The sequence below is a fragment of the Aegilops tauschii genome, chromosome 7 (assembly GCF_002575655.3).
Source record: "Aegilops tauschii subsp. strangulata cultivar AL8/78 chromosome 7, Aet v6.0, whole genome shotgun sequence".
Lineage (NCBI taxonomy): Eukaryota > Viridiplantae > Streptophyta > Magnoliopsida > Poales > Poaceae > Aegilops > Aegilops tauschii.
In genome coordinates this window covers 556908125-556979029 of record NC_053041.3, presented here as the reverse complement: position 1 = coordinate 556979029, position 70905 = coordinate 556908125, and the positions used below count along the sequence as shown (strand labels likewise).

General features: G+C 45.7%; 1 protein-coding gene, 1 long non-coding RNA gene, 14 other non-coding genes and 1 pseudogene across 16 annotated transcripts; 1 reads left to right on the top strand and 16 right to left on the bottom strand.

Moving 5' to 3' along the window:
- Positions 1-50496: 50496 nt before the first annotated feature.
- LOC120968147 (uncharacterized) lies at positions 50497-53147 on the bottom strand. The gene is made up of 2 exons (XR_005762329.3): positions 50878-53147; positions 50497-50789 (listed from the first exon to the last, which is right to left on the bottom strand). It is a non-coding gene; the product is annotated as an uncharacterized lncRNA (long non-coding RNA).
- On the bottom strand, positions 50970-51103 carry LOC120970147 (small nucleolar RNA Z112; annotated as a pseudogene).
- Positions 51135-51215, bottom strand: LOC120970157 (small nucleolar RNA snoR77Y). Its single transcript, XR_005764896.1, has one exon. It is a non-coding gene; the product is annotated as a small nucleolar RNA snoR77Y (small nucleolar RNA).
- LOC120970150 (small nucleolar RNA snoR31/Z110/Z27) lies at positions 51285-51382 on the bottom strand. The gene has a single exon (XR_005764893.1). It is a non-coding gene; the product is annotated as a small nucleolar RNA snoR31/Z110/Z27 (small nucleolar RNA).
- Positions 51428-51520, bottom strand: LOC120970170 (small nucleolar RNA snoR31). Its single transcript, XR_005764908.1, has one exon. It is a non-coding gene; the product is annotated as a small nucleolar RNA snoR31 (small nucleolar RNA).
- LOC120970064 (small nucleolar RNA R30/Z108) lies at positions 51586-51681 on the bottom strand. The gene has a single exon (XR_005764816.1). It is a non-coding gene; the product is annotated as a small nucleolar RNA R30/Z108 (small nucleolar RNA).
- Positions 51807-51891, bottom strand: LOC120970167 (small nucleolar RNA snoR8a). The gene has a single exon (XR_005764906.1). It is a non-coding gene; the product is annotated as a small nucleolar RNA snoR8a (small nucleolar RNA).
- On the bottom strand, positions 52166-52290 carry LOC120970164 (small nucleolar RNA snoR83). Its single transcript, XR_005764903.1, has one exon. It is a non-coding gene; the product is annotated as a small nucleolar RNA snoR83 (small nucleolar RNA).
- Positions 53148-53256: 109 nt separating the features above from the next.
- Positions 53257-53361, bottom strand: LOC120970159 (small nucleolar RNA snoR97). Its single transcript, XR_005764898.1, has one exon. It is a non-coding gene; the product is annotated as a small nucleolar RNA snoR97 (small nucleolar RNA).
- A 114-nt stretch (positions 53362-53475) lies between these two features.
- On the bottom strand, positions 53476-53590 carry LOC120970095 (small nucleolar RNA Z278). Its single transcript, XR_005764841.1, has one exon. It is a non-coding gene; the product is annotated as a small nucleolar RNA Z278 (small nucleolar RNA).
- Positions 53591-53726: 136 nt separating this feature from the next.
- On the bottom strand, positions 53727-53822 carry LOC120970081 (small nucleolar RNA Z223). Its single transcript, XR_005764829.1, has one exon. It is a non-coding gene; the product is annotated as a small nucleolar RNA Z223 (small nucleolar RNA).
- A 44-nt stretch (positions 53823-53866) lies between these two features.
- On the bottom strand, positions 53867-53951 carry LOC120970171 (small nucleolar RNA U36a). Its single transcript, XR_005764909.1, has one exon. It is a non-coding gene; the product is annotated as a small nucleolar RNA U36a (small nucleolar RNA).
- A 74-nt stretch (positions 53952-54025) lies between these two features.
- LOC120970099 (small nucleolar RNA R16) lies at positions 54026-54108 on the bottom strand. Its single transcript, XR_005764845.1, has one exon. It is a non-coding gene; the product is annotated as a small nucleolar RNA R16 (small nucleolar RNA).
- A 548-nt stretch (positions 54109-54656) lies between these two features.
- Positions 54657-54755, bottom strand: LOC120970089 (small nucleolar RNA Z103). The gene has a single exon (XR_005764837.1). It is a non-coding gene; the product is annotated as a small nucleolar RNA Z103 (small nucleolar RNA).
- Positions 54756-54960: 205 nt separating this feature from the next.
- On the bottom strand, positions 54961-55059 carry LOC120970087 (small nucleolar RNA Z103). Its single transcript, XR_005764835.1, has one exon. It is a non-coding gene; the product is annotated as a small nucleolar RNA Z103 (small nucleolar RNA).
- A 77-nt stretch (positions 55060-55136) lies between these two features.
- Positions 55137-55235, bottom strand: LOC120970088 (small nucleolar RNA Z103). The gene has a single exon (XR_005764836.1). It is a non-coding gene; the product is annotated as a small nucleolar RNA Z103 (small nucleolar RNA).
- Positions 55236-59876: 4641 nt separating this feature from the next.
- LOC109761774 (uncharacterized) lies at positions 59877-62526 on the top strand. The gene is made up of 2 exons (XM_020320596.4): positions 59877-60039; positions 60994-62526. The coding sequence occupies exons 1-2, from the start codon at positions 59945-59947 to the stop codon at positions 62177-62179; spliced, it is 1281 nt and encodes a 426-aa protein (XP_020176185.1). The 5' UTR covers positions 59877-59944; the 3' UTR covers positions 62180-62526.
- Positions 62527-70905: the final 8379 nt, after the last annotated feature.

Here is a 70905-nt window from a genome sequence, read left to right as displayed (position 1 = left end):
GATAAGTTAGATGCTTCTTTCTGTCACCGTTTGTTTCATCCTCCTTTATCGGCAAGTAATTGTTTCCATTTTTGCCTCTGTTAAAACAGGGCTATCGATTCAACTTGTTGCTATTGCGACATTTTGCTTCACTACTCGAAACACTTATGTTTTAAGAGTGTTTTGTGCAGTTCAACTTGAATGTCACACCGGTGACTTTGCTTAATTTTGGTGGAACTGCACAAAAGGAGATCGAGATTTGTTTCCAGTCTTCGTGGCGAGTTGTTTCAAATCTTGGTCTCAACCACATGATGTGCAGTGTGCTTTGAGATGTTGTGCTACTTGTTTTGGTAATGTTTTAAATAAATGTTGAATTGAAGCTATTGTATTGCTGTCTTTTCCCATTAAGTAGTGAACAAAAATGGGACCAACCCAGACATGATGCTTGTTGCTTTGTTACAACAAATTCAGCATCACCCCCTTTATAAGCCAGTAATTGATGCCACTCTCATAATTAACTACTGAATCTTATTTCAAAACTGCAACACTTGTTAGGGATTGGCGGGATTACCATTTTTGTGGCCACATGTTTCATCCTCCTTTATTAGCCAGTAATTGATTCCTTTTTTGCCTCTGTTTAAACAGGGATATCTATTCAACTTGTTGCTATTGCGACATTTTGCTTCGCTACGCGAAACACTTTGCTTGATTTCAGTGCAACTACACAAAACGAGATTGGATTTCCTATTCGTGTTGGCAGATTCGTATTTTATCTTGTCCGTCTCATGAAAGGTTAGTACAGGCCTTCATCCACATGATTGTGCAGTGTGCTTTGAGATGTTGTGCTACTTGTATTGGTACTGTTTTAAATAAATGTTGAATTGAAGCTATTGTATTGCTGTCTTTCCCATTAAGTAGTGAACAAAAATGGGACCAACCCAGACATGATGCTTGTTGCTTTGTTACAACAAACTCTGCATCACCCCCTTTATAAGTAGATGGAAGCACATACTGTTGTTGCGCCCACTCTCCCCTGGAACTGTTTATGCTTTTCGTTAATCTAATGCCGCTGGTAAAATTAAGCAATGCCACTCTCAGAATTAATTAACTACTGAATCTTAGTTCAAAACTGCAACACTTGTTAGGAATGGTACTATCCTGCTTTGTAGTTCTTTCTACATGTTTAACCAAGGTATTGTTAAGATAATGTCTCTGTTAAAATGAATCAGTTGCATTGTTTTAGGAATGGTACTTTTTTGCTTTGTCGTTCTTTATACATGTTGAAACAAGGCATTGTTAAGATAATGTCTCAGTCAATATGAATGAATCACACTGATGGAGAGTTGCTACTCTCCTGCTTTGTTTCCCATTAAGATAAAGTAGATCAGTAGATGCTTTTCTTCTGGGAGTAAAAGTCATCAATCGTTATTTCTCAGTAATTGTTTCCCTTATACCTATTGTTGCTTACAGGGATATCAAAATTAAACCTCGGTTTTATTCCGACTTCGATTTTAGTTGAACTGCACAAAAGGAGCCAATGTGTCCAAGGCAAACTGCTGCATTACTGGGTCCAGTTGGTCGTTCCACTTTGCAGAAAGAAGCAGTCACTGTTTGCGCTACATTACAGAAGGAATGACCGAGAAGCTTTACAGAGTATTATTAGACACCGGTGACATGACTAGTCTGCAGAGACCATTGGCAATTTAACAACACGTGGAGTGCCCTGGGCAAAAAGTGCCCAAACAAGTACAAGAAGCTACGACAGGACTCCACGATCATAGGCATTACATATTTTGAATGGGAAAAGCTTGTCAAAGTTTAATCATTGATGTTAGCAAGAAGACGTTAGTTTAATATATTGGAATTGGAAAACCTTGTCAAAATTTGCTCATTGATGTTAGCCAGAAGACATGCATTTGATATTTTTGAGTGGGACGCCCTTGCTGTGAGCAGCGTCGAGTGTTTTTTCCTATTCATGTGTTCAGTTTAGAAGTAAATAGTTACTCTGCTGAGATATTCCTGTGTTAAGAGTTTGTTCTGAATATTGTCTATGTAATGCCAGGTCTTGTGTTTGATTGCAAAGTTGAGCTTGGAATGTTGTGGCATGCGGCATCACGAGCTGTTCACCGTGCCTCCTGAGAATAATGCTTCGTATTGTTTTGTATGTCGATCTAATGCCAGTGATTTGCTTGTTAAGAAGATCATCCTCTTTTGTTGTTTCCGTGCTTAAGAAGTTCATCGTCTGATGTTTCATTCATAGCCTATACGACAAGTCGGGTAGGTTAGACGTGAAACCATATGATCTTCCGACCAACTCATGATATTAGGCCGTGATTGGATCGTCGTTTTCCAACCAAAACCGCTTGTAAAACTGATGCTTGTAAATTAAAGCAGATGGTCTCGGGCGAAGGCGCTTGGTTGGTCGATTTCGACTAGTAAAATATCGGAAGTACTTCACACACGATAAAAACGCTGAACGACACTCGGACGATTGCTAATCCAGCCGTTAGCTGTTGTTTCAGCCTTGCCCACGGATGGCATGATACGCACGTTGTGCATGTATCGTCTGGTAATGTCGTCCATATAGCAGTGCTTGTAAAATATACACTGGTCTCTCAAATTACACGCGTAACCCGCCGGTTCTACTTACAGACCTCGGGCCCTCGGTTTCATTATGCCTGTATTTTACGTGTTGTTTCCGATGACGAGTAAATTACACTTGTATGTTAATACAGGTTTGAAATAAACCAGAGCTCCCAAGCGCGGCCTTACCATTTCATGTCGTCTTAGTTTCTCGAAGGTGCTCATAGGTGTCCGATGATCCTGGCTTCCTGAATGAGCAGCGGGCGCTGTATCAGACCATCCGTAGGGCCCGCGAGGCCCTCTCCGTTGTCCTTCGAGTTGTTGCGCTCGCCGTGGCGCCGAGCATTGTTAACATCGTCAACGAACATGAGGATTCAGGAGATGACTTTATTTTGACTGGATGACACTAGGGACCCACTAGGGCCATAGCCGTACGTACGCAAGTGCCTCCTTATTATGTACAACTATATTTTTTTTGCTTTCTCCTGGTTTCCTGACATCACGGTCCCACACCATTGTCAACCTATGTAGTCAATATAAACAAGAGAATTGCACAAGGTGCGGCCGACAGCTGGGACCAAGCAGCTCGAGCAGTATTTGTGTTTTTGAGGCGTGAGCACTGCAGAGTTTTTCTTGGCGATGATTTCATTGTTGTTCAGAGGAGAGCAGGGTATTAACTGGGCGGGCTGTGGCCCGTCTAGCCCAGGCCACATATCCAGCCCAGATACTAATTTTTTTCAAGATGAAAATGGCTAGCCCAGCTATACGTCTTTTTGAGGAATACCCAGGCAAGGTCAACTTGTTATTCTCCGCCCCGCTGGGCTGCAAATCTTTCCTAGGAGGGATGCATTAGGCTTAACAGGAAAATGGGCTTTAAAAAATAATAACTAGGATGTAATTATAAAAACTGGGCAGTAACTATAAAAAATGCACCAAACACGAAATTAGTTTATAAAATATTATTTATGGATTTTGAAAATCTTAAATTTGCATTGTTGCGCGCGCAATGTTTCGTTGGATTTTTACGTAATACAAATTTATATTTAATCTGACTAGAAATTTTGGGATAAAAATATTTCGGATCCCATCAAAATGTGGGAAATTTTATTGAATTCTGTCTTCAACGGTTGGTTGAAATTATTAATCGTTGTCCTACCTAGAAAATGGGTTGTACTTTTAACAAACTATAAATGGGCTGTTGTAAATTCCATTAGAATTCAAAAATGGGCTGTACATTCTTACAAAACGCAAATGGGCTATAAGTTCTCTGCCACACACTTGAGGGCCTACTAAGTGACGCGTCCCTAAAAAAATAAGTTGACGCGTATGCAAGGCTTTGTCAACTTATTATAGTCAACACACGGTTCTAGCAGCAGTGGCCGTTGGATGTCTATCCAACGGATGTCGTGCTTCTTCTTCAATCTCGGATATTCTTAGCTTCGGCCGCCCAAAAAAATGATTCCTCCCCCTGACATCTGGGGCGCACCGTTTCGGAGGCTGGCCTGTGGGCCTACTAAGTTGGAGCGTACCAAGGGCTTTGTCAACTTAGTCAATATAAACGATTCTAGCTTCAGTGACCGTACGATGTCCATCCAACGGCCGTAGTGCTTCTTCAACCTCTGGTCTTCTTGGTCCAGCCGCCCAAAGCAGCGCCGGTCGTGTCGCCTGCTCCTGCCTCCCGTGGCTGGTTGTGCTGCCGCGGAGGCCTCACCGCCCCCATACTACTCCCACCGCTGACCATGCCATCCCTCCACTCACCCACACCCCCTGTTATTCTGCGGCGACGGTAGCCTCACACCGCAGTCGAACCAGTGAACCCTCATACTCCTCTCCGCGCGGGCTTCCACTGATGCGTCTTCCCCGGCTCCGCGTCGTCCCCTTCCTAGGCCTCGCCGTCGTCCACCGCCCTGGTGCTCTCGGCGCGGCGTGGTCAACGTGGTCAACGACCGACTTCCATCAGAAGAGTACTGTACGTGGAGAGGCTGACAGCTGGGTCCATGGCGGCCGCAAGGAAGTGCCTCCTTATTACGCGCAAAATAATTATTCCTCCACCTGACAGCAGGGACCCACCGGACGGGCCACCTTATTTCGCAAAAAAAGCGTTTCCCCCCTAACTGCTGGGACCCACCAGATGGGCCACCGTATTTCGTGAAAAAAACGTTCCCCCCGCTGTCAGCTCAGACCCACCGGAAGTGCCTCCTTATTACGCACAAAAAAATGAATACTCCCCCTGCTAGCTGGGACCCACCTTGGTGGGAGGCTGACTTGTGGGCCTACTAAGTTGACGGGGACGGAGGGCTTTGTCAACTTAGTCAATATGAACGATTCTAGCTCCAGTGACCGTACGATGTCCATCCAACGGCCGAAGTGCTTCTTCAACCTCTGGTCTTCTTGCTCCAGCCGCCCAAAGCAGTGCCGGTCGTGCCGCCTGCTCCTGCCTCCCGTGGCCGGCTGTGCTGCCGCGGAGGCCTCACCGCCCCCTACTATTCCCACCGTTGGCCAGGCCCTGCGGCGACGGCAGCCTCACACCGCAGCCGAACGAGTGAACCCTCATACTCCTCTCCGCGTGGGCATCCACTGCCGCGTCTTCACCGGCTCCGCGTCGTCCCCTTCCTAGGCCTCGCCGTCGTCCACCGCCCTGGTGCTCTCGGCGCGGCGTGGTCAACGTGGTCAAGGAACGACTTCCATCGTACGTGGACTGTACGTGGAGAGGCTGACAGCTGGGTCCATGGCGGCAGCAAGGAAGTGCCTCCTTATTACGCGGAAAATAATGATTCCTCCACCTGACAGCAGGGACCCACCGGACGGGCCACCGTATTTCGCGAAAAAAACGTTTCCCCCCTGACTGCTGGGACCCACCAGCTACACCTTCGCACGCAAGGAAGTGCGTCCGGGCAAAAAAAAGATTCGCCCCCTGACTGCTGGGACCCACCAGCTACATCTTCGCACGCAAGGCAGTGCGTCCGGGCAAAAAAACCAAAACGATTCGCCCCCTGACTGCTGGGACCCACCAGCTACATCTTCGCAGGCAAGGAAGTGCCTGACAGTCGGGACCCACCTGGTCGAAGCGTACGTACCGTTGTCATTCTGGTCGCGAACGTGTATGTACATATATACTGGTCGATGTAGAGGCGCGCACGTGTCGTAGTAGAGGCGCGTACGTGTCGTAGTAGAGGCGCGCACGTAGCATGTACATGTACGTACAGCGGCCAGGGTGCAAGAAAGAAAATACGGCCACGTACGTACATACGGGCAGGGTCTCGAACGCCTACTCGCGCATACGTACGGGGAGGGCTCGTGTACATGGCTGGGTCGGAACGGAGAAACAGCGTCGTCGTCGTGTTCATGGGGAGGCAACGGAATGCGTCATGTTCATGGGGAGGCAACGGAATGTGTCATCTTCATGGGGAGGGATGTGGCGTACAGCAAAACGGAGGAAACGGACCTCCTACGGTCGAAATGGGGGTCCTGTTGATCGGGAGGAGTGTGGCGTACCGCAAAATGGAGGAAACGGACCTCCTACGGTCGAAACGGGGGTCATGTTGATTGGGAGGGGTGTGGCGTACCGCAAAACGGAGGAAACGGACCTCCTACGGTCGAAACGGGGGTCCTGTTGATCGGGAGGGGTGTGGCGTACCGCAAAACGGACGAAACGGACCTTCTACGGTCGAAACGGGGGTCCTGTTGATCGGGAGGGGTGTGGCGTACCGCAAAACGGATGAAACGGACCTCCTACGGTCGAAACGGGGGTCCTGTTCATCAGGAGGGGTGTGGCGTACCGCAAATCGGGACTCCACGGGATACTGTTCATCTCCACCGTCGACCTCCTCCAGCCTCCACGGGCTCCTGTTCATCCAGCCTCCACCGCGCGCTACTCCACCGGCTACTGTTCAACCACCCCTCCACGGGCACCCCTCCACCGTCTACTGTTCATCCAGCCCTCCACACCACGGGGTCCTGTTCAACCACCCCTCCACGGGCACCCCTCCACCGTCTACTGTTCATCCAGCCCTCCACACCACGGGGTTCTGTTCATCCAGAGGCAACGCCACCGCTCACTGTTCATCCAACCCCCCCCCCCCCGCAACGCCTGTTCATCCAATCGATCGGCTTCAGTTAGCAGCAGTAGCGAAGGAATCGCTCGATCGGGTTCAGTTAACAGCCATCGATCGATCGCTCGGGTTCAGTAACGCGTAGCCTGCAGTGCAATCGCTCGGGTTCAGTTAGAGCCAAACGCCTCGCTTGGGTTCAGTTAGAGCCAACGCCTCGCACACACGCGCGTACGTGTATGAGAGAAACGCGCATCGCTCGGCCCCCGACTTCCCACCGTAACCGGGAACTCCCCGAAATTTTCCTCGCCCTCACTTCTACCACGGTTTTTTCCGTCATGGACGGCCCAAAGAATGTCATGCAGCTGCGTCTCCGGCCCGCCCAGGACGAAAAGCCCATTTTCTGTCATGATTTTTTATCATAGAAGTAGGAGCCCACCACATCTATGATGATACCGGGTTATGTCACAATTATCGTCATAGAAGTGTCATATGTATGACAGAAAAAAATTCGTTCGGCCCAAAATGTCACGGATGTGTCTTTTTTTGTAGTGTTTGGAGCTGTAGTACCGTGATCCCCAGGCCAGGTGCTGCTGCGGCAGCAGTAGTAGGGGCGGATGTAATTTTTTACATCCGCGCCCTACGTGGTAGTATCGCGCCCCTGTGCGCGGTAGTACCGTGCTTTCTGGCCTGGCTCAGCAGCCGCGCAGTAGTACCGCTCCTGACGTACAGTACTACCGTGTCGGATTTTTGCATAGGTCCCAACTCAGCGGAAGTTGCCACGGATGTATTTTTATATGTCCGTGCCCTTCCAATATCCAGTCCATCCTTACCTTGTGGTAGTACCGCAAGGGGGAGTGGTAGTACCGCGTGGCCCTGCGGTAGTACCGCATGACCTTGCGGCAGTACCACGGCCCTGGTGCGGTAGTACCATGCTACGCAGGCTGGGTTGGTGGATAACGGTTGGATTTGTTCTTCCACTATATAAGGGGTGTCTTCTTCCTCTAGTTGACCACCTCTTCCACTCCAAAGCTCCATTGTTGCTCCAAACTCCATTTTCACCCGATCTCTCTCCCTAGCCAATCAAACTTGTTGATTTTCTAGGGATTGGTTGAGAAGGCCCCGATCTACACTTCCACTAAGAGAAATTTGATTCCCCCCACTAATCCCTTGCGGATCTTGTTACTCTTGGGTGTTTGAGCACCCTAGACGGTTGAGGTCACCGCGGAGCGATATTCCATTGTGGTGAAGCTTCGTGGTGTCGTTGGGAGCCTCCAATTAAGTTGTGGAGATTGCCCCAACCTTGTTTGTAAAGGTCCGGTCGCCGCCTCCAAGGGCACCAATAGTGGAATCACGGCATCTCGCATTGTGTGAGGGCGTGAGGAGAATACGGTAGCCCTAGTGGCTTCTTGGGGAGCATTGTGCCTCCACACCGCTCCAACGGAGACGTACTTCCCCTCAAAAGGAAGGAACTTCGGTAACACATCCTCGTCTTCACCGGCTCCACTCTTGGTTATCTCGTGCCTTTACTTGTGCAAGCTTATTTGTGTTATATCCCTTGCTTGCTTGTGTGCTTGTTGTTGTTGCATCATATAGGTTGCCCACCTAGTTGCATATCTAGACAACCTACTTTGATGCAAAGTTTAATTTGGTAAAGAAAAGCTAAAAATTGTTAGTTGCCTATTCACCCCCCCCTCTAGTCAACTATATCGATCCTTTCAATTGGTATCAGAGCCTCGTCTCTTTATTAAGGACTTTGCCATCCGAAGGGTATGGTTGACACCGTAGACGGTGTGGAGGAGCACTCCGGTGTGAATCCGGTCTCGTCTACGGCCAATGGGGGAATCGCGGTCTCTCATGAGGAATTCAATGTGGCTTTGGACACATTGAAAACCTCCATGACGACCGAGGTTGAAAGCATGTTTAATAAATTCATAGAAGGGCTTAAATTATCCACCGCACCGTTGAAAGTGGGTGATCCCACTAACAAGGTGACGGATGCTAACTCCGACAAGGGGGAAGCTACTAGTGAAAATGCTCCTTCTTCTAGTGGTAAAAATGGCACCGGCATCTTTGCCCATGTGGAACCTCCACTTGTTTATGGTGGACCGATTCCCTCCACTCATTTAAATCATGTCGGTCCTCCCCCGAAGATTCTGAAAAATGAGGACTTTGATTCTTGGGTTTATCGCTTTAAGCGTCATTTAAACCATGTTAATACTAATCTTTGGAGAATCATTGAAGAAGGTTTTTATCCGCATGACCGAAGCAACTTCACTCCTAGAGAATCCGCGGATAATCAATTCAATGAGAATGCTCTCTTCATCATCCAAGATGCAATTCCAACCGAAGATCTTGCTCATCTCCGGCCCTTCACCATGGCCAAGGATGCATGGCGCCATGTTGTCTCGCTGTATAGGGGAAGCGCAAGCATTCAACGCTCCAACTATGAAGTGGTGCAAGATGAAGCCGATGAGTTTGTAATGAAAGAGGATGAAGAACCTCGTGAGCTTTATTGGAGATTGACTACTCTTGTAGTCTCACTCCGAGATCATGGGAGCAAGGATACGGATGACAATTGGATCAAGTGCAAATTCCTCAAGGCCATGATGCCTTACCACAAGGCCATGTCCTCCTTCATTCGACAAAGGCCGGACTTCCACACCTTGTCCTCAAGTGAAGTGTTGGATGAGTTTGTGGCTATGAGCATCTTGGACAAGACCGCCGACAATGCAGTGTTACGATCTCAAAGAGCAAAGAAGCCCAACCTTGCCTTGAAGGCCAAGTTTAGTGTGGAAGAAGAGGATGAAGAGGAAGAAGAGGAGAGCAACCCCGAAGATACAAAGTATGCTTATCATGAACACATGGCTCTTGCCTCAAGGAAATTTTGGAGCAAGAAGAACACAAGGCCCAACTTCAACAATAACAACTCAAGTGGCGCGAAGGTCAAGCAACGAGTGAGGACTTGCTATAATTGTGGCAACGTGAGCCACTTTGTTTGTGGAATGTCCTTATGAGAAGAGGGAAGACAATGGTGGCAAGCTCATCCGAAAGGACAAGGCCAAGTCTTTCCCCAACAAGAGCAACTTCACCAAGAAGACTCCTCCCAAGGGGTTGGTGGCACAAGAAGAGTACAATGAGGATGATGATGATGATGGTGAGTCGGTTGCCGTGGCCTCCATTGCCATTGCGACAACTCCATGGGTGTCTCTCTTCGACTCACCCAATGAGAACATCACCGCCAAGGGTAAATCCAAGAAGCACTTCATTGCTCTTTGACGGATTGCATTGATGAACATGAGGGGTCTAATGTGGAGGAGAATGAATTTGAGTCCTTTATGAGTAAGCTCAAGGGTAAATCCAAGAAGCACTTCGTTGCACTCTTGGAACAACTTGGTGAAGCCAATGACATGATCGAGGCTCACGAAGATACCATCTCTAAGATGGAGGGGCATAGTCGTGACTATGCCGAAGAGATTTCGGATCTTTCCAATGCTCTTGAGGAAGAGCGAGGTCTTCATTTGGCTCTTGAGGAGTCATACAACAATGACCACGCCAAATTAAACAAAGATCTTGATCATGCTCTTGTTGTATCTCGTGTGCTAAACTCCGAGAAGGCCAAGCTTGGGGTTGATCTTGCTAGACTCAAGGAGGAGTTTGATATACTTGACAAGGCTCACAAGTCCTTGAAAGGTGCTCATGCTAATCTCAAGGAGTCTCATGATCAACTCCAAGTGAAGCTAACCAAGGAGAAAGCCACCTTTCCTCACATGGTTTTAATTGATAATGCAAATGCTACTAACCCATGTTGTGAGCATGTGCATCTTGTTGAGGAGAATGCTAAGTTGAAGAAGCAACTTGAGAAAGGCCTTGTGTCGTGCATACAAGGAGAGAAGAACCTCAATGACCTTTTGAGCAATCAAAAGGAAGTTGTGGCCAAGGAAGGAATTGGGTTCACACCCAAGTCCAAGAACAAGAAGAAGGATGACAAGGCCAAACGACCTCCCCCTCTCAAGCAAACTTTTGTGAAGGAGGGAGAGGGTGCTTCTAAGAAGAACAACAACAACAATGTGAAGGGTAGTGATGCTAAGAAGGGCAATGCTACCCCTCCTAACAAAGCCGGCGACTTTAACCCTTCTTATGTGTTATGCCGTGCTAGTGATGGACATGTTTATGCCAAATTTGTTGGTTCTTCTTATGAGTACATTGAATGGTCTATTTGGGTTCCTAAGACCCTTGTTACTAACATCAAAGGACCCATTACAAAATGGGTACCTAAAACCAAGCATTGATTTCTTGTAGGTGTTTGCTTCCTATGGGGGATCATGGTTGCTCGATAGTGGAGCCACTAATCATATGACTGGAAGCAAGGACTTGGTGGTGGACGTTCACAAGATTCCATCTATGCCCACCAATGTCGAGTGGGGTGATGCCTCGTCCTCTAAGGTATTGGGACTTGGCAAGGTTGTCATTTCTCATGATCTCATGATCGAGAAGGTCATGCTTGTTGAGTCCCTTGCATACAATTTACTTTCCGTTTGACAACTTGCACTCATGGACTTTGCCACTTTCTTTGATGTTGATACCGTGGCCCTCTTGTGGAGCAAGACTCTTAAAGTAGCCTTTGTTGGGCATGTTGAGAACGGTCTCTATGTGATTAACTTTTCGGAGCGACCCACTAAGACCGCGACATGCCTAATGGCTAAAGTTGACGTGGGATGGCTTTGGCATCGTCGTTTAGCCCATGTAAATATGAGATCTTTGCAAAGTCTTCTCAAGGGGGACCATGTCCGTGGACTAACAAATGTTAGTTTTGCTAAAGATCGTGCTTGCAGTGCTTGTATCGAAGGAAAGCTACATGAAAAGGCTCACCCTCCCACGACTATCATTTACTCGAAGAGGCCTTTGGAGCTCCTTCACTTGGATCTCTTTGGGCCTCCATCCTTTGATAGCCTTGGGGGTAGAAAGTATTGCTTGGTGATTGTGGATGACTATTCAAGATACACTTGGGTATATTTCTTCAAGAGGAAGAGCGAGACCCAACAAACCGTCATTGACTTTGCAAATGAAGCCCAACGTCAACACAATGCAAAGATCTTGACAATAAGAAGTGACAATGGCACCGAGTTCAAGAACTACACCTTGGATGAGTTTCTTAGTGATGACGGAATCAAGCATCAATATTCAGCACAATACACCCCATAACAAAATGGTGTAGCGGAGAGGAAGAACCGGACGTTGATGGATGCGGCTAGGACCATGATGGCGGAGTTCAAGTCTCCATACAAATTTTGGGCCGAAGCCATCAACACCGTGTGTCATGCATCGAATCGGCTATATCTCCGCAAAGGCTTGAACAAGACTCCATATGAGATACTCAACGGTAACAAGCCCAACCTCAAGTACTTTCGGGTGTTCGGGTGTAAGTGTTTCATTCTCAAGAAAGGTGTTCGGTTGTCTAAATTTGAGGCTAGAGCTTATGAGGGCATATTTGTTGGTTATTCTACAAACTCTCATGCTTGCCGTGTCCTCAATAAGTCCACGGGACTTATTGAGGAGACGTGTAACGTGGAGTTTGATGAGAATAACGGCTCCCAAGTGGAGCAAAGTGGCACTTGTGATGTAGGTGATGAAATTCCTCCTCAAGCCATAAGAAGAATGGGAGTTGGTTTCATCCTACCCATTGAGGAACCCCTTGTGGCCAAAGGAGAAGGACAATGCTCCACTCAAGTGGAGCCATCACCAACCCAAGGCCCACACGCTTCCGAAGAATAAAGTGAAGGCCCTCAACCTCATGAACAAGACCAAGGGCAAGATCAATCTCAAGTCGGTGTTGGATCACCAAGTGATGCCCAAGGTCAAGTTCTCTCCTCCGAGCAAGTTCAAGATCAAGAGCATCCTCAAGATCAAGAACAAGCTCAAGACGGCGCTCAAGATGATCAAGTGACCGCTCCTCGACTCACCCCCGAGGAGGAATTGGAGCGTCGTGCCGCCAAGATTGCATCCAAGCTCTCCACCAAGGGTCATCTCATGAAGAATATGCTTGGAAGCATTCAAAAGGGGGTAAGCACTCATAGACAATTGGCAAACTATTGTGAACATCATGTGTTTGTCTCTTGTGTTTAACCCCAAAAGGTCTATGAGGCGCTCGAAGATCCGGATTGGCTCAATGACATGCATGAAGAACTCAACAACTTCGAGTACAAAAAGGTGTGGAGGTTGGTGCCAAGGCCAACGGGGAGCCACAATGTCATTGGAACCAAGTGGATCTTCAAGAACAAGCAAGATGCTCATGGGACCATCGTTTGCAACAAGGCAAGATTGGTAGCACAAGGCTACTCCCAAGTTGAGGGTATCGACTACAGTGAAACCTTTGCTCCCGTTGCTCGCCTTGAATCCATTCGTTTGTTGCTTATGCTTCTCATCATAACTTTAAGTTGCAACAAATGGATGTGAAGAGTGCTTTTCTTAATGGTCCTATTAATGAGTTGGTGTATGTCAAGCAACCCCCCGGGTTCGAGGATCCCTGCTTCCCCGATCATGTGTATCAACTCGATAAGGCACTCTATGGCCTTAAACAAGCCCCACGTGTGTGGTATGACGACCCTACCGAGTTGTTGCAAGATCGTGGATTTGAGGTTGGGCAAATCGACCCCACTCTTTTTACTAAGAAGGTCAAAGGGGAGTTGTTTGTGTGCCAACTATATGTTGATGATATTATCTTTGGTTCCCCTAACAAAGCTTTCAATGAGGAATTTGCTGCTCTCATGACCTCTAAGTTCAAGATGTCTTCGATGGAGATTTGAAGTTATTTCTCGGGTTCGAAGTCAAGCAAAGAAGAGAAGGAACCTTCATCAACCAAGCCAAATATACTCAAGACATGCTCAAGAGATTCAAGCTAAGTGATGTCAAGCCGGCCTCCACTCCAATGTCTGTCAAATGCCAACTTGACATAGATCCCAATGGTAAAGCGGTGGATCAAAAGGTATATCGCTCCATGATTGGCTCCTTGCTTTACCTTTGTGCATCTAGACCGGATATCATGTTGAGTGTGGGAATTTGTGCATGGTTTCAAGCCGCACCTAAGGAAAGCCACTTTGTGGCGGTCAAGCGAATCTTTCGATATTTGGCTCATACCCCAAACTTTGGCTTATGGTATCCAAGAGGTGCAAACTTCAAGCTTGCAGGATATTCGGATTCCGATTGGGCGGGAGACAAAGTGGATAGGAAGTCCACTTTTGGAGGGTGCCAATTTCTTGGTTGCTCTTTGGTAAGTTGGTCTTCCAAGAAGCAGAGTTGTGTGTCTCTCTTGTCCACCGAAGCGGAGTATGTGGCCGCCAGTAGTTGTTGTGCGCAACTTCTTTGGATGAGGCGGACTTTAAAGGATTACGGTGTCATTTGTGACAAAGTGTCTCTTTGGTGTGACAATGAAAGCGCCATCAAGATTTCTCTCAACCTGGTGCAACACTTCAAGACAAAGCATATTGAGATTCGGTATCACTTCATCCGGGATCACGTTAGGCGAGGGGAGATCAAGCTCAACTACGTCAACACTCATGATAACCTTGCAGATATTTTCACGAAGCCCTTGGATGAATCAAGATTTCGCGAGTTAAGGCATGAGCTAAATATCGTTGATTCAAGCAATGTTGCTTGAACCCTTGCACACCCCACCATACTCAACTTGTTATCTTGTTTAGGTGTAGGCATGGACATAGGGGGAGTGTTGTTCTCTGAATGAACTCTCCCTCCCCCCATTATGCATAAATTGATCAACTCTTTCACATTAGCCATTGTTGATGGTACTTGCGCTTCAAAGACGAGTTTTGGTCATGGGCCCAAGGATAATTCTTCACGGTGCCATACCAATTGACTCAAACATAGGTGGCTCCGGCCACCGCCCTCTCTCTGGAGAGGTTGTGTTGCATGTTTTAGTCCTTGTTGTTTCTTGTCTCCCTTTTGTCGTGTCGAGCTTGTGTGTGTTGTCTCGTGTGTCAGCGTCTTGGTGTGTCCGTTCGCTTGGAGGTTGCTTTGCAAAGGCCTTTTGTTTTCCCTTGTTCTTGAAACTTGCATCTTCTTGAGCACACGGTACTACCGCGGCCTGCCACGGTACTACCGCGTGAGCAGCGCACGGTACTTCCGCACCCAGCGCGGCAGTAATTTTTTACTGCCGCCTGGGGGAGCGGTACTTCCGCCCGGGCGGTACTACCGCGATGACGCGCGGTACTACCGCGCTATCGAGGGCGCGTGGGGGTTAAGAGCGGGCAGGGGGAGTTCCAACTCCCCCATACCCATTCGTCTGTTTCTCTCCACGCCATCTCTCTCTCGCTCAAGAATGGCGCCGGAGACCCTCGCCGGATCTCCGTCTCCGGCCGCTCTCCTCGGATTCCGTCCGGTGGGATCGCTCCCCACCACTTCCTCTTGCCATGGAACGAGGTTTCTCCCCAAATCCCTCTCTCCTTTGTTCGTTCTTTCGCTTCTAGGTTTTTGGGGAGATGCATGTTGTTCTTGAGATTTTAGGCCAAATCTTTGCAAGAGTAGGATGTAGGAGAGTAGTGATGTGTAGAGATTGTACTTGATATGTTGTCCCGTGGTAGATTTGATCAACCGTAGTACCGCCTTGTTGTCACGGTTGTTCTCATATTCAGTTGATTCGGATCTGACGCCGTGCGGTACTACCGCATCCCAGATGCGGTACTACCGCTCCTCAGGAGCGGTACTACCGCACGAGACGCGGTACTAAAGCTCTACTGCCGCTCCGAGCCCCGGTACTACCGTGCCTCCGCGCGGTACTACCGTGACTAGGAGCGGCACTAAAATTTTAGTACCGCGCAGACATGCAGTACTACCGTTGTTGTCAAATCTCCTTCATGGCAATTACCAAGTGCGCTTTCTACTTGTTTCACCCGTTTTGCTGTGGTCTTTGCATTGATCCTTCTCGCTTCTCTTGCGTGTTTTTGTGTTTTATGTCTTAGGTGGTGGCTCCGGTGCACCTGCTCACCGTTCCAATCCCAGCCGTGACACAGGTTCCAAGCGTCTGCGCAACCAAGATGAAGCTCCAGTGGGCTCCAATGCCCCCCAACGCAGGACCAAGACCACCGCCACCAAGCACAAGGAGCCCTCCATGGGCATGGATGAGATACCACTGGCTGAGTTTATCTCTCGAAGGAGGATCAACCCTTATGTGAATCCTCGTGCCAACTTCAGAGGGAATGATCTGTTCTAGACCAAGCAGCAGAATCTCATTTATTAGGATGTGATCAAGGGCAAGCAGAACACATATGTGGACGTGCACTGGATTGATATGAATCACATGAGGGAGGATAAACACCGTGCCTACTTTGGTGAGGCCTTGGATCTCGTGGAGCAGTTTGCCATTGAGGATGTGATCTCTTTTCACCTGGACTTTGATCCCGAGCTTGTGGCCCAATTCTTTGCTTCGGTTCACTTTCATACTGATGAGGAACGGAGGATGACCTGGATGACCAATGGACGTCAGCTGACTGCTACATGGAAGGAATTCATGGATTTGCTCCGCGTACCTGATGAGGGGCTCAACATGCCCGTTGGTGTTCGCCCTCATGCCAACTCCGAGTCTGCTAACAAGAACAAGCTCCAGCAGTATTATGTTGAGAAGCTCCTTCCAAGTGGCAAGAAGGCGTGGGTTATGAACCCTTTCGTTGACATTATGCACCGGATCTTCCGCAACTCTCTCTTCCCACGCATTGGGGACAAGGACAAGGTGCATGCCTATCTTGTGGACATGATGCTCATCTGTGAGGCGGCGCGTCTCACTCAGACCCAACCATTGGACGTCTCCCACATCATGTGGTGCGAGCTTCAGTTTGCGGTGTTCAACCGTAAGGTTCCTATCTATGGACCATACCTATTTCTATTGATCTGGAAGACGTGGGAGAAGCTCTTCTCGTAGGATGAGTTTTTGGCCCCTGACTGGATCCGTCATGACCCCATCAAACTTCGCATCAAGCCCCAGTGGGCTAACACTACTACTCGTGCTGAGGCAGCGGCTGCTAGGATGGATGTTGATGAGGAGGAGATTGAGGAGGAGGAGGCAGATGAGGACAGCTCTGTTGGGTATGCCCCTCCCTCCACTGAGCCCTCATGGGCTAAGAAGCTGAAGGCCTGTTCTGCATGCAAGCTCAGGGGCAATACAAGGCTCATGTTACTTCCAAGGAGAGTCGCCGCCGCGACAAGAAGATCTTCAAGATATTTGGGGAGGAGGTATCCAATGGGTCTGAGAAGCACATCACTTAAGAGGCTGAATGGATGGCGAAGCAAGGATATCAGTGGACTAAGTCTGAGGAGGAGCCCATCCCCGCTGCCGAGTCTGACGAGGAGTGTGCGAGTGATTACTCCGCTTGAGCCACCACGTGTGTTGTAGGTGTCCTCTCTGCCTTTTTGGCATCTCGATGCCGAAGGGGGAGAGAGTGTAGGATTTGCGAGTCGTTTATCGTGTTTGTTTCGTTTGCTTTTGTTCTGTTGAACCTCGTTTGCTTTGGTTTGGTTTGCATTTGTGAGACTTATCTATCATATGGTGTAAGACATATGCACTCTATCGTACCTTATTGAGCTTATGCTATCTTGTGCTATTTATATTATGCTCATATTTACTATCTTGCTTTATGTTAGCCTTGTTGTTGCAAGATATGCCTTGTCTATAAAATATAGGGGGAGTATTGATCCTAGTATGGGTGTCGTGCAGTCCAAAGCACTTATCTAGATAGCACACATCTAGGGGGAGCCCGTCGATATTTTATAGATGTTGGGTTTGCCCATGTTCATTTTATCTCCTTGTTGTGCAAATCCCGTATTGTCATCAATCCACCAAAAAGGGGGAGATTGTAAGGGCATATTTATCCCTTAGTTGTTTTGGTGATTGATGACAATGCTTTTTGCGGCATAATCGTGTGCATTGAGTATTTCAGACATCTCATCACTATGCACAAGACGATTTGGTGCCCCTCGAAGACTATTGAAGACGGCGTTTCTCTACGTTTCTTTTCGGTGGATTTGAGTCATAGGAAAGCCGTACTATTAAGAGGGGGTCCGCTTTGGAAAGGTTTGGGTGGAATCATCACGTACACGTCTACTCCATTTGCACCTCCTTTCCTTTGGCACTTTGGAGCATCCTCCGTCTTTTCTCGTCTATGCAGTTTGTCTTGTTTGCTGAGCTTGGGCATGCGGTAGTACTGCTCCTAGGAGCGGTAGTACCGCAGGCCCTTGCGGTAGTACCGCAAGCGCCCACAGTAGTACCGCTCCTTTGGAGCTGTAGTACCGTGATCCCCAGGCCAGGTGCTGCTGCGGCAGCAGTAGTAGGGGCGGATGTAATTTTTTACATTCGCGCCCTACGCGGTAGTACCGCGCCCTGTGCACGGTAGTACCGTGCGTTCTGGCCTGGCTCAGCAGCCGCGCGGTAGTACTGCTCCTAACGTACAGTACTACCGTGTCGGATGTTTGCATAGGTCCCAACTCAGCGGAAGTTGCCACGGATGTATTTTTATATGTCCGTGCCCTTCCAATATCCAGTCCATCCTTGCCTTGCGGTAGTACAACAAGGGGGAGCGGTAGTACCGCGTGGCCTTGCAGTAGTACCGCGGCCCTGGCACGGTAGTACCGTGCTACGCAGGCTGGGTTGGTGGATAACGGTTGGATTTGTTCTTCCACTATATAAGGGGTGTCTTCTTCCTCTAGTTGACCACCTCTTCCACCCCAAAGCTCCATTGTTGCTCCAAGCTCCATTTTCGCCCGATCTCTCTCCCTAGCCAATCAAACTTGTTGATTTTCTAGGGATTGGTTGAGAAGGCCCCGATCTACACTTCCACCAAGAGAAATTTGATTCCCCCACTAATCCTTTGCGGATCTTGTTACTCTTGGGTGTTTGAGCACCCTAGACGGTTGAGGTCACCGCGGAGCCATATTCCATTGTGGTGAAGCTTCGTGGTGTCGTTGGGAGCCTCCAATTAAGTTGTGGAGATTGCCCCAACCTTGTTTGTAAAGGTCCGGTCGCCGCCTCCAAGGGCACCAATAGTGGAATCACGGCATCTCGCATTGTGTGAGGGCGTGAGGAGAATACGGTGGCCCTAGTGGCTTCTTGGGGAGCATTGTGCCTCCACACCGCTCCAACGGAGATGTACTTCCCCTCAAAAGGAAGGAACTTCGGTAACACATCCTCGTCTTCACCGGCTCCACTCTTGGTTATCTCGTGCCTTTACTTGTGCAAGCTTATTTGTGTTATATCCCTTGCTTGATTGTGTGCTTGTTGTTGTTGCATCATATAGGTTGCCCACCTAGTTGCGTATCTAGACAACCTACTTTGATGCAAAGTTTAATTTGGTAAAGAAAAGCTAAAAATTGTTAGTTGCCTATTCACCCCCCCCCCCTCTAGTCAACTATATCGATCCTTTCAGACATGCATATCCCCATTGACGTAACTTAGTAATTTACGGAAGTTCTTCGGTTTCATGCTAATCGTAAGTGGTTGTTAATAAGACTTGATCAACCTTATTAATGAATCATTTTTGAGCGGTATGAAGTTGATGAATTTAGTAAGCACTACCTTCTGTCCCTACCCTTTTTTCTGTTTTTATTAGTTAAATAAAATAAAATGCCATGTTTTGTCTGTTTTCTGAATTTTTCGTGCAATAAAAAATGACCCAAAAATAAAAGTTCTCAGAATGCCCTGAAAATTTTATACATTTTTTTCTGAATTTCTGGTGCAAATAATACCAGAGGGGGGTGTACTAGGTGGGCACAACCCACCTGGGCGTGCCAGGACCCCCAGGCGCGCCCTGGTAGGTTGTGGTCCCCACGTGGGCCCCCTCACTTACCTCTTCATCGCACATCATCACTTACCTCCAGAAAAAAAATCTCTATTGCTCTCTCTCCCGTGTTCTTGCTCTCAAACCCGCGGATTTTGATATCTTTGCTCGAAGCTCCGTTTTCGAAACTATTTCGGAGGATTGTTGCTTGGTATGTGACTCCACCGTTTGTCCAATTAGTTTTTGTTTTAGTGGTTTATATTTTGAATAATTAGCTACTCTTGGTGCTATTGTAGATGAGCTTGCATGTTGAATTCTTAGAGTTCTAAGTAGTTTGAATGCTTGCTATGTCCTCTATGTATCCCTATGAGTAGTTGCTATCAATTTTGTGAAGTTTTGTTGAGAAAATTTTGTGGACTAAAAATTCAGATTTTTGTTCATAGGAAAATTGTACGCAGACATTATGAACTTGTTTGGAAGGATTTCCTCAAGGAGAAGATCCTCGGGGGCATCTTCTAGTGACAGTTCTGCCCGCCGGTCTTATGTTAAACCAAGTGAAAGTTCCACACGAGGTGCCGCTACCAAAACATGCTTATGGTCTTGCGGTGAGTATATGATGCGAGTGGGCATTAAGGAGGAATTTTGAGCAATATGTTCACAATGACGATCTCGATCCCTACATTTCAGATAAGTGTGAACAACGCCACATTCTCACTGAGACGTTTGTCAAAGGATTTAAATTTTTCCCTCGTGAGTCTAGGGTGTCTTTTAAGATTTATGATAATCCATTTACTATCTCACTGGAAAATTTTGCTCACCATTGCAAACTTCCATTTTGGGGTTCGCTTGACAAACCACCAAGGGCTAAGTTCGAAGCTTTCTTAACTAGTCTTTGCAACGGTGAGGGGAGGGGAGTGACACAAGGTAGAATAAAGAGTATACATTTTCTCGCAATTCAGTACTTTGCATTATTCAACGGGAAATGTATTGTAGGCAAACAAGACTGTAGTACATTTTGTGCTCCAGACTTGAGCCTCATTCGCACTGCCCTCACCGGTGAAAGGAGTTATAACCTTGGGGCGATTGTTGCACGCAGACTTCAGCACAATGCTAACAGTGGTTGATTCTATGGTGGAATTTATGCTACACGTCTAGCAAGAGGGTTGGGTGTTTCACCTTTGCCCTTTGATCCTATCCTACCCACGTAGTATTTAGATTTTGATGCTTTAAAAGAGCATAAAATCCTTAAAGGAAATATTCATGACTTCACTTACAATCTGTTGTTTAACCAAACATCTGTTGTGGACACATATTTGCTTGCGCCCGCTCTTTTTGATTATCACAGCAGAGGAAGATATTTTGTTCTTGAGAGCGAGGCTCGAGCTCACAACGCAGCAGTGAAGGCAGCACAGCAGGCTGAGGCCTCTGCATCGAGAGCCTCTGTGAGCTACCACGCCAACTACTATCCAGACTACTGATCGACTACCAAGCTAGGCCAAAAGCCTAAGCTTGGGGGAGTACGTGTTCTCACCGACATTACATTCATGTTCACACATATCATTCTAGTTGTCGGTGTTCACACTTTTTCATTGTATCATCCATGCTTAGATTTATTTTCTTGCTTTCTTCTTGTGTGTTTGAAAAACCTTAGAAAAACCAAAAAATTAGTTGTAGTAATTTACTTTCTTTGCATGCTTAGTAGCAGTATTAAAAAGAGAAAACCCAAAAAGATTTCCTTGTTCTTCTTTTGCTTGTTGGGAGCTTTCCCATGTAAATAATTTTTCTCATTTTTGCTTTTCCCTTTTATTTGCTTGTTCAAGAAAACCAAAAAATCCAAAAATATTTCAGTATGTTTCTCTGAATTTCTTTTCTTTTTGTTCGAGTCCTACCGAGGAGAAGACCATGATGAAAATGTTGAGTGGCTCTCATATGAATAACTGTTGAACTAATAAGAGCACATTTTACCTTGTCTTCTCCTGTTGAATAAAATGTTTGGAGATTCCAGCTTAGTCCACGGCACTCTTGCACTATTATTATTTTCACATCATTCGGTCGTGCAAGTGAAAGGCAATAATGACGATATTCGATGAACTGGCCGTGGCAAAGAGAAACTGGTATGAACTCGACTTGTTTTGTTTGTGTAAATATGTTTAACCTAGTATCCATGCTTCAGCCCGTTATGATTAAACATGTTTGCAATGACAATTAGAGATTATAGTTTCTCATGCCATGCATAAGTAGCTAGGAGTGGATAATGATTTATCTTGGATATCAACATAGCGTTAAAATGATTGTGATGTAGTATGATGATATGGTATCCTCCTCTGAATGTTCGAGTGGCTTGACTTGGCACATGTTCATGCATGTAGTTGAATCAAAACCAACATAGGCTCTATGATATTTATGTTCATGGTGTTCATATCCTACTCATGCTAGTGTCCAATGTTACTTATGCATAATGCCTGGTTATGATCGTTGTTGCTCTCTAGCTGGCCGCTTCTCAATCTAATTGCTAGCCTTCGCCTGTACTAAGTGGGAATTATGCTTGTACATCAAAAACCTTGAACCCAAAGTTATTCCAGATGAGTCCGCCATACCTACCTATATACGGTATTACCCTGCCGTCCTAAGTAAATTTTCATGTGCCACCTCTAAAAACTTCTAAAAAAATATCCTTTTTGTGTGCTTGGATCATTCATGGAACGACAGGAGGTGGTCGGTATCTTCCATGCTAAGCGGGTTATTCTCAGGTCGAGTGTTTATTCACTCGCCATCGCACGAGAAAATGGGCGGTAATAGGGATTCCAAGTCCTGAACTCAAAAATGCAAATAATTAAACAAAACTCCCCTGGGACTGATGTTGGTATGGACGGCACCCGTTGTTTCGGACAAGCCGTGGAGTGCGATTGATGGAGGGGGAGTAAACCTTTACTTTTATCGCTTGGGAACCGCCACTAGCGTGCTTAGCATGGAAGATGTTGATAACTGATGGTCGTGAAGTGAATAAGAAGGGTCCATGTCTCAAAATATCATTTATCTCTATTTTAAAAAAAATTGAGCTCTGGCACCTCTGCAAATCACTGCTTCCCTCTGTGAAGGGACTTTCTATTTACTTTTATGTTGCGTCATCACCTTCTGAAACAAGCGCTAGAAATTGAGAGAGCACAGCTGTCATGATTTATGCATTGTGTATAGCTAATGTTGGGTGCATCATGATTGGATCTTTTCTACCATGAATTACAATGTTTAGTCGCTGCTTGAACTTTGGAGGTGCTCTACATTTATGTTTTGCGGTCTCAGAAAGGGCTAGCGAGATACCATTATTGTCATATTATATCATGGTTGTTTTGACAACGTGTTGCTGTTTGAGATCTCTTATTATCGTTCGCTAGCTGATTATGTCATTGATATGAGCTAATATAATCTTTAAATGTTATTATCGACATGGTTAGTTATAATGCTGGCTGAAAACCTAGGTGTTGCTTAAGCTTATTTATGCAAACAAGAGCAAAAGAGTTCGTAAAAGTTTTTTCTTTCTCACTTTCAGTTTATCAACTGAATTGCTTGAGGACAAGCAAAGGTTTAAGCTTGGGGGAGTTGATATGTCTCCAGTGTACTCACGCTTTTCCTCTTGTTTTGGACTCTAATTTGCATGATTTGAATGAAACTAACCCCAGGCTGACGCTGTTTTCAGCAGAACTACCATGGTGTTGTTTTTGTGCAGAAATAAAAGTTCTCGGAATGAAACGAAACTTTGCGAGGATTTTTTATGGAATAAATGAGAATTACTGGAGCCAAGACCCACCAGAGAGGGGCCCCTGGGTGGGCACAACCCACTAGGGCGCGCCCCCCTCTCCTGGCGTGCCCAGGTGGGTTGTACCCACCTGGTGGCCCCGCAGACGATCCCCTAATACTATAAAATCACATATTTCCAAAAAAATCAGGGAGAAAGAATTATCGCGTTCCACGAGATGGAGCCGCCGCCAAGCCCTGTTCTTCCTCGAGAGGGCAGATCTGGAGTCCGTTTGGGGCTCCGGAGGGGGGATCTTCGTTCTTCGTCATCACCAACCCATCTCCATCGCCAATTCCATGATGCTCCCCACCGGGAGCGAGTAATTCCTTCGTAGGCTCGCTGGTCGGTGAGGAGTTGGATGAGATTCATCATGTAATCGAGTTAGTTTTGTTAGGGCCCGGTCCCTAGTATCCACTATGTTCTTATATTGATGTTGCTATGACTTTGCTATGCTTAATGCTTGTCACTTTGGGCCCGGGTGCCATGAACTCAGATCTGAACCATTTATGAATTCATCATTATATCCATGTTTTAGATCCGATCTTGCAAGTTATAGTCACCTACTACGTGTTATGATCCGACAACCCCGAAGTGACAACAGGCCCACTCTCGGTGATGACCGTAGTTTGAGGAGTTCATGTATTCACTATGTGTTAATGCTTTGTTCTGGTTCTCTATTAAAAGGAGGCATTAATATCCCTTAGTTTCCAATATGGACCCCGCTGCCACGGGAGGGTAGGACAAAAGATGCCATGCAAGTTCTTTTAATAAAGCACGTATGCTATTTACGGAATACATGCTTACATTATATCGATGAACTGGAGCTAGTGCCGTATCGCCCTTGGTTATAACTGTCACATGATGAATATCATCCAACAAGTCACTGATCCAATGCATACAAATTTATTTATATTGATCTTGCTGCGTTACTGTTGCTATCATCACTGTTACACTTGCTACAAAATACTGTTATAACTGTTACTGTTACCGTTGCTACTGTTACTACTATCAAAACTATCAAACTACTTTGCTACTAATCACTTTGCTGCAGATAATTAATCTCCAGGTGTGGTTGAATTGACCACTCAGCTGCTAATACCTTCAAATATTCTTTGGCTCCCCTTATCTCGAATCTATAAATTTGGGTTGAATACTCTACACTCGAAAAAATGTGCGATCCCCTATACTTGTGGGTTATCACCGGGCAAGCCATTCGAGGGCGCGGTATGCTTAGCTAAGCATGACACCCATCCTAGTGCTGCGAGATCTACTTCATTTTGGAGATTATCTTCAAGGTGTCATGCTTAGCTATTTGAGATTCACATTAATGGTTTCCAAATAACTTCTTGAAATATCCATTAATTTTGCAACATTACCATGATGGTATTTAATTTACTAATAATAAATTAATTATCTCTGGTAACTGATGGCTAGAGAATTTGAGGCATTCGCCCTCAATCGCCACCACTACCCTACCTGGGTATGGACATTATGATCACTCCTGTGTCTCATGGAATAGTGTGTGCAATCCAAGACCACATGATTAACCTCTGGTCGGAATCACACCGCTAACAGAAAAATATTGTCTTATACATCATAAGGCATTATATCAATTCAGATCTCTGCATCTGGTTATTCTGTATCAGCAATTCCTAGGACACAACAGACCTCAAGGGTAAAGGTTTGAAGCTCACTTCAACCTTCAACCTGACATCACCAACAGTGACGGGACCTTATGGGCACGGAGAATATGATGGTTAAATATGACTCAACTAACATGTTTGAAGACTTCGTCTAGTCTCTCAATCTCCTGAGTGGTTAACATAATTTATGTCCATTTACGATGTTCTAATAAGAACATAAGTATTGTTGTCATCATATATTGTATCAGCATTTTGGTACAAGTACATTTGTATGTATTCTATATATCTGAGTGATTTTCATATTGAGAATCTTCATGTCTATATATAGATTTCTACAGGGGTCAATCTGATGAAAGATGATTTGTACCTTGTGGATATATGCACCACGAACTCTATACCCAGGGAAGTAAAATGTTTCCACTCTCGTCGGGAGAAAATGAGATATTTTAAAATCGCTAGACGCGATGAGGTATTTGTTGCTTCCCGGTTTACTATCCCTGTGGGTACTCAAGTAACTTAAGGATGCTTTATTGCTTCCCGGTTTAACTCGTACCCTACTAAACTATAGAGGTATCCGTCAAAATAGTTTCTCTAACGAAACTTATGATGACAACAAAGAGAAATAACTTCTCTTTACCATATGCAACGGATATGGCAAGCACATTATCTATGTATCATTTGGATTGTACTACACATACGACACAATCGAGTACATGTTGCGTACGAGATAGTTTTCTAGAGTGTCTTGTACATGACAAACTTGGCATACTCGCCTTGGTCATCCAGACATTGGGTTGAAACCGGAACTATCAGAAATTCCATTGGTTTATGATTATTATGATGCTAAATTCTAACAATATTTGGATTTTGTGTGCACTACATGTGACACGGGGAAGCTAATTTTAAGGCTCACGCACCTTAAAGTCTACGCTGAACCACTCAGACTCCTTGAATGCATCAAGTTGAGGTAAGTGGATCTTCCCATCCATTGACTAGACTATTCAGGTGTTCCATGGTTCTAAAATACACATCTATATGATGGTCCCAAGTGTGGTTTTTCCACATGAAACAATTGGCTCATTATCCTGACATCAATTTCAAGCAAATCGAATGGATAACATTGCAGAATTCTCCTTGAGTGCCTTCTCTATGGCCCTTGGATTGAAGTTTAGCAATTTGTCCTAATTTCTAGACTCAAAATGGTTTGTTAGAATCCTATATCCCAAAGAGTTAACACTACAAAAAAAATACACTTCCGTGATGATACGTGTTTGTCACAGTAGGTCGTGTTTTTTGTCATGCATGTACATCCATGAAAAATTTATGACAGAATCAAGATAGTCATACCTGTGTTGTCGTAGAAGTGTTCCATGACATTACCAAAATTATCATCACGGAAGTGTCCACTTCCATGACGATAAATCGCGCGTCACAGAAGTGCTTTCGTCAAGGGTGACCGACACGTGGCATCCACCATAACAGAACGCCGTTAAGCTATCGGGTCGGGTTTTGGATCCGATAACCCGTTAACAGCCCCGACCAATGGGGATTTTCCACGTGTAAAATCATCATTGGCTGGAGGAAACACGTGTCGGCTCATCGTTGGGACAGATGTCATCCACTCATTGGACAGAAGGCACCTATGATACGTCGACACGCGGCACGGCCCAACAGAGGCCCATTCCTGTGAAAAGGCCTGCCCGTTTGACTTGGTCAAAAGGTGGCGGGCCGGCCCATGGAAAGCCTGTTAATGGCCTGTTCGCATATAGCCCATTTACAGCCCGCTAACCCAAGGCCCCTTATGCCCTATCCGAATTAGGCCTAGTAGCGTCATCTGGGCCATCCAATATGATTCCAGCCCGTTTTCACTTCTGGCCCATGTATGGCCCATGACGTCTTTCTGCCCATATGAGGCCCTATGTAACTCTTGGCCTATTAACGGCCCGTGGTGAAACTGGCCTATAATGAACAGTGTATCACTTTACACCCATTAACGGCCCGTGGTGAAACTGGCCCATAATGAACAGTGTATCACTTTATACCCATTAACGGCCCGTTATTCTGTTGGGCCGTTTCTAGCCCATGTTATCTTTCGACCTTCTCAGAGCCCACTTATTCTTGGGCTCATTTCCAGCATTCGTTTACTTACGGCCTGTTACTGTAATTTTCTGCTTGTGGGCCAAATTCAGCCCGTGGTTACAGTCGGCCCATTTGTGGTCCGTTAATACGTTGGGCCGTTTTCATAGCGTCATCAAATACGGCCTATTAACGATGGCCCGTTATGGTCGGCCCATGAACGGACGATTCCAACTCTAGCCCGTTTACGGCCATAATGCGGTCTGTTTGGCCCATGTTTGGCCAATCGATCATACGGCCCGTATAAGGCCCATTGATGATACGGCCCGCAGAAGGCCCATTGTTTCTACGGCCCATAGAAGGCCCATTGTTTCTACGGCCCATAGAAGGCCCACTGTTTCTACGGCCAGTAGGAGGCCCAGTGTTACTACAGTAAATATTAGCCCATGGTTATTGTGGCCTAGTTTTAAAAAATAGGTTATTGCAGCCACTAGCTAACCGTGGAAAAAGAACTGCAATGACTACAAGCAAACAAGTAAACAAGACAACAAGGAAATAAATAAGCAAGCAACTAACGCTAGGCTATCACGGCTATTACACATATTACATCCACTGGGCATCAAAGTTCGCCACCAGTGCAAATATAGGGAACAAAGCAGCATATCATATACACTGGTTGTCAAAGTTGGCGACCAGCGCAAATAAACGCCGCAGCAAAACAAATCCAGAACTGAAACCACTTCAGAAGATCTCAAGAAACAATATCCTGGGTACCCATAATGCTGGCAAGATGCTTAGCAAGCTTATTAACTTTCTCTTGTTTGGCGCTTAAATCCTCCAGCGCTTGCTATTGCACCGGAAAATATGCATTTGAATTCTGCAGGGACTTCCGCAGTCCTTCAGCTTCCTGTCGCAGCACATCTGATCGATGTCTTTCAACTTGAAGTTGAGACTCAAGAAGACGAACTAATTCAGGCAGCGAGTTCGAAGAGCTTGTGCCAGCAGTAGTGGCCAGTAACTCGAACACTACATCAAGACAGGACTTTTGGGTTCCCTCACTGTCATCAAGATAGTTTTTTTCAGCTTTCTTGGAGACCAACAGGGATGTCTCACTATCTCGAACCTTATCTGCATTACTTCCTTTACCATTGGATAACGCGGTACTGTTCTCCAATATTTTGTCCGCATTCTAAAAGAGAAACAAGCAGACACATCACATGTTTACCATGTTGTATATGAAACTCATTTTGGTAAATGAGTTCAGTAGTAAAGTGGACAGGATAACAGCATGAAACAAACATATATCTATGTACCATGGTCACTTTATGGTCTATATCATTCTAGTTTTTGTTGCCAAATCAAGATAGAGACACAGTTCAAATAATATTTGTTCAAGACAAAGCAGAATAGGCAGAATATAAGTGTGGGTAACTATAGAGCAATAACAACACTTGTAATGTGCATGACATGAGAACATAACTGTTTATTCAACTGAAACTGAAATCAACATAGAGCAGGTTACAACAGCAAACCAGTTAAAGAAACAGATTTAAAACATACCTGTTGCGCCATTGGAGTTTCAATTCCATCCTTCAAATTTGAAAATAGTTGGTATGAGTAAATACAGTAATGCAAGAGCAAAGGAGTATGAACCATAGCTACAGAACCTGACCTGAGAACAAATCTTCTTCTCCTTTAAGCGTTGAGTTGGGATTCGGAGTGGTGGTCCTCGTGCTTTGGGCACTGCAGTTCCCTTACTAACTGCACGTGTTTGGGTGCTCTGTGGTGGAGACGGTGCTGTGTCAACTGGAACTGGGTTACTATCTGCCGGGGTTGGGGTTAGAAGGGGTGTAGCTGGTTCTCTGTCCAACTGGGTAGGGGTACAATCTGCGAGAGTCTGGGTTATGTGTGGTGGATCTGGTCCTTGGGCAAGTACAACCGTGGTTCTATCTGCATCAACTGGTAGCACTATCTTTTCTGAAGACCGTGTTGTTACTCCCTTAGATACTGCCATCACGCTCTCCAATTCAAATGGCTGATAAACAAGAAAAGTAATTGAAAGTATAGACATTGTATGATAGACAGGTGCAATGGATAGTGGGGAATAAAAGAGGGCATGAAATAATTCATATTTATGTTGTCTAACCAAACAGGATAGCATGACACAATTTCACATATATGATGGCTAACTAAACAGGATAGCATGACACAATTTCACATTATGATGGCTAACTAAAAAAGATGGAAAGACATAGTTCAAAATATGAGACTATGTAAACAGGATGACATGACATAACTATATATTGTGTTTATTAAATAGGTTGGCATGCCATAATTCACATACATTCATGGATAGAATGCCATAATTCAAAATATGATGACTGTAAACACTAAACAGGATGAGATGATATAACTATATGATGTCTTTATTAAATGGGTTGCCATGCCATAATTCAGATAGATGATGTGTATGTACTATGTAAACATGATGGCATGATATAATTCAAATATATGATTTATATAGTAAGCAAGTAAGCAGATGGCAATCCATATATGATGTAAAAACTAAGCAATGCAAGACAACATGCATGACATGGGTAATATAACCCTGCCAAGTTTGAGCATAGACCTCAGGGGGGAAATAGGACTGGTCATCAGTCTCTGAATCGTCCTCTGAGGAGCTCTCTGTAACCAGCAAGATGTCTGCTTCAGCAGGTAGCATTCTCTGCTCTGAATACCTTGTTTTCACTCCAAATACTTCCATCACCGCTTCAAATGGCTGATGCACAGGAAGAGTAGTTGAATATACAAACGTTGTCGAAAAATGGAACACGTAATACAAAAAAATGATAGCATGATATAATTCACATACATGATGATTGGCTAAACAGCATGGCATTGCATAATTCACATATATAATGCCTTTGCAACAAGATAGCATTGTATAATTCACATATATAATGTCTTGCAACAAGATGGCAATGCATAATTCACATATATGGTAATTAGACACTGAACAGGTGGCATTCACACAAAGCATGTCTAAACTAATCAAATGGCATAGCAATGCGAGACACCATACGCACGATATGAGCAACATAACCCTGCCAAGTTAGAGCATACACCTCGGGGGGGAATAGGACTGGTCATCTGTCTCTGAATCCTCCTCTGAGGAGCTATCTGTAACCAGCGAGATATGCGCTTCGTCAGATAGCATAGTCTGCTCTGAAGACCTTGTTTTCACTCCAGAATTTTCCATCACTGTGTCAAATGGCTGATGCACGCGAAGAGCAGTTGAATGTACTAACATTGTTGACAAATGTAATATGTAACGAAAAAAAAGGATGGCCTGATATAATTTACATATAAGATGACTGGCTAAGCAGGATGGCATTGCAAAATTCACATATATGATGCCTGGCTAAACAAGATGGCGTTGCATAATTCACATAAACGATGAATAAACTAAACAGATGGCATTCGCACAAAGGATGTCTAAACTAAGCAGATGACATATTTGATGTATAAAGTAAACAATGCAAGACACCATATGCATGATATAACCAACATCAGTATGCCAAGTTAGAGCGAAGACCTCAGGGGGTAAATAGGAGTTGTCTTCTCCTTCTGAATCTTCCTCTCGATTACAATCCGAAATGCATGGAGGGGGGCTGCCTTTGCGCCTACCATGGAGCGACATCTGCATGAAATTTTATTGCCACGCAAGGCTCGTCTCTTTTGCTCTACATGTTCAGTTCCATTGTTTACAATAACTGTCATGCATAGGAATAAAACATAGTGAGATTATGTAAGGAGTGCATGCAGAAATCCAGAGTGATGGTAGCAACCTGTGGATAGACCCAAAACCAATAATAGCAGGCAGATAATGGCTTCAGTTAAAAAATACAGATAATGGCTTCTTTACTGTTTGTTTCCCACCCAACATGAAACTCATAGTAGACACCGGAGATTAACCAGATAGTATATAGATACTATTGATAGCGGCCCCGATATGTACCCCACAACCATTTAAAAACTCAAGTTTGACCATTAGTTTGGAGCTGACTCAGAGTCTAATCGGTGAACAGGACGATAAAGTAGCATGTAATATTAAGCGATGCATAACGTAAGCAGACACGAAAGAGTGCGACCTCTCTTGCGGACCCGTGTAGTCCTCGAGGTCATCTGCTCGGTTGATGATGGTAATGCAGTTTTCATGGCTGCCAGCGGCGGGGAAGAAGATCTGAGGCGGCGAAAGACGGTCTGGAGGCCGGATCCCTGCTGTGCTGGACCCTTCTGTCGTTGGAGCAGCTGAGCTGGGGTGGACGACGGCGCAGCAGGAGCGGGACAAACCACGCAAGGTTTTCTTTGACAACTATCTATAAGAGAAGTAATTCTGTAAGGGCTCGTTTGAATTGGAGGATTCCAACAATGCAGGGATAGGAAATAGACAGGAATAGGATAGGAATGCACATGCAAAACAGAGAATTTAAAAACACAGGATTTCTGCCAATCTGGGTGTTTGATTCACAACAATTGGAAGATCACAGGATGCAAAGAAGCATGGTGAGATTAAGTCAAACCACAAGAAAATGCACGGTTATAATGCTATTATGCTACTATCTCTTAGTCTTGTGCTTCATGAATAGGAATTTGAAAAGGAGGACAAGTGAAAATTAAAATTCCTATGTTTTTTCTTTCAAGGAGACACTAAAGGAACAAATCCGTGTGCTCAGTGGACAATATATATAACATGTAGAGTAAAAAAGAGATGCAACAAGTGTACAACCTCTTTGGCGAAGCCATGTCGATCTCAGCGTGATTGGGTTGGCCGGTGAGGATGCTCTGGCTGACTTTGCTGTCGGAGGAGGGGAAGAAGATCTTAGGCGTCTGGAGATGGAGCCTGAGGTACTGCTCCGCTGTGATGGAGGGTTTCGTCGTTGGAGCAGCTCCGGTGAGTTGTACGATGCCGAGGCTGAAGCAGGACAAGAGAGACAACGAACAACGTTAACCTGAGTGGAATTCTAATAGCATCTCCAATACATGACATAAAATACATAACCACAAAGTGCTAGATGTAAAATACATCAGCCGCTCATCTCTGAACTTAACTGTCGAAACTGAACTTAACTGTCGAAACTGAACTTAACTGTCGAAACTGAATTTTGCTGTCGAAACTGAATTTTGTTGTCGAAACTGAACGCACTAGCAAGGTGAGGCTACATGTCGGTCGACTGACTTTTTCATCTCTGGTCAGTCGATTTTGCAGCCGTTGGATACGAAATCAAGGGCCTGCGGTTCATCTTCAACCTCCACCCCCCTGAGCCGCCAGCCACCACCGGCCAAACAGCAGCCCCCCGCCGCCCGCGGCCGGTGGTGCGCCGCCCCGCCCGCCCCGAAAACACTCCCCACCGCCGGTCCGCCGCCGCCCCGGCCATCCCTCTAGGACCCCCCCCCCCCCGTGCCGAGCTTTTTCTCCGGCGATCCCCACGCCACCGCCCCGCCACCGCCGGCGACCACCGCCCCCATCCTGAACCCTAAGATAGATAGTGGGGTACCTCTCCGGCGAGCCCCCCTCCCCGCTGCGGCTGGTTCTTCCTTCACCCCGGCGAGCCCCCCACCCCCTGAAAATTGACTGACCCAAAAGTCGATTCAGTCGACTGAAGTGTAGCTAAATCGGAGCAGCATCGCAAGCAAGAGCAAGAGCGAGAGCAGCAGCGCGAGCAAGAGCAATAGCAAGAGCAGACCAGGCAGGGGACCGAGAGCAAGAGTAGAGCAGCAGCGCGAGCGAGAGCTAAAGCAGCAGCAGCTCCTACTGATGTGGACGTCGCCGCCGAGGGAGCGACGCCGTGGAGGAAGTGGCCGGCGACGCCACCGTGGATGGAGCCGCGCCGTGTCGGCTCGGGACCGAGCGCCGGCAGCACCGTGAGATCGAATCAAGAAGAAAATGCGGCGATTAGTGTACAACCTCTTTGGTGGCGCCGATTAGGCCGCAGCTTCATCCGAGGAAACGGTGATGATGATGCTCTTCCGGTGGTGCAGGTGAAGACGGCGGTGTGGGAATGGAGGTGGCGCGAAAGACAAGGGGAACGTCGGGGCAGCTCCTTGGAGGTGGAGGACGGGGTGGCTGAGCCGGCGAGACGATGAGATCGACGACGGATCCTCATCCGGTACGGTGGATGAGGGACGTCGAGGTGTTGCTGTGGACGACGTCGTCGGGGAAGAGGCTCCGGCTGGGTGGCGGACGGAGCAGGGTGTGGGGTTTCGTCGCGGGTTTTCGCGGCCTCGGTGTATGAATGGGTGGGCGGATGGGATGGCAATGGGGAACCATGGCTTAGAGACGCGCTTGTCCGAAATGTGGGGTAAGTTACGAAAGTACCCCCACCGATTTGAGGCGGTTCTTTCGGTTCAAGGGTACCACGGGCATTTCGCGTGTCAGGATTTCACAGGAGGTGGGAGTTTTCGCGCGCGTTGTAATTTCGGAATAGCAAGGCGCGGGTTGAGATGGAGGGAGTTGTCGGAGCACAACGAGACAAAGATATATCTTAAATATTTCGGGCTAACAAGGCGCGGGTTGAAATTTCCAGACAAGCCTAACATGTACTGTACCAAATCAATGCGCACTACAAATGTCATTCGAAACTTTGAATTCATGTTATGTTCAATTAAAATATTTCGCTACGTGTATAATGCATGCAACCTACTACTCAAATGAATGTTTTAGTGCATTCCAAACGTATATACTACCGCTTCAATATGAACTAAATTTGAACTCGTTTCTCTATTTGAATAAGATCTACAGTAATGATTGTTGTGAAGTCAAAGCATTTGAATTCGTTTCTCTGTTTTAATAAGATCTACAATCATCATTATTGTCAAGTTAAACCATCGTTTGTGTATTATCTTCACAACACACCACATGATTAGTCTCGAGTTACATATGAACTATGTGTACTATATGAACTCGAACTAGATTTTTTGAATCCACTTTATTTTGATTTCAAATCACATTACATTTCTAGCTCTAGCTAGATCTTCATAATCTAAACCATGTCTCATATGTATAATGTGTTTATCACATTATGTATGGTGCCCCGCCCCCTACGCCTACAAGTATTTAGATGTGAGTTGCAAACACCACACATTACCACAAATTCAAATAAAAGGTGAGAATGTTCGATATATAGTATTGTTTAGATTGTTCGATATTTAGTTGTAAGCTGCAAACGCCACACATTATCACAAATTCAAATAAAATGTGAGAATGTTTGATGTATAGTATGGTTTAGATTGTTCGGCATTTAGCTGTGAGTTTCAAACGCCATGCATTATCACATTATGGTATAACATGTGCACAGCACGTGTATCACCGCTATATTCATGCATGCAATGTTTAAAACACTATGATCTCCTATTCAAATATATGAATCCGCTTTCATATCAAATTATGATCTTTGTTAGTCTCTTACACCCACACAATCCTCTAACCTTTGTAGCTACCACTAACTTTCTCTCGTGCATGCACACGCCCTCCTCGCCCTCCCCCTCCCTCGGCATTCTATCCACCGGGCACATTGATTTTTCTCTTTAGGTCGTTCTCCCAGAGTCTCCACAACTCCTTTCCGACACACACCAATCGATAAACCTCTCCGGCGATGCCTGCCTACAACATACACACACACCTTCAATCTCCTCCTTTATGTGTCCTTGCCTCGTGTCTCTCATACGGTCAGACACACGTGTAAACTCTCGCCCCTCTTTTCATCGATCTCACAACCGCACACTCCTCCCCCTATCTAGCTAGTAGTTGGGCCTCTCGCACCACCTCCTAGCTCCATTCTCTCTATCTATCCGTCTCGCTGGGCCTTATTTGCCTCTAACAAATGGACGTACACCGACCGGTTTCTCGCTATACATATAGCTAGCTAGGTCCTTATAACTCGTTTTTACCCACACGTCAATCGATCTACCTCATTAGTTGTGTCTCTCCCTCCGACAAACAACAATTGATCTACCGATCTAGTTAGGTTTGCTTACCAAACACATGGTTCCCCTTCATCATCCATGGATGCGTCCCAACAGATCTATCACGCACAGGCACACACAGAAACACATCCCCACTCTTATTGATAACATTGCAGTTCCACCCTCAGTTTGTCTAGTAGGCCTCTCCCGCCATCTTCGAGAAGCAACTCCATCACCCATCCAGCACTCTACCCCTCTCCCTCCCTCTCCCTCCCTCTCTCTCTCTCCTCTCTCTCTGTCCCATCATATTTCCCGTCCTTCAGTTATGTATGGATGTCGACCGATCTCCCTCAAGACATAGCTGGGTCTCTCCTTCTCAACACATATACGAGTCGTTCTACCTCTATAGTTAGGCCTCTGCCTACCCCTCCCCCCACCCCCCTCCCCCCACACACACCGATACATCGAGCGCTCTAGTCATGTCTCCCTGCCACACACAAACTTGACATGTGCACTCTAACGTTCCGGTAGGCCAGTCGCCCTATATCTTTGACTTGCACACACACACAATTTCGATGGCTCTCTTCATCGATCTCGCACCCACCCACTTGATCCTCTCTTCGACTCTATCGATAGCTATGACCCCTCCCTCTCTTGTCGTGGATTGCCCGACCCTCTATGTATGATATGGATAGGCCTCCATTTCACACACATTGCATGCAAAATTTTGTTTGAGATGTCATCGACACATATTCCCACAAATAATTCATGAAATCAACCCCCCACCCCAAAACAAAAAACACTCACGGACGCGGTTTGTATCTCTCACACACACCCACGTAGGTGGGGGACGTGCACGAAGAGAAGAGGTGCATGCACGGCGCACGTACTCCCGTCTCTTTCCCAACCACACCCGCGCGGGTACACGGTGGAGCTCATTTCTGTACGAAAAAGGCAGCCCACGTGGTAATTTGGCACGTGTATTGGTTGTCCACTTGGTGGAGGGAGGATCGTCTACCACGGGTGAACAAAGAAATTGTGGCTTGACGTGTTATGTTAAAAAAAGAGGCAAACCATGTGGGGCCTACCTTAGAGGCAAGGCTCTATACACTGGAGTACTTTTGATGTGTCCCGTCAACTCGCAGAACGAGGAGAAGCTTGCTTAGTACGCCATCTCCCCCGCCCACGGGCGCGGTGGCTCGCAGGATGAGGTGAAGCTTGCTCCGCCTTACGCCCGCTCCCTCGCCCATGCGCGCGGTGGCTCGCAGGACGAGGAGAAAAATTTACTACTCTCTCCGTTTACTCCTCGTCCCTACTACCTCGGTTATAGAGATTATATCATATTGTTTGGAATATATATGTCCTTTAGTAGATTTCAATATGAACTACTAGTACATACTCCAAACACTGATGTATATAGACGTATTTTAGAGTGTAGATTCACTCATTTTGCTCCGTATGTAGCACTCTCCCTCGCCCCTCGACCCTCGCCCATGTGGTGGACGTGCAGCAATTCATTCGGTCTCATATAGCCAGAACGATATATACTGCACTACCATTATTGCTCGACTTCCCGAAGAGGCGAAGAGCCAATCGCAAGGTTAATATTTTGGAGATGCCAAGCGCAAGGTTATAGGAGAATGAGTAGTAGGTGCCGCGTCATTTATAAATAAAGTTTTTTTCTTCAGTGGCACGTACGCAATATGATAGGTTCATATGGAGAGAAAAGGAAACCGCTCCACTATATACATAGTCAGGACGGGCCAGCCTACACGGTTGCTTGTGGGGTTGCTCTCTTCACACTCTCTCGCACAAAACGACTGTGGCCACATCTCTAACATCCCGGCGGATCACGTCCGCTTGGGGAAGGGGTGGATGCTTAGTGTAGATGCGGTGGCCGTCACCGACGGCGAAAACCCACTGCCGGCACGTCTCGATCAGGGGTCCCCGCCGTTCTCTCTCACAAAGCCGGTGAGGTTGCCTTCGTCCCGCCCTCCTCAAGGTTGAGCTACATCCCTCAGGTACAACTCCCTTTACAGCCGGCTTGCACCACTGCTCCAGCTGCCCACATCACTCCCTGTGGATATTTCTCTACTTCTTTGCCCCGCACATACCTCTACTGGCTTCTATGTACTGTATTTGTGATGAGTTTATGTCTCATCAACTAGTCCCAGTAATCTTATTCTAATCACGCTTCTTCAATTTCTTTGCCACAGGGATGCTCATCTCGATTTCAGTGAAACTGCACAAAATGATCCGATGGTCAAAAGGTTGCAAACTTCATTTATTAGGAAGCTCGAACATTGCCAGCAAATTGAAGCCTGGTCAGGGTTCACGGTTCAAGGGCTAGGGACTGCATGGATCGTTTTTTTCTTTACCTGCCTCTGTTCCAAAATAAGTGTCAACTTTAGTAGTAGTACAACTTTGTACTAAAGTTTGCACAAAGTTGAGACACTTATTTTGGAACGGAGGGAGTACATATTTGCTATGATCTGTCAATCATTGAGATGCAATAGCATGCATGTTAGTCTCCTTTGTATTTGATGAAATGTTGCAACGGGCAACCTTGGACGCAAGATACATGTAACAGAAGCTGGAAGCTTCATAGCATTGTACAAATTTATCTCGCTGATAAATTACAGTACGTACTATACTAGTACTTCCTCCATTCCTAAATATAAGTCTTTGTAGAGATTTCACCATGAACCACATGCGGATGTATATAGATGTATTTTAAGTGTAGATTCATTCATTTTGTTCCGTATGTAGTGGAATCTGTACAAAGACTTATCTACTAGTAATAGCTAGCCCCCACTACTAGGAATTCTCTATCCTCTCCTTGAGCCACATCATCAAAATTGATGTAGCAGTTAGATGAAGTAAATCAGTCCATAATAGCCGTCTGATCTAGACGTTGAGAGGCTCCGCACTAAGCCACATGCAAGCATGCAGAAATACCGTGGCACATGCATGTGAGTGGGTTTTAAATCACATCAACATGTCTGCATGCAAGCATGCACCGGTAGCATGCATGTAAGTGAGCTTTTAAGTCCCATTAACATGTCAAAAAGAAAAATATAATCCCATTATGCAGTAGGAGTTGGCTAATCTTTTTTCCTTACGTGGGATGATATAAATGATGATGGGAGTTTATTTAGTTTGGCTACCACATTTGTCATGCGGTTATAGAGTTTTTTTTAGTTCTATGAAATCGATAATTTTGCGCAGAGAGATATACCGTTGTTCCGCGGCAACGCGCGGGGACTCATCTAGTAATATTTAGGAACGGAGGGAGTACTATGTAAAGAGTTAGGTGTCGCACGGTGATAGTGTGAGGTGGGCCATGTAATCACTGAGCCTGTGTGTTTTCACTGCTCTTACACGCCTCCGCTGTAAGAATGGAGAAAATTGTAATCTAGTAGTAGTACCTCCTTTCGCCGAAAGCGTGGGACATCCAGCAGTCCTACCACCTCAGTAATAAAGACCAATGATCCGTCAAATCACATAGACCCAGCAGTAAGTTGGACGGACGAAGCAACCATCACTCTTGTGCCAGTGAGAGGTCGCGTCCGCTCTGCCCGGGCATGAATGCGGCACCGATTCTTTGGAGCGGCGCTGACCGTTTCGGGCGGGAAGCGCGCGCGGGCGATGGAGGGGCTTTGGGTGGGCCGGGCTGGTCAGAAGCGGGCGTGGCAGCTGTCCACATGTCCCTACCGGACACGCCCGGAAACGAGAGGATGCACCGACTCTCGCGGCTAAAATCGTACTACACTACACAACATCTCTCTGTAGGAGTAGGTCGATCTGTCGCTCTCTCTAACACACACACACACACGCACGCACGCACCTTGGTCCCGTTGCACCTTCTAACGTGACTTAGTACACCTAGACGGAGGGAGTAGTAAGTATACGAGATACGGTGGCACACTGACTTAAGTCGAATACAAGTGCCCAAAATTTGTGTGCATGTTATAATAAGGATTCACTTAAAATAGTACGTGAGCGAACAGAGGGATCAATTGGACAGTGTTCCCGAGCAATAGCGAGATGTGTGAGGTAAGATACACCGCTGGCGCTTTTAATTTTTCTTATTAATTTGTTTGTTTCACCCTCTGACTGGTGGGACCCAACGTACTACGTGGAGAGAGGTAAGGTGACTAAGGCTGCATTATTTCTGCACCACTTTGGATAGTCTTACCACCAAAGCCACATGACACGATTATGATTGAAATCCCAATGACTCCCGCACACAACAAAAAAAAACACGGCATGCTTGTCACACGAATGCAGGAATGTATAAAAGGTTATTTCCCTCTCGTTGAACATAACGGGAGGGTTGTGTAGCTGGTTAGCCTGTTCGCTCATCAAACTTGAGGTCTCGGGTGGATTCTTTGACTGGTCAAAATGTTTTCTAGGGTTTGCACGCTCCACACTCTCTCTCCAGTATATATATACACGCTGGAGCCTCAGCGCTTGTAGTTGCTCTCTTCACACTCTCTCGCCCTCTCCCGCTGGAGCCTCAGCGCTTGTAGTTGCTCTCTTCACACTCTCTCGCCCTCTCCAGATCTAAACAAGACTTCGTTGGCCTCTCTCTCCCCTCACTGCTGCTCAAAGAGCCGGCAGGATTCGTCCGCCGGGAAGGGAAGGAGGCTTAACGCTGTCGCCGTCGGCGAGGGACTACCGGCGCAGCTGTTCACTTTCCACCCAACGGCGGCGCGGGAGGGCCTCCGACCCCTTCTTCTTCCCCGTCGTCCCGTCGCCCACCGAACCACGCCCCAAGAACCTTAAGGTATAATTTACTTACTCCACATGCATTGCTCTAGCTGCATGTATACCATGAATCTAGGACGTGGTTCAAAGAGGAAAGGAGTGGGGGAAAGTAGTGGGAAAAGTTGTATATAGCATGAATCTAGGACGTGGTTCAAAGAGGAAATGAAGGGGGAAAGTTGTATAGAATGAATCTAGGACGTGGTTCAAAGAGGAAAGGAATGGGGGAAAGTAGTGGGGAAAGTTGTATCGCATAAATCTAGGACGTGGTTCAAAGAGGAAAGGAAGGGACGAAAGTACTAGTTCAAAAAGGAAAGGAAGGGACAAGGCTGTAGAGTTTGAGCAGGACTAGATTTGCTGCGCTCACATAGGGAAAGGTGTCTAAACAAAACTGGGACCAACACAAATATGCTCCTTGGTTGTTTGTTCTTTGTTGCAACAGACTGCGCATGACCACAGTACATCGGTAGATGCACATGGTGCTGGTGCGTCCACTGTCCCGTGCAACTCATTAGTTGTTGTTAATCTAAGGCCCTATTTGGTTAAAAACTCTCTAGTCCCTACCTGCTTGGTTCCAGGGACTAAACATGGACTAGAGGTTATTAAATGCAATGCTAAAAGACCATGTTACCCCTAGTAATGAACTAATAGAGACAAGGTGCGATGCATGGCAGGGGCAACTGTTGGAAAAAGTCCCAAAAAGACTCCCTCGGGGTCTTCTTTCTTTAGTCCCAAATGCCCACTTTTAGTCCCTAAAAGTCCCTCCTGTTTGGTTTAGATGGGACTGACACGGAGTTTTTTTAGTCCTTACACCAAAATGTCCCTGTAAACAAACACCCTCTAATAATGCCGCTGGAAAATTGATGCAATGCCACAGTTAAAAGCAAATTACATGTTTAACGAATTTTATTGTTAATATAATCTCTATGTTAATATTAATCAATGCCACCGTTTGAGAAATGCTACTGTCTTGCTTTCTTTCCCATTTAGATAAGGTAGATGCTTCTTTTTGTTGGCTTCTGTGTCATCCACCGTTATTGACCACTAATTGTTTCCTTTGCACCTCTGTGTAAACAGGGTTATCTACTTCACCCTGTTGCCATTGTGACCTTTTGTTGCACTGCACAAAACACTTTTGTTTTAAGAGTGTTTTGTGCAGTTCAACCAAAATGTCACACCGACAACGTTGCTTGATTGCTTGATCTTAGTGGAACTGCACAAGAGGAGATCTTACTTCCTATCCGTTAAGGCGAATTTGGTTCAGATCTTCTTCTTGTGAGTTGTTTGAATTCCGCATCATGAGAGGTCAGTACTAGCCTTCTTTCACATGATTCTGCAGTGTGCTTTCATATGTTGTGCTACTTGTATGATAATGTTGCTTGATTTCAGTGAACTGCACAAATGGAGACAAGACTTCCAATCTGTATGTGCACCGTAATATCCCATTGAGGTAAGATAAGGATATTTCACAACTGCTGGCCTGTATTTTGCCACTTTCATCAGAAAATTAAGTTTAGTACTATACTTGTGCTCCCTAATTGACATGCCAAATCTTACATTGAAGGCGAAGCTTGTTTGTTATTGAACCAAGTGATGAAGGGGAAGAACAAGCGGAAGAAAAACAAAAATCAACTCCCCGTGCTGTAATGAAGCACTGGAACTGTGATGACACAAGTAATGATATAGTTTTGCATCTTAATTTATTGCTATGGCTGGAACGAGCAATTGTTTTGCCACTGATTTGATGCCACTCTTAATGTAATATGTAATTATCTCTACTTGTGCAAACAGGGATCTTCTTTGAAGATACCATATATTTTAGTGGAACTGCACAAGAAGATGTTGGAAACATTAAATTAATCGAGGAGTATATAGTAAGCATGTCCACCACCGTAGATAGCAATAGATGGTTCCGGAGAAGTGCTTCATCTGTATGCTCTACACAATAAGCCTCCTGACAAAGGTTGGTACTCGCCCACTGATTTCATCCATATGATTGAGCTTTGTCATCTCTATTGGTGTTGTGCTACTGTTTAGATACTGTCATGAAAAAGTGGTATTGTCCTTGAGAAGTGCTTCATCTATGTTGTTTTAAATATTTCCTTTCCTTTTTTCGAGCAAACAGGGATGCTAGCATTTAGTAGTCCTCTTGTCTTTGCACAACAGGATCATCTTCCTCTGAAGAAGAATATGGAGTACGTGAAGTGACTAGTTCCGATTATGCCAGGATGAAGAAGCCCTGTCTATCTTCTCATCAGAAGGAGCAGTTGAAGGGTGGTTACATTACTCCCCACAAGACCAAACTAACTTCAGCTCAGAAGGACTGACAAATCTCCATTTTTTTGCTGTGATGCGTGAGTACAATGTTGTTCTAGGATTCTTTCTGGTGAGTTCCATTTTTCTAAAAGTGTGCTCTACATGGACCATGTATGTGCCTGTTGAAACTGTCAATTCATAGTACAGTTTGCTTTATACTAATCACTTTTTTATATTTGTGCAAACAGGGGTGCTCAGCTTGATTTCAATGGGAACTACACAAAATGTTCATGAATACATCGAATCATTCATTTCCACCACAAGAAAGGAGGTGCCGATAAGTTCAAGGCGTTGCAACATATAAGGGCGAAATCATACAAGCTACGCGCGAATTTGGTTGATTTGGTGGAACTACACAAAAAGAACAGCTGGTTTATTTAGCACGAGGTGCCATGTCAATGTCCGAACTGATGGCAAACCCTGCCCATTCCACAATCGTAGGCATTTGATATTTTGGAATGGGACAACCTTGTCAAATTTTGCTCATTGATTTTAGCAAGACATGTGTTTGATATTTTCGAATGGGACGCCCTTTCCTGTCAGCAGCGTCGATCAATGTTTTCTTTATTCTTTAGTTGTGAAGTAAATATTGCCTCTGACATGTGACTCGCTGAGATGCATAATCATCGATTGTTTTGAATGTTCTCTATGAATTGCCAGGCCTGTGTGTTTGATTGCAATGTACAGAAACGCTAAAAAGCTGCTCAAACTCTTTGTACGCCTTCTGTTCCTTTTTACTTCGCACATTGTGAAAGTGCATACTTTTTTGTATAAGATTGGTCAAAGTAGAGATACTTTGACTGCAGACAAAACTTGTATGCAGACTAGAATGGACCGGAGGGAGTACATGTGAAACTGCTGCAAACGAGGTGATCACCCTGGGAATAATGCTAGTACGTATTGTTTTGCATGTTCATCCAATGCCAGTGATACAGGAATTCGAACTAATCGAAATAAATTCATTCATACACGGTCGGATTTCATATAAACATGCCAGATTTCATTACATTTCATACATTCTTCAACTAAAAAGGGGTGCGCTGGAGGTATAAATAATTAACCGAAGCCACCCACCTGTGTCCCACTGAGCCGAACAGAAGCTTCAGTGACTTAACTGCAGGTGCAATTGCGTAACTGACATGTGGCCTGTTGGGCACACGTGTCAGTCAGCCAACTGCACCAGCAGTTAAGTAGAAGCAGTGTTCTTCTCCAGCGCAGCTCTCCGACTCCACGTCGCCGCCAAGAAGCTAACCGGCCGTCAATGGTCAACCCGTCTAGCTTGGCTTCAACCGGAGGGTAGCAGCGGTGGCCTTACTTGGACCCGAGTGGCGGCGACCTACCGTGTTCTACTCTTCCTCGTTTTCTGTGTGGCGCGGCCTCGTTGGCAGCGGGGCGGGGCCTCGGCGGAGCCGGCGATGTCCTCTGTCTCGTTGTCGGTGGGCGGCGCCTCAGCGGAGCGGTGGAAATCCTCCCCACGTTGCCGGCAGGGTGGGGCCTCGGCTGAGCCGGCGATGTCCTCTGCCTCGTTGTTGGCGGGGCGGGGTCTCGGCGGAGCCGGCGGTGTCCTCTGCCTCGTTGTTGGCGTCGCGGGGCCTCGTCGACGCCAGCGGAGCGAGGACTCGTCGGAGCTCGCATTGTCCTCTGCCTCGTCCTCGGTCTCTCCAAACAGCGCCTCGCCCGCTTCATCGCCCTCTTTGCTAGCCTCTTTGTAGGCGGCCGCAGCCTCCGCCACCCGCATGCGGTACCGCCAGCGCTCGAGGCGGCCCTTGCGGGCGGAGCGGTACGAGTCGAGCAGCGCCTCCTGCTCCGCCCACTCCGCGACGATCTGCTCCTCCGCGTGCAGGTACTCCTGGAGGAGATGGTGGTTGTAGGCGGCGTCGGCCTGCGCCTCCCGGAACTGCTCCTCACGCATCTGCCTCACCCTGTCCATATATTGGGCACGGGCCTCGCCGATGGTCATGGTGCAATGCACTGGCGAGGATGGCGCGGAGGAGGGGGTTGGCGCCGGATCGTCGACTACCATGTTCCCCATTGGGACGTCGTCGTCCTCCGGCTGCCTGCCGGCCAGCCGGTCGGCAGCCATGGCTGCCATCTCCTTGTGGTCCGTCGTCCGCCCGTCCCGAAGAGCGCTGGAGCGTGAGGAAGCCATGGTGGGCAGTAGTGGTGTGGAAAGGAGAAAGGGAACGGATGCGGATGACTGCGGCTATGGCCGGCGCAGTAGTTTATATAGCAATGGTGGGCGGGCGGAGGGACGGAGTGTGGCGCCGGAGTAGCCGCCTCGGCAACAGCGTATCATTAATGTGGGCGGCAGACGGACGGACGGACGGCACTTGTGTCGTTTGAAGGCGGAGCAATCGCCTGCACCGGGAAGCGGGGCGAGCGGCGCTGACTGTTTCACGCGGAAAGCGCGCGCGGGCGAGGAGATGACTTTACTTGGAGAGGATGACATTGGGGACCCACCAGGTCCATAGCCTCACATACGCAAGTGCCTTCTTATTATATATATATATATATATATATATATATATATATATATATAACTATAATTTATTTTGCTTCCTCCTGGTTTCCTGACATCACGGTCCCACACCATTGTCAACCTATGTAGTAGTCAATAAACGAGAGAATTGCACAAGAAGCGGCCGACAGCTGGGACCAAGCGGCTCGAGCAGTATTTGTGTTTTTGAGGTGTGAGCACTGCTGAAAGATCGTGGATGTCGCCTAGAGGGGGGTGAATAGGCGTTTTAAAATAATTACGGTTTAGGCTTGAACAAATGCGGAATAAACCTAGCGGTTAATTTGACAAGCACAAAACCTACAACAACTAGGCTCACCTATGTGCACCAACGACTTATGCTAAGCAAGATAAACAACTAAGTGATAGCAAGATATATGACAAGAAACAATATGGCTATCACAAAGTAAAGTGCATAAGTAAAGGGTTCGGGTAAGAGATAACCGAGACACGCGGAGACGACGATGTATCCCGAAGTTCACACCCTTGCGGATGCTAATCTCCGTTTGGAGCGGTGTGGAGGCACAATGCTCCCCAAGAAGCCACTAGGGCCACCGTAATCTCCTCACGCCCTCGCACAATGCAAGATGCCGTGATTCCACTAAGGGACCCTTGAGGGCGGTCACCGAACCCGTACAAATGGCAACCCTTGGGGGCGGTCACCGAACCCGTACACTTTGGCAACCCTTGGGGGCAGTCACCGGTACCCATCAAATTGCTCGGGGCGATCTCCACAACCTAATTGGAGACCCCGACGCTTGTCCGGAGCTTTACACCACAATGATTGAGCTCCGAACACCACCAACCGTCTAGGGCGCCCAAGCACCCAAGAGGAACAAGCTCAAGGGCACCAAGCACCCAAGAGTAATAAGCTTCTCAACTTGTAACTTCCACGTATCACCGTGGAGAACTCAAACCGATGCACCAAATGCAATGGCAAGGGCACACGGAGTGCCCAAGTCCTTCTCTCTCAAATCCCACCGAAGCAACTAATGCTAGGGAGGAAAATGAGAGGAAGAACAAGAAGGAGAACACCAAGAACTCCAAGATCTAGATCCAAGGGGTTCCCCTCACATAGAGGAGAAAGTGATTGGTGGAAATGTGGATCTAGATCTCCTCTCTCTTTTCCCTCAAAAACTAGCAAGAATCCATGGAGGGATTGAGAGTTAGCAAGCTCGAAGAAGGTCAACAATGGGGGAAGAACACGAGCTCAAAAAAGGATAAGGTTCAATGGGGAAGAAGACCCCCTTTTATAGAAGGGGAAAAATCCAACCGTTATGTGCTCAGCCCACACACGAGCGGTACTACCGCTCCACGAGCGGTACTACCGCTCTGGCGGAAGAAGCAGGGAAAAGGAGCAACCAAACATGAACCTTGGGGCGGTAGTACCGCTTATAAGCGGTACTACCGCGCACCCCAGCGGTACTACCGCTGGAGGAGCAGAACACGGGACCAAAAATGCAGTAGCGGTACTACCGCCCGACCGGAGCGGTACTACCGCTTATAGGCGGTACTACCGCCCATCAGGGCGGTACTACCGCTTATAGGTGGAACTGCCGTGCCTTACTGCCGTGCAACTACTGCAAAACTCGACACGAAAAATGCAAGACCCAAAATCGAGGCGGTACCAGCGCGGAACCGTAGCCGTACTACCGCTTATGGCCATAGGCGGTACTACCGCTTTGGACAGCGGTACTACCGCTTGGGGTGATAAGCGGTACTGCCGCTCTGGCCGCGGTACTACCGCTAGGAAACCAAAACTGCCATAACTTCTGCATATGAGCTCCGAATTGAGCAAACTCAAGCTTGTTGGATTGAGAAAGACGAGTAGCATCAAAACAGCGACTGGTTATAGTAAGAAGAGGCAGGGGAGGTATGCCAAAAAATAGAGGAGTGAAACCTCCAACCGAGAAGAACCGGCATAACCTCCAACATCGAAAACATCATAGAAGATGTGAGTGAACTCCGTTTTCGATGAACTCGAGCTTGTCATCAAGATGACCATAAGCTCCAAAACTCACAAAGAGAAGAACCAAACAAGAACCAACAAAGATGATGCAAGGATGCAATGGTTTGAGCTCTCTATGAACGATACGATCAAGCTACTCATCGAGAGCCCCCCTTGATAGTACGGCAATCGATCCTATAACCCGGTCTCCCAACTACCATCATGAGACCGGTAAAATAGAAAACCTATCAAGAGCAAACCTTTGCCTTGCACATGGTCCACTTGAGCTAGATGATGACGATCTTGACTCCCTCAAGTTGGACCACCTTTCTTGGTTGTGTTGGCTCGATGAAGACTAGTTGATTGCTCCCCCATACTCCACTATGGGTGAGCCACTCTTCCGCACATCTTCACCAGTCCATTGTCACCACAATGGACGGCAAGCTTCAAGCATTTGATCTCGTCATGATGCTTCACTTGAACTTGCGCACCGCAACATCTTCACAAGTCCATTGTCGCCACAATGGACGGCAAGCTTCAAGCATTTGATCTCTTCATGATGCTTCACTTGAACTTGCACACCGCAACCTAACCCCACAAAGAACTCTCACGAAGATCATGGGTTAGTACACAAAGCGTAATCGACAATGCTTACCACACCATGGGATCGCTTGATCCCTCTCGGTACATCTTGTGCGCTTTGTGTGTTGATCAACTTGATTCACTCTTGACTTAGTCTTGATCAACCTTGACTCTTTCCAACTCTCTTCATTTGGATGATGTCTTGAAGGTAAACATGAATGATCACACAATCTTCTTCTTCAAGACATGCTTGCAATAAGTTCTACTCTCACATGACCAATCTTTGGATAATTCCTTAATAACACCTTGGTCACCACATAAACTCCTTGAAACCAACACATGGACTTCAAGAAATGCCTATGGACAAATCCTTCAAATATAACTCAAGGCAACCATTAGTCCATAGAGATTGTCATCAATTACCAAAACCAAACATGGGGGCACCGCATGTTCTTTCAACTGCAGAGTTTTTCGATGTTTAGCCCAGATATTAATTTTTCTCCTCTGAACAACAACAAAAACATCGCTGCAGGTATTAACTGGGCGGGCTGTGGCCCGTCTAGCCCAGGCCAGATATCCAGGCCAGATATTAATTTTTTTCAAGCTGAAAATGGCTAGCCCAGCTATACTTTTTTTAGGAATACCAAGGCAAGGTCAAGTTGTTATTCTCCGCCCCGCTGGGCTACAAATCTTTCCTAGGAGGGATGCATTAGGCTTAACAAAAAAATGGGCTTTAAGAAATAATAAATGGGATGTAATTATAAAAACTGGGCAGTAACTATAAAAAATGCACCAAACACGTGATTACTTTATAAAATATTATTTTTGGATATTGAAAATTTTAATTTCATTAATTATTGCGAGCGCAATGTTTCGTTGGATTTTTACGTAATATAAATTTATATTGAAATTATATTTAATCTGACTAGAAATTTCAGGATAAAAATATTTCGGATCCCATCAAAATGTGGGAAATTTTATTGAATTCTGTTTTGAACGGTTGGTTGAAATGGGCTGTACTTTTAACAAACTGTAAATGGGCTGTAGTAAATTCCATTATAATTCAAAAATGGGCTACACATTCTTACAAATCTCAAATGGGCTATAAGTTCTCTGCCACACACTTCTGGCCTTACTAAGTTGACGCGTCCCCTAAAAAAACAGAGTTGACGCGTATGCAAGGCTTTGTCAACTTATAGTCAACACACGGTTCTAGCAGCAGTGGCCGTTGGATGTCCATCCAATGGATGACGTGCTTCTTCTTCAATCTCAGATATTCTAGCTTCACCCGCCCAAAAAATGATTCCTCCCCCTGACATCTGGGGCGCACCGTTTCGGAAGCTGACCTGTGGGCCTACTAAGTTGACGTACCAAGGGCTTTGTCAACTAAGTCAATATAAATGATTCTAGCTGCAGTGACCGTACGATGTCCATCCAACGGTCGTCGTGCTTCTTCAACCTCTGGTCTTCTTGCTCCAGCCGCCCAAAGCTGCGTCGGTCGTGCCGCCTGCTCCTGCTTCCCGTGGCCGGCTGTGCTGCCGCGGAGGCCTCACCGCCCCCTACTACTCCCACCGCTGGCCAGGCCATCCCTCCACTCACCCACACCCCCTATTATTCTGCGGCGACAGCAGCGCAGCCGAACCAGTGAACCCTCGTACTCCTCTCCGCGTGTGCATCCACTGCCGCGTCTTCCCCGGCTCCGCGTCGTCCCCTTCCTGGGCCTCGCCGTCGTCCACCGCCCTGGTGCTCTCGGCGCGGCGTGGTCAACGTGGTCAAGGAACGACTTCCATCGGACATGGACTGTACGTGGAGAGGCTGACAGCTGGGTCCACGGCAGCCGCAAGGAAGTGCCTCCTTATTATGCGGAAAATAATTATTCCTCCACCTGACAGCAGGGACCCATCGTACGGGCCACCAGTATTTTGTGAAAAAATATCGTTTCCCCTTGACTGCTGGGGCCCACCGGACGGGCCACCGTATTTCGCAAAAAAACGTTCCCCCCGCTGTCAGCTCGAACCCACCGGAAGTGCCTCCTTATTACGCACAAAAAAAGAATATTCCCCCGGCTAGCTGGGACCCACCTTGGTGGGAGGCTGACTTGTGGGCCTACTAAGTTGACGGGGACGAAGGGCTTTGTCAACTTAGTCAATATGAACGATTCTAGCTCCAGTGGTCGTACGATGTCCATCCAACGGCCGTAGTGCTTCTTCAACCTCTGGTCTTCTTGCTCCAGCCGCCCAAAGCAGCACCGTTCGTGCCGCATGCTCCTGCCTCCCGTGGCCGGCTGTGCTGCCGCAGAGGCCTCACCGCCCCCTTCTATTCCCACCGCTGGCCAGGCCCTGCGGCGACGGCAGCCTCACACCGCAGCCGAACCAGTGAACCCTCGTACTCCACTCCGCGCGGGCTTTCACTACCGCGCCTTCCCCGGCTCCGCGTCGTCCCCTTCCTAGGCTTCGCCGTGGTGCTCTCCGCGCGGCGTGGTCAACGTGGTCAAGGAACGACTTCCATCGAAAGAGTACTGTACGTGGAGAGGCTGACAGCTGGGTCCACGGCCACAGCCCAGTTTTTTTGTGATTTGCCAAGTAAGTCGCTTTGTCAGGCCTGTTGGGCTGCAAATCTTTCAAGACGAGGAGAGTTTCATTCGGCTGGCCGAGAAAATGGCCCATCGGTAATGAGAAATGGGTTGTACATTTTTAAAACACATCAAACCGGCAATTAGTTTCAAATATTTTTTTTCATTTCAAGATTTTAAATTACATTAATTTTTATGCGTGGAGAATTTGTTGGATTTTATATTGATATACATTTATTTTTAAAATCAGTTTGAATGTGAGTCGAAATTTCGGGATTAAAAACAGTTCAAACCGCACCGAAATATGCAAAATTTCGTATAATTTTTTAACCGTGGCCACAATATGGGCTGTAGTGCTAACAAAATAATATGGGCTCCAAAAAAACCTCAAGAATTAGCAAATGGGTTGTAAATTATTAAAAATAATGGTAGATAGGCTAATTCCCTAGCGGAACCAATCAACTGGTGATTGTGTTCCCTCCACTTGTCACCCAATAAAAAAAACAACGAATAGTATTTGTGTACAAAACAAGCCATTTGCAATTGCACTTCACACACTTCTCAATTTGCTACAACAGATAATAAAAAACAGTCATTTATCTTCACACAGCAAATGATTCGACCTAAAACAATTCTGTTTATCTGGTCGGCGGGATTCCTGTGGGAGGGGAACACAAAATGCAAAGGCAAAAATACTTTTTTTTTCTGTCAGCAAGCCCTCTACTTAACATTTCCTCCACGGAATTGTGAAAAGGGGTTGGACGCTCCGATGCACAGTTCAGGAAGCCCATCGGTGCCACAGGCAGACACAGCATACTCAAAACTCCGAATAGTCACAGCCCAACTAATAATTGGTATATTCCTGTCTCTCATCCAACATCCATGCATAACATAAGAACTTGAATTCTTATCAATACTGGAACTCAACATAGAGGGAAAGTCGATTTATGGATGGCACCGAGACATGTTTACAAATGTCAAAATAAGATAAGAGTAACAGGATTACAATAAATGTTCTATTAATACAGCAAAAAAGTGTATATTCTCCACAAATCTACAGCCAACTGGTTCAACTTTTTGGGTTCAAAAGTATAAAGAAAAACAGAAGAGCGTAAGCTCTGCTACTAAGAAAGAAGCAATGCTATCTTGCAGCCTCTTGGGACAGTTACGGTCATGGCCGACCTGTACCTCGAAGTTGGAACCTCAGACATGGTTGTCAAACCTAGATCAATGGAAATTCATCAAGCACAGACCTTATATTCTAGTAACAGAATTGTAGTCTCTTATAACCACGTAAAACACAAGCATACCATATTCTGATAATGTTGAGATGCGGCAACTGGCACATTTTAGATACTATATGCAAAAAAAAATCAGAGCAAACAAAGATAATAGAGAATCCCTAGAGACCTGTTTAAAATCACTCACACAGCTGAAAAAAAACAAGTGCGACCGGGGATGCCATCCCAGACCAAACTACAAAGGTTCCGAAGGAGGACACTTGGCAGGGGAGGAGGAGTTGTTAAGAAAGTTAAAAATACAAAAAAAAGTAGAAGAGCTAAGCTGTATTAAGCCTCAGAAAGCCGCAAAAATATCGTCATTTGTTATCTGACGGTAATTCCAACATAAAGCTAATCATCATAGGCTCCAATTGCGTTCTAATAGAAAACAGGGCCCTAAACATCAAACCTTGGGCCAAAAAATCAAAGAAACAGGGTGTATCATCAGAATATAAATGACTTCTCATTCACAGGAAAATAAGCACTGTGTCAGAAGGTGTCCTAAGATTGTTTCAAGGTTTCATCCTCTGATACTGACCAGATTAACAAAAAACTGGACCAAATGAGAAAAAAATCAATGGTGGATTCAGATGCAAAGATGACATCACATGGGCGGCTCAAGCCGCCCTCGGATCAAGTGTTGGATTATGCATCAGTACCTCCTCATGATCCAAACAGATTTTGCAGACTTGAAGGCAAGAATAAGCGAATGCCAAATAGTCAACAACTGAAAAGGAGTTGCTCAGTGGTGGCAATATTTAATTGGTTCGATTCTGCCAGCGATGTCGTCAATGCTTTCAGAAGAGGGAGCTTGTTATCCTCATCGCAACTCTCCAAAAGAAACAAACAAAATCAAAACACAGAAATGAAAAGAGACAGATCAGGTGAAAATAACAATGAACCGCATATTAAAAATAAGAAAACAAATTAAGAATCCAATGAAACAAGCATGGTTTGTTGATGCTCAGATTCTATGGGTGTATAGGAGTCGTTCACAGGGATCTCCTGTCAGTACGAGGAATGTTTTATAATCACTGCACCCCCAAAAGTTCAAAACACCAAAATAGTGGTGCAACAAGAACTCGAATTATACAAGACAAAAGAAAGCATGAAGAAAGATTAAACAGGAATTTGGGGGCGAGCGTAACCCAAGATCCATCAGACGGATTTGTGCTCTAAGCGCCACCTGAATACCTTTCGGGAGCTTGGTAAACTCAGATCCACCAAGAGAACGGCGGCCGGACAATGGGACTGAGCTCCCCGAATCAAACCAACAGAACATCAACACATGAACAAACAGAAAAGCAGAAATCAATTTGTCTGTGTGGCAAGTTACTAATGAAGCACCTCCACTAGTAAAGAAGGCGCTATCAACGAAACTCCCAGACATCGGTCTTGGCCTCCCATGAATCAGAAGAACAGCTAAGCTAGTTAATCCGGGATTATGAAGGCCACTGACAAAAATGAGAAACAGCAGCCATACAACCATAGAAAAACAAAGATTAGATTCAAAATGTTTAAGAACCAATCCAACACCCAGCAACAGATGTGGAGGGTGAGACACGGTGGAGGCTCTAGATCAGTGTAACGCCCGCAACGGAACCAGCATGAAAGACAAAATCCACAAGGTTCTCTCAAAGGCGACCTACTGTTGACAAGTCTAATGAAACAAGATGAAGAGGAAAATACAAAAGCATACTAATGTAGAAGAGAATGAAGCGCCACTGGTGTCCACTAGTGAAAGGAAGAGGCACATGGACATCTAAGCCAAATATTCTAATCATCTGTAGAATGTTATTTCATGGAGAAGAAAACCTCCCTAGATAACAAAAGGGCGACATAAGGTGGGCATCACATTCTATTGGGCTACATCTTAAAATGGAATAGAAGTGTTGCAGAGCCAAATCAACTCCTGGGGACAAATCATGTCTCAAATAGACGCATCCCTCGGATCTCATAGCTATTGGCATACGATATTATATTACTCTTATCTTTCTTTATGATGATACCATCCTCATCTTAATTTCCTATTCCACTCTTATGAAATAGAGCATGAACAATAACTAGTTTTAACCACAAATCAGAAGAAATAAAGACTACAATGGATTGAAGCTAAAACTAATTCAAGCCATCTTAGGTACTATATGTTGTTCTTCATCTGGACAATGCTGCTCAAGCTAGATACCACAAACAAAGCTACTCAAACAGGACAATGGTACACCCAGCTTTTTTATATTTCATAGAGCAGTTTCTATTTATGTTTTCAGGTTTTTATTCCATCAGTTCTGTTTAAGGCAAATAAGACTGCAACGCTGAACTGACTATCACATTGAACATGAGTTTGTTTCCTAAGATAACTTTTACATTGGTTCTGCTGCACAGATGATTCAGGCCAGAATGTATATGAGTGAATCTGGTGTCGTTATTTAACTCCCATCTCGTAGGACAAAGAGACGAAGCTGATGACAACACACAATCTGCGAGTTTTTCAGCCTCTTCCGCAAATCAGAGGTACTTGTGAGAGGATAGTTAAACTCGGTAAAGATAAATACACAACCACTTAATTTACCAATTAAAAAGAGCAGAAGTCAACTTGAAAACAGGAAGAATAGTTCCGTGATCATAAGAACCTCAGACTTGCCCATGAATGTCATGTGGATACAGCGCCTCCAGGTAGGTTCATCCTGTAAACAGGATCCTAGAGCTATCTGCACCTCCAAATGTTGGGTGTGGCGTCATTGGCAATTCAGATGGTGTTTCAGAAGAATTTACATGCTGAGAAGAATTTACATGCTGATAGAACTTATGGAAGAGACCAAGGTAATTAATCATTAATCTTCAGGTATCTACCATTGGAGAACACAGCTTTCCTAAGTGCAAAATGGCTCAGATCTTGTATAACAAAATTTTCAGTCATGAATTCTCAGAAGCAGAACTGGCATGTTTGCTGAAAGTGTTAATCATCACAGCCAAGGTAAAACCAGAACACACAAATCTAAGAGAGAGAACAAGATTTGAATGGCTCATATTAAGAAATTCAACCATGTTTTCCCTTGTACTTCATGGAGTAATCAGAAGCGCGGGTAAGATTCAAATCACTGCCATCAATCAAATTTAATACACGAGTGATGAAGAAATAGTGCAGAAAAGAGAACTTGAAAAGGTGGTTCAAAGCAGGTGTGGCATCAGATAATAAGCGGAGTTTTGTAAACATATCCAAGATTCAGTGTTTAGCATACAATATTCACCTCATTTGCCACCCAAAGCCACACAAGAAGAATCAAAAGAATTCAAAGCTTAGCTGAAATGGAGAATCTCGGTTAGACCATTTGAATCAGAGCAATGGCAAATGCTGCAAAACGGTTGGTAAGTAAACCATCCCACTATCCTCACCCGATCTGTCCCACAAAGACTGGAGTCAAGTAATAAACTGAACACCATCTGTCTATGAGGAAGAATTTGAGCTAAGGCATGAATTTAAGAATAAGAGATCAGAAACCTATTTGTTCAAAAAGAAAGATCTTTGTTTTCTCTCTGATGCTATCCACAAGGGTAAGCACTGATGATGCAGACATATCAACATGGCATCAGTTCAGACCGCCCGTCTGCTTGTACTCTCTTCATCGAGAAAGATTTGAGACCAGATCAATAGAAAACAATAACACAATATGAAATGACAGTAAACACAAGATAATTTTTAAACAAAGCACAATCAAAAGAGATAAAGAATCCTCACTTCTATTCCATTTACAAATCAGGACAAAAAAACAATACCAACAGATCAACGGGGGTTGAGATTGTTGAGCGAGATGGATCAGATTTCTGGCTTGGAATCCTCTGATAAAGGATTACAGTTGCGCACAGTTTAATCAATGTCGATCATTTGGGGAAAGGATAATCACTTCCATTCAACTTCAAAAAATGAAACAAAGCCCAATCAGAAAGTTAAAATAGAACAAAACAAAGCAAGGTGCATCAGATCTCTGGTTTGGAATCCTGTTATAAAGGATTAAATTTGTGCACAGTATAGTTAGAAAGGACGCTAAGTCCATTGAGTTTTCTTAGTAAAATAAAAACAAAATTGAAAAACCAAGGTTGCAGAAGATAACAAAGATGGATCAGATTTCTGGCTTGGAATCCTCTGATAAAGGATTACAGTTGCGCACAGTATAATCATAGTCGATCATTTGGGGAAAGGATCCTCACTTCCATTCAATTTACCAATCAAATAAGAAAAATAGAGGTCAAGTATAAGAGAGAAAGGGGAGATATAGAGGCTGTCATGCGAGATGGATCAGATTTCTGGCTTGGAATCCTCTGATAAAGGATTACATGTGCGCACAGTATAATCATAGTCGATCAGCTGGGGAAAGGATCCTCACTTCCATCTACATCAAGAACCAAGTCTCAAAAACCAAGAGAGAAAGTAAGGACCATGTAATCATATTGATGATGACCATCAGATCTCCTAGCTAATATGGCCCTAAAACAACTTAAAAAAATTCTTGGCTAACAGGTCCAATTGATTATGCCCATCAGATCTCCGAGCTAATATGGCCCTAAAAAAATTAAAAAATTATTGGCTAACAGGACCCACTTGATTATGTCCGTCAGATCTCCTAGCTAATATGGAGCTAAGACCATTTAAAAAATTCTTTGGCTGACGAGAAGACAGTACAGTGCAAGATCTGCTAACAGAAAAAATACTTAGGGCAGTCAAACTGGAACAAATCAAACTCATCAGACACAGAATGTATACTATAAATAGCAGAGCAAATGACGTTGACCAAAGATGAAATGGGGTATGAGGCTCTAATGGTCGGCATCCCTCAGATCTCATAGCTATGGCCATCACGGATGAACATTAAAAGCAGACTAGTTTTAGCCACAAGCCACAGGTACAAAGAATACACTAAAATGGCTTGAAGCTAAAACTAATCGACCATTCATCTTTGGTACTGAAATTTTTTCTTCATTGGGACACTAACTGCTACTTGAGCTAGATACCACAGACAAAACTACTGAACAGGACAATAATAAAACACTCAATGCTACACCCTGGTGTATAGTAGAAACCAAATGAGAAGGAAGCATTATGTAACGATATTGAAGGTATCCCTCAGATCTCATAGCTAATATGGCCATCATCGACGACCCTCAACAATAGTTTTAGGCCCAAGCCACCAGCTCACCAAAAACGGCGAGACAAGATGGCTTGAGGCTAAAACCAGTCATCAGTCGTCTTCGGACCAGAATTTTATCTTCACTGGGACGTCAATCAACCACAACGAAACTGCATAAACTGAGAAATTCATTGCTAAGTCGAACCCGAGAACGCACAAGCAAAACAACAGCCAAAGACATGCGTTCAACGTAAAGATCTACCGGGACTGAGCCTACTGGGATCGATACAGATCTGTGGGAGCTCGCCTCCCGTTTCACCGATATTACTTGAAAACAGAAAGCGGAACCGCTGCGGCAGCTGTTTCAGGTTGGGCGGCCGTGCGGCTCTCAAGCGCTGCCAGGCTACGCAGGTCCGGGTATCCGGTGGACGACGACGGCGGAGACGTGGCCGCAGCTCGTCCCGCGCGGCGCCGATGACCAGAGCACGAGCGAAACTGGGCGAGAGGGGGCGGCGGCGTGGTTACAGGAGGCGAGGCGAGGAGGGCACAGGAGCGTGGCGGCGGTGGGAGGGGGTCGCAAGGAGCAGATGGGGCGTGAGGACGGGGAGATTAGGGTTCTGCTCCCTTCCTTTTGTAGCCGGCTTGACGTGAACCCTGGGCATAAGGCCTGCACGCCAATGTTGTGAGGCCCGGCCCGTTACAAGCGGCAAAATTATGGCGGCACCGCACGGGCCTAGTGTCGCCCTAATTCACGCTCGGCTGGGCCTAGGTGTCACGCCTGCTCGGCCGCTCGCTAGTTTGTCCAATTTTTTCTGCTGTTGGTCTGGTATAGGAAAAAAAGAGCTGGTTTTTTTAATACTGTTAAAAAAAGTGTGAAACCGAAAAATAGTTTCTAGATTTTAGAAAAAGGTCATGAATTTTAAAAAGGTATTTGAATTTGAAAAACAATATCATGAATTTGGAAAGTTTGCAAATTCAAAAAAAGGTCATGAATTGAAAATTTTCGTGAATTTGAAAAAACTCACCAACTCAGAAAAGGTTCACACATTTCAAAAAAGTTCATGGATTTTAAAATGTGTTTGTGTAGATGATTAATGTTCGCTATTTTGGAAAAAACATCATGAATAAAAGAAGATCAAGAATTTTAAAAATGTTCATGATTTCAAAGAAACAAGAATTTGAACAACTTTTGCAAATTTTAAAAAGGGACAAAACAAATAGAAAAAGGTGAAAACTGAAGTAAAAAGGTACAGAACCGGCCAAGAAACCCATAACATGAACAGAACATGCGTGCGGTGCGGATAAGATCCCAACAGTGTGTTTCCTAAACCCTAGCGTGAGAAGTGGAAAAAAACGAGTGTGCATGTGGGGCGGAGAAGAAAATGGACCAAGACCCAAGGTCTAATGGGTGTGCACTTTCTACCAAAACTGTTGAGAGGGTTTGGTCTTTTTCGAGGGAGGGTTTAGCGCTGGCGGCTGACCTCAATCTTTCTCATGTGAAGCCGCCACAGACTACAAATGACTCACATCATCATTATCAAGGAGATCAAGCAGCGAGCTTTGGTGTTCAGTTCCTGCTCCTTTGTCCATGAAGGGCGCCTGTCAAATGTCGAGGCGCATTGTTTAGCTATAAACATGTCCTGATTTTGTCATTAGGGTGTCATGTGTTATTAAACCAACTTGATCCCGATGTTATTCCTGAAAAACTTTCTTTTGAGTAACAAAGTCGAGTGTGTTTACCCAAAAAAAACATATGGTCGTCTTTCTCAACGGCGGAGCTATGTGGTGAGCTGGGGGGCTGTGCCCCCCCCCCCCCCAGTCTTGGAGATATCCCTAAAGAATTTTTTATTTGAAGGGCTTAGGTTAGGAAAAAAATTAGTGTTTGGCCCCCTCAACTCTTCATCTTTTACGTTCCCCGCCCCCCCAGCATTTTCAGTCTAGCTCCGCCACTGTTCTTTGTTATCCACCCATGATTTTTAGCAAGGTCAAAAAAAGGTTCATGAATTTAAAATAACATTCTCAAATTTGAGTAATGTTTGCGAATTTAAAAAAAAAATAGGACTTCAGTTTTTTTATTAATTTTAAACAATGTTCACAAATTCATGATTTTTTGCTTATTAAGAAAACATGACTGTAAAACATTAACAAATGTGAAAAACATGAATTAAAAAATGTTTGTTAATTTAAGAAATATCCCATATCTGAAAAATGTTCACAAGTTTAGAAAGTCTTTGTGAATTCAAATAGTATTCATGTAATTGAAATGTTCTCGGATTAAAAAGGAAGACACTTAAAAGGAAAAAAAGGAAATTAAAAAGAAGAATAACAGAAAAATGATAGAAAGAAAACCTAAAAACCTTGTTGAAAAAAGCAGGTTTTTTTTGGAGAACCTTCCCAAACCCAAAAGGAAGGATCTCAAAAGTTTCATAAAATCGGCTGAACAAAGCCATGTGTAGATATAGCTTGGTACCGTGAAAGAAAACCGGTTGTAGCTAGAGCTTCGCTACCACTAAAACAGGCCAATCTAGTTGGCTTCTCCGGTTAGCGAGCGACGTGAGCAATACCTAGTATTTGTTGTAGCACACTGCTGCATCTGGCTATACGAGGTATTATATTATAGCATCGGTGGCCATGGACCAATCATGGAAATGTTACACAAGTGTGTATTTCTGTTTGGGGTGTCAGCGGACGATGATCTGGAGGATGGCATATGACTCATATTTTCTCGTGGATACAGAAGAAAGATTTCGGTATCCCTAAGAAGTTGGCCATAATTTTGTTTTTTATGTAAGGGTTTGTTTGTATCGACGGCACGCCATGAGCATAGCTCGATGTCATCTCTGCGCATTCATCTCGATGAATCAAACTTCTTAGATAGGTAAACCTCGTGATGCATCTGCTCATGTTGTCTGCATTCTACTGATGCCGACTTTTCCATTTGATCATTGTTGTCTTTTCTACTGGTAGCACTCACTGCTAGAGAGTCATGGAGGCGTGATGGATCTCGGCTCTTGCCGGTGGGAGGGCTCCTGCTTCATTTTTGAAGGTTTTTCTGTGTGCGTTTAGGGTTTGTGTTTTGCTCAGGAAGACAAGACGGTGGCGGCTTCCTGAAGTTGGAATAAAGTTCTCCCCGTCTAGTCCCCGTTTTGATGGTGCGTCTAGCATCATCGGAGGGCGTGTGGAGATGTGTCTCCGGCGGATCTCGCGGGATTCGGTCGGCGTTTGTTTTCGGTGGATCCACATGGATCTGTCCTTCGTTAGTTTGTGTTCATGTGTCTGCATATTGGATCCTTCTGTTCTACGCTTCTCTTCATCGGCGGCGATTGTTGTTCTGGTGCGTTGGTCCTTTTGGACCTTAGCACGACGACTTCCCGACTGTATACTACAACAAGGTTTGCCCGGCTCAAGTGAGGGAGGGGCGATGATGGCAGCGCGCCTTCGGCTCGCTCAAGTAATTGTAGTCGCCGCTGGGTGGTCTATGGACCTTGATGTAATTTTTACTTCTAGTGTTCTTTGTACTGCTTTGAAAGATGATGAATAGATTGAAAGTTTATCCCGTAAAAAAAAAGTCATTTGCGGTAGGCCTAATGAACATTGCGGACCAAGTCAGGATGACATTATCCTCTTGGAAAAGCAATGGTTTATGCTATCTTGCAATTCCCTTTGCACAGATTATATTTTGTTAAAAATTCCCCTCTACCGTAAAAATATCTAGTACTTTGGACGTTTTTCCTTTAAACAACTTTAGATAATTTTTTTTTTGAGAAATACTTTAGACAAAATTTATAGACCTTGTTTTCAGAGGCCAAGGAAAAACTGAAAAGAGCCAGCCTACAAGGCCCGTGCCTACAAGGCCAACCCGTCCTCTCAAAGGCCTTCTCGTATAGGAGACGCGAGTTTCTCTTTGCCGCATCGACGAGCTGCGCCGCCTCCTTCTCCTCGCTGACGACGTCGCGGAGGGGCGTGGCTTGCGGATGGCCGGCACCCGCTCCCGCCGGCGCAGAAGAGCGCGCACTCTGCGGCAGGCCGCCGAACCCTCGCCGCCGGAACCCGCTGCTCTCAGCTCCAGGTCAGTACCCTCGCCGCCTCACTCTTCGATCGCCACCCCTCCTTGATCATGACCTGTTTAATTGAGGTAATAAGGGGGTGAACAACACCGGCCACGCATCAATCGATCACCACTGCCGCTTTAGTGAATCAATCAGTAGTGAAATTTCAAGAGTCTTTTGGTGAATTAGCAGGCATTCGTGGGGTGTTTCGGTGAATTACTAGTGATGTTGGTGACAGATGAACTGGCAGTGATATGTAGGGTATTTTGGTGAACTAGTAGTGGACTAGTGGTAATTTCTGAATCGGTGCAAGTCTGTAAGCCTTTTAGTTTAGGAATACAGTTTGCATTAGTATTGGTCTAACATGGAACAAGTCAATTCCAGACCACTTCTAAATCCTGCCTAGAACTATGTTTATTGACAAGGGATTTGATGGATATTTTTACGGTGACACCGTTTATCGACAAGGGATAAACTAAAAACAATCGAAAATTCGAAACTGTCCACATAAACATGCAACAGGCTTTATTGCCCTTTTTATATAATGTAAAATGTTATATTCATCTCCTGATGTGACTTGGTTTATTGGGCGGGTAGGTTGGATCCAAAGTAAAATCAAGGAAAAGCGCCTCTCGTGAGTATTACTGTTGTCAGTAGTGGTGGTACCACTGCCTGTTTGAGGATACTCTACAAAAAAAATAACCTCTGCCATGATTTGAAATAAACAATTTTACATATGGTTGGCTCACTGAAATATATTCTAGTTATTGCCATTGTGGAAAAAAAAATCAAGCTGTAGGTGGTTCCGGCGTATATTGTTCTGGTGGAAATTTAGCATGCTTAAATAGACACTCTCTGTTTGCCTTACTGTTCAGTTAAAGCCTACTGACAGTTTATTAGTTGTATGTCTCTACTCTCTAATATGTTTCGCTTATTTATTCTGATCCATTACTCTTGGATTTTCTCTTGGACAGAGAAGTTGCTGTTGTAGGCACCTCAGGCTCTACCTCCTTGCTGTCGTCAGGACCTCATGTTTGTGCAGATCTCCCGGACACCCTGCTTCATGAGATCATTGCTCTTTTTAATTCTTTCCACGACTTCCTTGCTTTTATAGGCACTTGCCGCTCTTGGCGCGTTGCATTTTCTTCCTTCCCCTCCATTTATACCTCCAACTTTCCGCCTTTGCACCTAAAACCAAATCTTTATGCTCGTCCGCATAGCCATGGTATTAAGCCCGTCCTTTTATCTGACTGCAAATGGAAGCTGAGTGATCCTACCCACAAAAACGTATCCCTTTGCTGTTCTGTGCCCCAAAACACTCCAAATCAGATGCACTATTTGGGCTGCTCATATGGGTATCTTATCTTCTCCTATGAGGAGCACTGCCTCCTTGTTGATGTGCACAGTGGTACGAAGGTGAAGCCCCCCAAACTTCGATCCAACAACCGCCTTGGGTACTTTGGTGGCATAGGCATTCTTACAGGTCCACTTAGTTCACCCAACTCATGCCTCCTCCTATGCTCGAGAACCTCCATGTTTGAGTGGCAGGTTGGAACAAACTCCTGGTCAGAACACCCTCTTACCCTTAAAGGTGAACGCATCCATCAGATAGTGTTCTTCAAAGGTGTCACCTTTGTCATGGATGTTCTTGTGAGGCTCCACACTATACACTTGTCACCTGAATTCAGCATGCAGAAAGTAAAAATCGCGCGGGACCCTGAATCCTTTTTTATTAGCCCATGGTTGGTGGTCTCTGGTGACATGCTTCTCATGCTTGACCTTCGCATAGGATCTGACGAGTTGAATGATGACTCGTGTTATCGCTTCTTTGAGGTCTTTCACCTTGACTTTTCTGTCGAGCCAGCCAAGTGGGTGAAGAAGGAGAAGCTGGAAAATCAAGCTCTGTTTGTTAGCCTTGATAGGAGGAATCCTGCATTTGCTTGCATGAGCCCTGAAAGATGGGGAGGGAAAAGTAACCGCGTTTATGTTGCCAAGCTATTTGATGATCCCGATGAAACTTGGACTGCTGTTGAGGTTGGCCAGCGAGTGCGAAAAGAAACTGTTCACAGCCTTTACTATGGTCTTTCATTCCCGTCGGACTACAGTCATCTGGCTAGCCTCTGGCTGTACCCCAGTCTAGTCTATGGTACTAGCCAGTGATGTTGCTGAAGGGTTTTGGCTAGTCTTGCACAAGCACTGGCTATTTCTGCTGTTTTAACTTTATTAGTTAGCGATCAGCTCCTGCAACTACAATGGTTTCCTCACCTGGCACCAGTGTTATGTGTTCAAGGCCATTTAATATGTATATTGACATGGCTGGTTGTAATGTGGTTTCATTTGTTGATGCCTGGTGCCAATCTACTTAGAATGACTTCGGAAGTTTGGACCGACTCTTTGCGCTTCCATGTATTTTCGCCTTGATGAGTTTTCTGCCGTATAGAAGTTTGTACTCACCCGTTTGGCTGGTTTTTTAGAAGATTCAGTACAAGTTTTAGCATTATATACAATGTTTGGTCATTGCAGTATTTTGCTCCACTTTTTGTCTAAAGCTGGAGCGACTCGACACTAAGCAGCATGCATGCCCCAGTGGATGAGGATTGGCAGCCTGCGTTTACAAGATATATAGTTGCATGTGTTTGTTCACTTCAGCAGCTCGGGTCAGAGTAGCCATTTGAACTGCAGCTCAATCCCAAGTCTGAGTGGCGGTCTCTTGGATCATCACTGTGCGGTTGTAATTTTACTTGGGAGCTTGTAAAGCAGAGCAATTGATCTCTCCACCTTGCGCAAAATCAAGATAAGTGGTCGAAAACAAGTAGCCCGGCGTGAGCATCTTTTGTTCTATTGTTTGACACCGTATTAAGATAGTTTTCAAAAGATCTATGAAGCATGTAGTGTTAAAGGATAGCCCTTATATGGCCGGAAAATGCCAATGGAGACCGAGCATTAGTGAGCTCGGTATTTAAAAAAAATACAAAAATCATATTTGAAAGTTTAAAAATAAATAAAAAATCTGTGGAAACTTAAACGTGGTCCGCAGGAACGTGTGAAAAATCTTTTGAAAATACTGTGATTTGTAGGTTGTACAAAAAAGACAAAATCCCGGCCCAGCAATAAAACACCCGCCCATTTTAGAAATACGTATTTGACTTCTTTTTTTGTATGCCACATGTGGAAGCGTGGGAGGGGAGGGTATTTTCCGAAGAAGAGGTGCCGCTCGAGTAAATATAAGGGGCGGACGCGATGATGAGTATTTTTTTACTCTTCTAAAAGATACTAAGGGATAGGCTAGGTGCAGTTTTACCCCTCAAAAGTTAAGGTTTTACTCCTCTAAAGCCTTTAATGGATCGGCTAGAGAGGCTCTTAGCAACCTTTCTCACGTTCTCACCCTCTTTTTTTTTAGGAACCACCCTCTTTTGAAGTGTACAAGACGTCGGTGGTACTTTCCTTCTCACTTCCGGTGGTGCAATGAACTATTTGTAAAAAGGGAAACGTTTCGGAACGGCGCGCCGGCCGGCCGCTCGCTCTCACGCACAAATCCCGCACATGCAGCACGATTGCACGCGCACCACGTAAACTGCTCCCTGCACATGGTGGGTCCTGCACAACTGGACCCTTTTTCAATCTTATCTCTTCCCTTTCTTCTACCTCCAGCCCACGTCTCCTAGTACTTCTTCACGTCCGCGTCTTAGCAACAGCATGCGCGCTGCTACGACCCAGCATGAGCACCGGCTGCATCCGGCTGCTCCATGGCAATAACGGCACGCCGCCGTTTTGCTGGAACCAGCACCGCAGGGAGCTGCAACCAGCAATGTGCGGTGTTACAACCAACAGAGCAGGCGACGAAGGCATATGTATTTTTGCTGAAACCATGTGTCTATTTTGCTGCAACCGGCATTTTTTTTTGCTGGAACCGGCGATGGACCAACATGACAGGGGGAGCTACATCGTCGGGTTTTTGCTGCATCCGACAACGTGCATAGCTACATCCGGCAATTTTTTTGTTGCAACTGTCTAGTCTAGAAATTTGTTACATCATTCACGCCTTAGCTGCGACGTGCGGCGGAGGCGACGATGTTTTTCTGCTGCAACCGTCATCGACTATTGCTACATCCGTTCATGGCAGTGCTTCCACATGCATCGATGGCGACGGGTATATTTGCTACAACTGTCTTCGGTTTTTGCTACGACCCGCAATGATTTTTGCTACATCCATGCACAGCTACTACAATGGTGAGCAGCACGAGATGCTGGCAGAGCGGGGGAGGGGCAAGCCGGCCGGCGGCTGGAGGAGATGCATCCGGGGGAAACCGGCATCGTGGGAGACACATCGCTCGTGGCCATGTGATGCTACGAGGCGTTTCATGGAAGGAGATGGGGAGCTAGACTGTGTGCTGCAACCGGGGGCGCGTGGTGATGCGGGGGAGCTGCGACGAGCGGTGTCGCGAGGAGGGAAGCGGAGGTGCTGCTGCCCTCGCCGGAGGGCGCGCTGCTGCCCTCGCTGGATGGCACGCTGGCCGGAGGCACAATCAGATCGAGCATTTTTTCTGCTTGCGTTGACCTACGGAAGGAAGAAGACGATTTTTAAGAGCAGATCGAACGGGTGTTATGTGCTGAATCGCACGGCTATATGGTGACCGGCCCAAATTTGGGCCGGTGCGCCGGCGCGTATCACTCGCCTTGTAAAAAAGTCTATTTCTAGGGAAAAGCTTTGCTTGATACGTTTTGGATGCCAATAGGCATCGAACCTCGACTGGGGGGAGGAATCCTCCAGCAAACTTTTCATGCTTCCCATGGTTGGCCTAGAGGCCCACTTAATTGTTTTTTTTTTGCAAAAAGGAATGCCATGAACAACAAAGTTTTTTATGAAAAAGGCATAGAAATATAAATTTACAATTTTCATGATCTAAGTTTTAAAAAATTGCCATGCTATAATATATAAAACCACCATCATGTAATTTGTAAAATTTACAATACAACAACAACAACAAAGCCTTTAGTCCCAAACAAGTTGGGGTAGGCTAGAGGTGAAACCCATAAAATTTACAATGGTATCTAAAAATAAATGTGCCGTGTTATCTAGAAAACAAAACATAGAAAAAATTACACACAGATTTGCCATGGGTGTACATAATAAAACTGCAAAACAAAAATGGTGATGCTCTAAAATAACAAAAAATGTGTTGCTCTAAAAACCACTCCAAAAATACTCCCTCTGTTTGTTTTTATAAGATGTTTCAGACAACTTGCTTTGTACTGTTTTGAACAGTGTCTGAATGTCTAGAACGTCTTATAAAAATGAACAGAGGTAGTAATAAAATATTGTCACGCTCTAACCAGCTCTAAAATAACAAAAACTGCCATGCTCTAAAAAAATCGTGCTACTTCCAATAAAATTGCCATGGTACAATTAATAAAAGTGGCATGGTCTTACCGAAAAAATTGCCATGATCTAAAATAATGAAATTGCCATGTCATCTACAATAATATTACCATAGTCTAATTAATAAAATTGCCATAGTCTACCAGAAAAAATTGTCATGATCTAAAATAATGAAATTGTCATGCAGTGTACAAGAAAATAACATGGTCTAATTAACAAAATTTACATGGTCTAACTAATTTTTTTCCATCCTATCTATAAAACCCACCATGGTCTAAATAATTAATTTTTCATGCTACCTACAATAGAACTATCATGGTCTACATAATTAAAATTGGCATAGACACATGGCAAAATTGGAAATGATGCATACAATTAAAATTGTCATGTAGTTTGGCATTTAAAAACATTGCAAGATAAATCAAAACAAATTGTAGTGATGACATTTGTACCTAGTGCGAAAAATTGCCATGTACCTATTTTTCGCTTTTTTCACACTTGGCAAAAAGAAAAGTGAAAAACAAAGGACCGGTATTCAAACAGAGGTCTCCCAAGTGGAGTCGTGAGGTGCTAGCCAGTGTGGTGGGTAGGTATATTTGGACAGAGGAGCGTTCACGTCGCTTTTGTTCCTAGTGAACGACTTTCCAAAGCTGATATGCCTCCTCTTTGTAAGGGCATATTTATCCCTAAGATGTTTTGGTGATTGATGACAATGCTTTTGCGGACTAATCGTGTGCATTGAGTGTTTTTCAGAGATTCATCCTTTTGGCACGAGACGATTCCCTCCCCTCAGAGCTTGAAGTGAAGACGGTGTAGTCCTTTCGGATTAGTTTGGTGGACTAGTTTCATAGGGATCACCGTACTATCAAGAGGGGGTCCGTCTTGGAAAGGCTAGGGCGGAATCATCACATACACTTCCTTTGCCCCTCCCTCCGAGCCTTTCCGTTTCGATGATGGGCTCGTTTCTCTTCTCAGTGTGCTCTCTCTGGTCCCAGCGGTAGTACCGCGGGCCGGAGCGGTAGTACCGCTTGGGTGCTACAAGCGGTAGTACCGCCCAGAGCAGTAGTACCGCTGGTAGCCCCCAACCGTGTGCTCACTCTGGTCCCAGCGGTGGTACCGCGGGACGGAGCGGTAGTACCGCTTGGGTGCCACAAGCGCTAGTACCGCTCCAGAGCAGTAGTACCGCTAGTAGCCCCCAGCCGTAGTACCGCGGTGGTCTCGTGCTAGTACCGCCTCGATTCGAGGGCTCTTTTTTCGTGTCGGGTTTTAGGTACTGGCCGCGGCTGTGGGGGGGCGTAGTACCGCTCATATGCGGTAGTACCGCCCTCCCACCGCAGTAGTACCGCTGTGGGCCAAGCGGTAGTACCGCGAGGAGGAGCGGTAGTACCGCTTATAGTGGCAAGCGGTAGTACCGCTGGCACAGCGGTAGTACCGCTCTTTGCGGGGCAGAAGTGGGGTAACGGTTGGTTTGTTCCCCCCACTATATAAAGGGGTCTTCTTCCCCAAAGTTGACTTACCTCTTCCCCCAAAAGCTCCATTTTCGCCCGATCTCTCTCCCTAGCCAATCAAACTTGTTGATTTGCTCGGGATTGGTTGAGAAGGCCACGATCTACACTTCCACCAAGAGAAATTTGATTCCCCCCACTTATCCCTAGCGGATCTTGTTACTCTTGGGTGTTTGAGCACCCTAGACGGTTGAGGTCACCGCGGAGCCATAGTCCATTGTGGTGAAGCTTTGTGGTGTCGTTGGGAGCCTCCAATTAAGTTGTGGAGATTGCCCCAACCTTGTTTGTAAAGGTCCGGTCGCCGCCTTCAAGGGCACCAATAGTGGAATCACGACATCTCGCATTGTGTGAGGGCGTGAGGAGAATACGGTGGCCCTAGTGGCTTCTTGGGGAGCATTGTGCCTCCACACCGCTCCAACGGAGACGTACTTCCCTTCAAAAGGAAGGAACTTCGGTAACACATCCTCGTCTTCACCGGCTCCACTCTTGGTTATCTCGTTCCTTTACTTTCGCAAGTTTACTCGTGTTATATCTCTTACTTGCTTGCGTGATTGTTGTCATTGCATCATATAGGTTGTTCACTTAGTTGCATATCTAGACAACCTATTTTGATGCAAAGTTTAATTTGGTAAAGAAAAGCTAAAAATTGTTAGTTGCCTATTCACCCCCCTCTAGTCAACTATATCGATCCTTTCAATTGGTATCAGAGCCTCGTCTCTTTATTAAGGACTTTACCGTCCAAAGAGTATGGTTGACGTCGTAGACGGTGTGGAGGAGCACTCCGGTGAGAATCCAGTCTCGTCTACGGGAGATGGGGGAACCGCGGCCTCTCGTGAGGAATTCAATGTGGCGTTGGACACATTGAAAACCTCCATGACGACCAAGGTCGAAAGCATGTTGAATAAATTCTTAGAAGGGCTTAAACTTACCACCGCACCGTTGAAAGTGGGTGATCCCGCTAACAAGGTGACGGATGCTACCTCCGACAAGGGGGAAGCTACTAGCGAGAAAGCTCCTTGTTCTAGTGATAAAAATGGGACCGGTCCACTCATTTGAATCATGACGGCCCGGCCCCTAAGATTGAGAAGAATGTAGATTTTGATTCTTGGGTCTATCGTTTTAAGCGTCATTTAAATCATGTGAACACTAATCTTTGGAGAATCATTGAAGAGGGTTTTTATCCGCATGACCGAAGTAACTTCACTCCTAGAGAAGTTGTGGATCATCAATTCAATGAGAATGCTCTCTTCATCATCCAAGAAGCAATCCCACCCGAAGATCTTCCTCATCTCCGGCCTTACACCGTGGCCAAAGATGCTTGGCTCCAAGTTGTTTCCCTCTATCGGGGAAGCGCAAGCATTCAACGCTCCAACTATGAAGTGGTGCAAGATGAAGCCGACGAGTTTGCAATGAAATAAGATGAAGAACCTCGTGAGCTTTTTCGGAGAGTAACCAAACTCGCGGTCTCTCTCCGAGATCATGGAAGTAAGGACACGGATGACAATTGGATCAAGCGCAAATTCCTCAAGGCAATGATGCCCTACCACAAAGCCATGTCCTCTGTAATTCGTCAAAGGCCGGACTTCCACACCTTATCATCAAGTGAAGTGTTGGATGAATTTGTTGCTATGAGCATCTTGGACAAGACCGCCGACAATGCGGTTCTTCGTTCTCAAAGAGTAAAGAAGCCCAACCTTGCTCTAAAGGCCAAGGTTAGTATGGAGGAAGAGGATGAAGAGGAAGAAGAGGAGGGCGACCTCGAAGATACGAAGTATGCCTATCATGAACACATGGCTCTTGCTTCAAGGCAATTTTGGAGCAAGAAGAACACAAGGCCAAACTTCAACAAGAGCAATTCAAGTGGCGCAAAGGGCAAGCAACGGATGAGGACTTGCTTCAATTGTGGCAATGTGAGCCACTTTGTTGTGGAGTGCCCTTACGAGAAGAGGGAAGACAATGGTGGCAAGCTCATTAGAAAAGACAAGGCCAAGTCGTTCCCCAACAAGAGAAACTTCACCAAGAAGACTTCTCCCAAGGCGTTGGTGGTACAAGAAGAGTACAATGAGGATGATGACGATGATGAAGATGGTGAGTCGGTTGCCATGGCCTCCGTTGCCATTGCGAAGACTCCACGGGTGTCTCTCTTCGACTCACCCAATGAGAACATCACCGCCAAGTGCCTCATGGCTAAAGCCACCAATAAGGTAACCTCCAACATCAAAACTACCATCATTAATCATCCTTCTTCGATGGATAGCATTGATGAACATGAGGGGACTAATGTGGAGGAAAATGAGTTTGAGATCTTTATGGGTAAACTCAAGGGTAAATCCAAGAAGCACTTCGTTGCTCTCTTGGAACAACTTGGTGAAGCCAATGACATGATCGAGGCTCACGAAGATACCATCTCTAAGATGGAGGGGCATAGTCGTGACTATGCCGATGAGATTTCGGATCTTTCCAATGCTCTTGATGAAGAGCGTGGTCTTCGTTTGGCTCTTGAGGAGTCATACAACGATGATCATGCTAAGTTAAAGAAAGATCTTGATCATGCTCTTGTTGTGTCTCGTGTGCTAAACTCCGAGAAGGCAAAACTTGGGGTTGATCTTGCTAGACTTAAAGTGGAGTTTGACATTCTCGACAAGGCTCACAAAGTCTTGAAGGGTGCTCATGCTAGCCTCAAGGAGTCTCATGATCAACTCCAAGTAATGCTAACTAAGGAGAAAGCCACCTTTCCTCATATGGTGTTAATTGATAATGCAAATGCTACTAACCCTTGTTGTGAGCATGTGCATCTTGTTGAGGAGAATGCTAAGTTGAAGGAGCAACTTGAGAAAGGCCTTGTGTCATGCATACAAGGTGAGAAGAACCTCAACGACCTTTTGAGAAACCAAAAGGAAGTTGTAGCCAAGGAGGGGATTGGGTTCGCTCCCAAGCCCAAGAACAAGAAGAAGAATGACAAGACCAAACGACCTCCCCCTCTCAAGCAAACTTTTGTGAAAGAGGGAGAGGGTACTTCCAAGGAGAAGAAGAACAATGCGAAGGGTGACGGTGTCAAGAAGGGCAATTCCACCCCATCCAACAAAGCCGGCGACTTTAATCCTTCTTATGTGTTATGTCGTGCAAGTGATGGGCATGTTTATGCCAAATTTGTTGGTTCTCCTCATGAGTATATTGAATGGTCCATTTGGGTTCCTAAGACCCTTGTTACTAACATCAAAGGACCCATTACAAGATGGGTACCTAAAACCAAGCATTGATCTCTTGTAGGTGTTTGCTTCCGGTGGGGGATCATGGTTGCTCGATAGTGGAGCTACAAATCATATGACCGGAAGCAAGGACTTGGTGGTGGACGTGCACAATATTCCATCTATGCCCACCAATGTCGAGTGGGGTGATGCCTTGTCTTCTAAGGTATTGGGACTCGGCAAAGTTGTCATTTCTCATGATCTCACGATCGAGAAGGTCATGCTAGTTGAGTCCCTTGCATACAATTTACTTTCCATTCGTTAACTTGCTATCATGGGCTTTGCCACTTTCTTTGATATTGATACCGTGGCCCTCTTGTGGAGCAAGACTCTTAAAGTAGCCTTTGTTGGGCATGTCGAGAACGGTCTCTATGTGATTAACTTTTCGGAGCGACCCACTAAGACCGCGACATGCCTAATGGCTAAAGTTGACGTGGGATGGCTTTGGCATCGCTGTTTAGCCCATGTCAATATGAGATCTTTGCAAAGTCTTCTCAAGGGGGACCATGTCCGTGGACTAACGAACGTTAGTTTTGCTAAAGATCGTGCTTGCAGTGCTTGTATCGAAGGAAAGCTTCATGAGAAGGCTCACCCTCCCACGACTCTCATTTACTCGAAGAGGCCCTTGGAGCTCCTTCATTTGGATCTCTTTGGGCCTCCATCCTTTGATAGTCTTGGGGGTAGAAAATATTGCTTGGTAATTGTGGATGACTATTCTAGATACACTTGGGTGTACTTTTTCAAGAGGAAGAG

Coding starts and splice junctions, on each gene's coding strand:
- LOC109761774 (XM_020320596.4), top strand. CDS start 59,945: ATGGCCGGCACCCGCTCCCGCCGGCGCAGAAGAGCGCGCACTCTGCGG. Junction 60,040..60,993: donor CCCGCTGCTCTCAGCTCCAG/GTCAGTACCCTC, acceptor TCTCTTGGACAG/AGAAGTTGCTGTTGTAGGCA.